Source organism: Simochromis diagramma, unplaced genomic scaffold, assembly GCF_900408965.1.
Source record: "Simochromis diagramma unplaced genomic scaffold, fSimDia1.1 OVJJ01000630.1, whole genome shotgun sequence".
Taxonomy (NCBI): Eukaryota; Metazoa; Chordata; class Actinopteri; order Cichliformes; family Cichlidae; genus Simochromis; species Simochromis diagramma.
Window position 1 is genome coordinate 812,137 of NW_024386927.1, and position 72,089 is coordinate 884,225.

The 72,089-nt window shown below is 42.9% G+C and overlaps 2 protein-coding genes across 6 annotated transcripts; one reads left to right on the top strand and one right to left on the bottom strand.

The window, feature by feature from the left end:
- Positions 1–15,317: 15,317 nt before the first annotated feature.
- On the top strand, positions 15,318–59,669 carry LOC120736692 (junctophilin-1-like). Of its 4 annotated transcripts, none has more exons than XM_040036968.1 (7): positions 15,319–15,965; positions 32,152–32,911; positions 40,407–40,525; positions 49,221–49,463; positions 49,864–50,300; positions 52,995–53,091; positions 58,425–59,669. In XM_040036968.1, the coding sequence occupies exons 1-6, from the start codon at positions 15,587–15,589 to the stop codon at positions 53,073–53,075; spliced, it is 2,019 nt and encodes a 672-aa protein (XP_039892902.1). In that variant the 5' UTR covers positions 15,319–15,586; the 3' UTR covers positions 53,076–53,091; positions 58,425–59,669. The 4 variants fall into 4 exon arrangements, 3 of the variants coding, with proteins under 3 accessions (XP_039892902.1, XP_039892904.1, XP_039892901.1); XM_040036970.1 differs by lacking the exon at positions 58,425–59,669 and adding an exon at positions 54,083–54,757; XM_040036967.1 differs by lacking the exon at positions 58,425–59,669 and adding an exon at positions 56,598–58,215 and having other exon boundaries at positions 15,320–15,965.
- Positions 18,732–39,228, bottom strand: LOC120736693. Of its 2 annotated transcripts, XM_040036971.1 has the most exons (3): positions 37,041–39,228; positions 28,414–28,421; positions 18,732–18,745 (listed from the first exon to the last, which is right to left on the bottom strand). In XM_040036971.1, exon 1 carries the CDS (start codon positions 38,469–38,471, stop codon positions 37,275–37,277), a length of 1,197 nt encoding a protein of 398 aa, XP_039892905.1. In that variant the 5' UTR covers positions 38,472–39,228; the 3' UTR covers positions 18,732–18,745; positions 28,414–28,421; positions 37,041–37,274. The 2 variants fall into 2 exon arrangements, 1 of the variants encoding a protein (XP_039892905.1); XR_005696581.1 differs by lacking the exons at positions 28,414–28,421; positions 37,041–39,228 and adding an exon at positions 19,144–19,511.
- Positions 59,670–72,089: the final 12,420 nt, after the last annotated feature.

A 72,089-nucleotide genomic window follows, 5' to 3' on the forward strand; every position in this document is an offset into this window, starting at 1 on the left:
TGTGGTTATCCTAGCTGGACATTTATCAAAGCTGGGAAGAGAATTGTCCTTTAATTGTTCCACAGGGGGAAATTTGGTTGCAACAGCAGCAAAAAAATACATATACAAACTGAACAGGACACAGGACATAGAACAGAAACACACAAATTTTTTACATATTTACATCATGGACAATTGTTACCAAAACAGTACTGTACAGTTATTAAAATTAAAGTATAGATAAGTGGCAAACCCAGGTTGTAGTGTGTGATTATGCCTGTGTGTAGAGTATGATACTGAAAGATGTTTAAATAGTTAAGAATATTTAGAATAATTAGAAAAGTACAGACTGTGTATTGTACCTGTGTATTAAAAAGTAGACAACTTCCAATAAGTCAGTGTATATACATTGAGAAAAGTAATGTGCAAGTTATGACAGTAGAAGTTTTTCAATTGAGTAGTGCAAGTTACAGCGCTGATGTAAACATCTATGTTTGTTGGGAGCAGTTCTGATTGTGCAGTCTGACAGCTGCAGGGAGGAAGGACCTGCGGAAATGCTCCTTCATGCATCGAGGATGCAGCAGTCTGTCACTGAAGGAGCTCTGCAGTTCAGTAACATTTACATGCATGGGGTGGGAGACTCTGTCAATCAGAGATGTTATTTTGGCCAGAGTCCTTCTGTCTCCCACCACCTGCACTGGGTCCAGGGTGCATCCCAGATAGGGCTGGGCAATATGGCCTAAAATCCATATCATGGGTATAATTTGAAGCATTTCCGGTAACGATATATATTGCAATATATTCTTTTCTTCTGTATCGCATATTTTACACACTATAAGGCACACTTAAAATCCTTTAATTTTCTCAAACATCGACACTGTGCCTTATGTATGAATTCTGGTTGTGCTTACTCTCCTCGAATCGATTTTATGTAGTATGCGGCACGCAGAAATCTGTCCAAAAATGTTTTAGTACAACTTTAGTAAGCTATGAAGCCGCACTGCTTGATGGATTGTCGGAGCATTACGGCTACCGTAGTCAGGAGCCTCGCGGAGTAATCTGGGTCCTAAACTCCGTGTCCTTCAGGTCCTAAACTCCGTGTCCTTCAGGTCCCAAAGTCAAACAAACACTGCGACATCACTGAGAGTTAAAAACTTTCTAAATTCTTTCATTTTTAATAAAATGATCAGTGTTGGTGGTTCACCAGGTGTAACAATTAAGTTTAACATCCAGGCATCCATGAAAACAGAATTTATTAAGTTCAACGGAGTTAGAAGTTAGCAGGAAGTTAGCTCGCTAGCTTCCACCTAAACAGGATATAGCATGTTCTGACAGAGAATTCTGAAAAAATTCAAACGTACAGCTCTGCTATCACTTCCAACATAAATGAAGACAGAAAACTAAACAGTAGTGACGTTTTTAGGGTTACTGAAGTCGGACTAACTGGTATATAATGATGTCCTACGTGATTGCTAGCAAAACAGCTACGTTAGCATAACATTAGCACAGTGATGCTGAAGGATGAACGCTAACTTTTTTCCACTTGATAAAAGTTAACGTGAGGGTTCCCGATGGTTAGGGACAAATGGAATCGCATGGCACGACGTGCTTGAGATGATCAGATAAGAAAAGAAGAGAGCGAGCCAGAGGAAACACGTGTTTCTTAAAAGGGTGTCAAAGGTTGTTAAAAGTGTCATTTACCCAAATGAATAACATTGAAGATTAGATATGTATAAATGATTTTTCATACATTGCAATTGTGCTCATAGGAGTTGTCACTCAGTCACGTGGAGGTCAAAAACTTGGTTCAGAGTGACTGACTGAACTGATATATTGTAGGGATGACTGTGAGTGCCGATGGGTAAATGCCAACACGCTTAAACACATAATTAGGCTAATCCTTTTGATTAGAGAGTCCCAAACATGATAGGTTGAACAAAGTTTGAATAATTAAGAGAACAATTGATGAACAAAATAGGTTATGGAGGCGTAGCAGGGAGGAGTGTTTTGTTTATCCTTTACAGGAGATTTCAGGACCACAGCGACCACAGGGGTTGGCGAGATTCCAGGAAGCCCCAGACCAAACGGAACCACAAGAAGGGGGACCCCAAAAAGAAGCACAGAGCACAGAGAACCACAGTTCCAGAAAATGTGTTGTTTAGGAGACTAAAAGCTTGTTAGATACAGGTTAAATGTGAGCATAAAAGTAATGAAGAGTAATGGGACTTTAGTAATAGTTTGCAGGACTTCTATTTTCTATTTAATATTTCCAGATTGCAGTGGGGCAGAGGAAGAATTATGGAGGGAGCAGTTAATTGGAAGAACTGTAGATTTTGACCAGTTAATTGAATAATCTGAAACTCTTGAAAACCAGTTTATTAGAGTAATTACCTCAGAAAGGTTGGTTTGTGAGTTTTGGAGAAAAAGCAACACATCATCCGCATAGAGACTGATTTTATGTTCTACGTTCTTACATTTTATGCCCTTAATTGTCTGAATTGCCTGTCTAAATGCTGCTGCTAGTGGTTCAATAAAAATTGCAAAAAGTGAAGGGGAGAGTGGGCATCCCTGTCTGGTGCCCCTCAGGAGACAGAAGCTGGAGGATGTCTGGTCATTTGTTCTGACGCAAGCTAGAAACGTAAAGCTAGAAACATACTCTGACGGGTAAAATTAAGTGGCAAAGCGTCATACCTACTTAATTTTGTGCTGGAATTACTCTGTGACAGCAGAAATCTGCATAAACTACTTACGGTAGGACATTTGGTCCTACTTTGGATGTCAAACCATCCAAAGTAGGATGGTTTGTCAGAACACCGGCCCGTGAGATCATTTTATATAGATTTATTATTATTGTTATGCATGGCCCAGCGATATGAGGTACCAATAACACACAAACAACAGATTCCATAATGCAGCGTTGCTGCCTCCTTGCTGAACGCTAGGCTAACTGGGAACCTTCCCGCTTCAATCAAGTCAAACTTCTGTTATTGTGAAGCTAGCCCCTCACAATGGTGAAAAGAAAAGTTGATTCTGAAAACAGAGCCTTTCAGCACCGGTGGGAGACTGAATATATGTTTACAAACATTGCCGGTAAACCCGTGTGTCTTATTAGTGGAGCTAATGAGGCTGTAATTAAGGAATTTAATTTAAGACGGCACTACGAGAAAAAACGTCAGGATAAGCTGAAAAACCTAAATGCAGAGCAGAAACTACAGAAAGTAGAATCTAACATTTCAGCAGACGTTTTTCACCAGAGCAAAATTTGACCTTAGAACTGAAGAAGCTTCTTGGATGAGAGGTGAAACGTCTTCAAGCAACTTACAGAAGTCCAGACGCTTTTCTTTGCAAGCTCCTTTGACTACGATGACCTGGATGACTGAGAACCTTCACAGACAAGTAATGTTGAACCAAGTCGGCGCACTTTGCTGATAAACTGAGCGCACTGCGCACTGTGTTCGTGGCGCTTTGGTGACTTTGAAGCACAAAAAGAGGATTTCGAGCTACTTCGCAACTCATTTACGTGGAAACTGCACCTGTGCAAATTCAGATGGAGCTGCAGTGTAACGGGACACTCAAGGGAAAGTACAACACTGAATGGCCCACACAGTTTATTAGTTCCATTCCTGAAGCAATGACCCAGCTCCGTCTACATGCGGCTCCAACCTTGTGTATGGTTTCAATTAGTTTTTTCTGGGGGTTTTCTCTTGTGTCTCGGTGCTTTTGTATTAACAAGCATTTCTTTGTGTACAGACTCCCTGGACTGTTTCCCGTGTGATGAGTGTCGGAGAGAGAGACTCGTTTCATGCGTGGATTGTTTGGAGAGGAACGAGTGCTTTTCCCCTGGATTTCCCTGGCCCCTGTCCCCTCACCTTTTGTATATACATCCGGTGGACTTTGTAAATAAATTCTCTTGTGTGCACTCTTGTCTGACCTCGGAGTCCTGCGTGTGAGTCCTCCACGTCAACCGTAACAGAGACAGAAAGAGTGGAGTTTGGGGGAGATGGGTGTATGCTGGAGTCCACAGAAGCCGGGGGTGGGTGTTATGTCTGGGAGCTGAGAGGTGTGAAGTCCTGAGATGAAAGACAGGCAGTCCCTGAAGATGAGGGAGATTGCAGCAGGAGGGACAATGCTGGGGGTTATTGATCAAACCTATTCAAATATTTATTTAGGTCATTCACCCACCCCAAGTCTCCCGCAGCCAGATGGGTAGACGGGTGTTTTCCTAGCAGTCTCTTGCTGGTTCCCATTTGTCTTTGATGGACATTTGACTCTAACAATATCGGCCTCTCCAACACCACCCTAAGGGAGTCCAGCTCCAGCCACACAACATTAGCAGCATGCAATAGCACAGAGGATAGCACTGACCACACCAGACTCATAGAAATCCTGAGCATTGTCCGACAGATTTTGAAAGACCTCAGAAAATAGAAACAACTCTGGCCCTTCCTTTAGAGTACAGTGATGTTTTTAACCCAGTCCGGTTTATTATCTATGTGTACTCCGAGGTATTTATAGTCCACATGGATTGAAACAGGTGTCACAGGTTTCCTGGTCCTCCTAAAGTCCACAATCAGTTCTTTGGTCTTTGCCACACTAAGCTGCAGATGATTCTGCTCACATCACAGCCCTCTGGCTACTCTGACTCATCATCCCTGCTGATGCATCCAACCACCGCAGAGTCATCAGGAAACTTCTGAAGATGGAGGTCTCTGTGCAGTGGCTGAAGTGTGTGGTGAACAGGGTGAAGAGGAAGGGGGAAGGACGGTCCCCTGTGGTGTTCCTGTGTTGCTGACAATGTTGGGCAAGTTACTTTGAAAAAGTAATTATTTATAGTTACTAGTTACTTCTTCAAAAAAGTAACTGAGTTACAAGATTCTAAAAGTAATTAATTATTTGAAAAGTAACTATTGTGTTACTTTAAAAAAAAACGTGTAACCCTCTGGGGTTCAAGGTATAATTGGCCATTTTTGACCACTTCTGATGTTTCCTCCACATTTCACCTTTAATAACTATTTCCTTTGCCTTGTTTGGTATCATTCTTTTCAGCACAACCTCACGTGTCTGAATTTACAGTTATGTTTTCATTTTGACAAACTGTATTAACACAATTGATCTAAAATCAGATAAAAAACATAAAATCAAAGTAGAAAAAGTTATATTTTTTACTGTAACAACCACAAACATGTTTATTGAATAATTTTTCATTACTTTAAATGCAAATATAAATTGTCAATTTTAAAATCCTATGCACAAGCTTTGCAAACAACAAAGTTATTAGCAGCCATTTACCTTTGACCCTTATTTTTATAACCATTTCAAACTATTTACATAACAATCAGCTGTTCTTCAATAAGATGCAACACAAATTATTTGTGCCACTCCAAATATTTCTGTCCACAATAAAGGAGAACATCACAGCCTGATACCTGCACGTCTGACAGCAGCAGGTGTGTCACTCCTCCTGTTTCTACCTGGAAACAGCAGTCGCCTCATTGTTCTGACACACAACACAAAACTATCCACAGCACTACACACTAACTACACAAGACAGCACATTAACTACACGCTCCAAACACGCTAAACATCACAAATCTCTCACATCTCAAAACTCGCTCTCTCTGTTTTTCTGCTGTCTCTCTCTCTCTCTCTCACTGTCACTCCTAAAACTTCCCCCTCTTCCTAAACAACCAAATGTCATGTTGCCATATCAGTTCTGATTGGTCGACATGGTGCATTTTTCCACCAACACGAAAGGGGTGGGGTGTTTTGTTTTGTTTTTTGCTCATAAGCAGAGAGTGCTTGCTGCGCTGTCCTTAGACAGCAAACGTGATGAAACTATTCAGGAAAAACGCGCGTATATATTGTTTATCATGACTCTGGTTTTACGTGGCCTAGTTTAAAAACTGGTATATATCACCTTGTTGCTTTGTCATTTTAAAGTGGTCATGTGATTGGGTTACCCTGACTAGTTTATTCTTCCTCAGTCAAACAGCAGCACTCATGCGATTGTTTTGCCCCCTGAGCTCCAGGTGTTGTGGCAAAAAGTGATTGTCTACCAGAAAGTGTTTACCGCTCGCGGGAGCGTGTGCAGGTGCTTAAAGCTGTAGCGCCCAGATTACTTACAGCTACTTCCGTGCAACTGATGTAAGGTGCGGTAAGCTGAACACAGCTTCAACCATTTGTTTGTTGAAAAATAGTAATGTGACCACACCTCATTTTCCTGTTAGTAACGGTAACGGCATTGTAACGATAGGAATAGTAATTAGTTAGATTACTTGTTACTGAAAAGAACAAGTTAGTAACGCCATTATTTGTAACGCCTTTATTCACATCACTGGTTGCTGATCACCTTTTCAGACGCACAATGTTGAAGACGCACATATTGTGGTCTTCTTGTCAGGTAATCAACAATCCAGGACACCAGAGAAGCATCCACCTGCATCGCTGTTAGCTTATCACCCAGGAGGGTCGGCCTGATGGTGCTGAATGCACTGGAAACTTCAAAAACATGACCCTCAGTAATCTGGTCCAGATGGGTGTAGGCATGATTGAGCAGATAGATGATGGCATCCTCAGCTCCAAGATGTGGTTGGTAAGCAAATTGAAGGGGATCCTGATGTGGTCTGACTATGGGTCCGAGCTGGTCCAGGATGTCTTTCCAGGGTCTTCATGATGTGGGATGTCAGTGCCACAGAACTGTAATCCTGGGGGCCACTGGGACATGGGGTCTTTGGTACAGGGACGAGGCATAATGTCTTCCACAGCACTGGGACCCTCTGCAGACTCAGCCTCAGCATGAACAGTTTATGAAAGACTCCACAAAGCTGGGGGGCACGGGCCTTGAGGACGCGGGGACCTCACTCCGTCTGGTCCAGCAGACTTACCTGAGTGGAGTCTCCTCATTTGTCTTTGAACTTGGTCATGAGTGAAAGTGACAGGTGGGGGTTGGGGTTAGGAGTGGTGTGGCTACGGACTGCAGGCTGACTACAGGTCAGTCTGCACGGGGGGTGAGCATTCACTGCAGTGTCGAAGCTGTTGAAAAACACATTCAACTTATTAACTCTGTCCTCAACACCCCCAGCTCCTCTGCTGATGGATGACCTGAATCCACTGATTGTCTTCATGCCACTCCACACCACTCTCGCTTTTGCTGGAGTTTCCACTCCAGGGGAAGAGAGAGGTTATTCTCCTGTAATTGTCCTTAGCCTCTCTGATCTTGCCCTTCAATGACACCTAAATCATTCTCACCTCCTCTTTATTGCCCACTCTGAAGGCCTTCTCCTTGTCATTCAGAGGAGCTTTGATGTCACTCACCCACAGCTTGTTTTTTAAGTAACAGTGGACAGTCTGAGTTGGGACAATGGAGTCGGTGCAGAAGGCTATGTAGTCACTGATACACTCAGTAAGCCCACTGATGGGAAGAGGAAGGCACAATACAGTAAGGCACACATTAGAGGACAGGTTGCAAAGTGCTTGAAAGTAGCGCAGTAGACTTAGTCTGAACACAGAGTCTCTGTATTCACATGAGTCATTCAGATGTGTTTGTTGTTACAGAATTACATTGAATGTTTTGTTTTGGGGGTTTTTTGCCAACTTTCCAACCCTGCAGATATTCTGGCTCAAAAATGTAACAGACAGGAACATTTGATGAAAGTCTGATATGCATGTTTGTGCCCACACACGTATTGAGTGATTAAGTACACAAATATTAAAATAAACAATACAATCAATAGACATTGTTAAGGAAAATGTTCTAAAACACTTCTTCAGTAAAGACTCAGAGAAAAGAAACACACAGAACTTCTTGCTAGCAAGGGCAGCCTCCAGACTGAGACTCGCGCTGAGCACTGCCCCTGGTCTTTATTTTATACTTCTGTGTGTGTGTGTGTGTGTGTGTGTGTGTGTGTGTGTGTGTGTGTGTGTGTGTGTGTGTGTGTGTGTGTGTGTGTGTCCTGCTGATCAAAGGGTCATGAAAGCACAAAAGGTACATCCTTGGTCAGGAAAGGGTAGTCTCCCCCTCACCCTAAATAACATGGTGAGGAAGTCCAGCAGTTCATCTATATGTAAAGAAGCACTTAAACTAAAACAGACATAGCTACGTTAATCCTACCGTAAAACAATAAAACAAGGTACGAACTCTCATGCTCCCAGGACGTGGGGGTGCATTCCTGGAGTGCACACCAAGCCTGCAGCCTGTTAGAGATCACACATCCTGTCACTACACAATTAATTATATGCCTCTAAGCATACATGGTTAAATATTTCCTAATACAAATAACTACATGCAGTATTCTACCATATGCAAACTTATATCACTAAAAGATTATACTGACTACTAAATACAATTTTCCATTGACAGACATTATACACAATGTAAAGGATCAAATGTAAAGAATGTAAAGAATGTAAAATACATAGATCAACAAAAGGCTTGTTTGAACAGAAAAGTTTTTAACGGCTTTTTAAAAGAATCCACAGAGTCAAGCAAACGTAATTGTAGTGGTAAACTATTCCACAGCCTTGGTGCAACAGACTGAAAGGCTCCGCCCCTTTTGTCTTCAGTCGTGTATGGGGAACAACCAACAGACTCTGAGTCTGTGAGCGGAGACGGCGAGCAGCAGAGTATTTTATAAGAAGCTGGGATAAATAATCTGGGGCCATTTGGTGCTCTGTATGTTAAAACATGAATTTTAAAGTGAATTCTAAACTCTATTGGGAGCCAATGTAAAGAATATAAGATGGGAGTGATGTGAACACGCTTGGTAGAACGAGTTAGTAGTCTGGCTGCTGCGTTTTGTATTGCCAGGAGGCTCTTAAATAATCAGGCCCCATCGTATCTTAATGACCTTGTAGTACCATATCACCCTATTAGAGCACTTCGCTCTCGCTCTGCAGGCCTACTTGTTGTTCCTAGAGTATTTAAAAGTAGAATGGGAGGCAGAGCCTTCAGCTTTCAGGCCCCTCTTCTGTGGAACCAGCTTCCAGTTTGGATTCAGGAGACAGACACTATCTCTACTTTTAAGATTAGGCTTAAAACTTTCCTTTTTGCTAAAGCATATAGTTAGGGCTGGACCAGGTGACCCTGAATCCTCCCTTAGTTATGCTGCAACAGGTGTAGCCCAGCAGTCCTCAATCCCCGGGCCACAGACTGGTACCGGTCTGTGAGTCGTTTGGTAGGAGGCCGCAAGAGTTGAGGCTCAGGGGTGAAATTTATGGTTTTCAGGGTTTTCAATCATTTTTTTATCATTATTGTTTTTGTCTTTTTTATCGTTAACTCTGTTTCCCTGAGTCTTTTCCCATGTGTTATGAATAAATACTTTTTTTGGGTACCGGTACTAGTTTTATTTTGCTGTATTTATCTGCGACACTGGTCCATGGCACAAAAAAGGTTTGGGACCGCTGGTGTAGCCTGCTGCGGGATACCCAAGACGTGTTGTGTTTAAACATCACACTGCACTGAATCATACTTATTAATCTCTGTCTCTCTTCCACAGCATGTCTTTATCCTGTCTTCCTTCTCTCACCCCAACCAATCACAGCAGATGGCCCCGCCCCTCCCTGAGCCTGGTTCTGCTGGAGGTTTCTTCCTGTTAAAAGGGAGTTTTTCCTTCCCACTGTCACCAAAGTGCTTGCTCACAGGGGTTCATATGATTGTTGGGTTTTTCTCTGTATGTATTATTGCAGGGTCATCTGTACAATATAAAGCACCTTGAGGCGACTGCTGTTGTGATTTAGAATAGAATAGAATAGAATAGAATAGAATTCAACTTTATTGTCATTGCACATGCACAGGTACAGGGCAACGAAATGCAGTTTGCATCCATCCAGAAGTGCTTTAGTGATATAGATATATTACAATATATATTAGCAATAATATAGATATGTGAGTATATTACAGAAATGGGTCTATTATGGTATGTTATAATGTACACGGTATGAAGTATGTTGTGAATATTCTATAACTATAAGTATGTACAGGCTGTAGTGAGTACAAGCTATGTACAGGCTATGAACAGGATATAAATATGAAAAACTATACAGAATATGAAATAAATAACTTTACAGAATCTGAGATATACAGCTATACAGAAATGGGAACTATGCAAGTTGTAAACAGTTGTAGGATTAAAGATTATCGAATGTACAGAATGATTATTTACACAGAGTTATACAGTAGTGCAGTTAAGATAAGTGAGGGTGTAGATAGTTTCTACAGAGGTGCTAGTGGTTGTGAGTGGTGGTTCAGTCCATGTTATTATTGTGTGTTTGAGGGTACAGTTGTCCATTGTGTGTGTGTGTAGGTGGTTGTGGGTGTGTGTATGTTCAGTCCATGAGTTTAACGTGGGTCAGATGTCAGGAGGCAGAGTTCAGGAGTCTGACAGCTGTGGGGAAGAAGCTGTTCCGGTACCTGGTGGTCTTAGTCCGGAGGCTCCTGTGGCGCCTCCCAGAGGGCAGGAGGGTGAAGAGTCCATGTGATGGGTGACTGGGGTCTTTGATGATTTTCCCAGCCCTTTTCAGACACCGCTTCCTGTAGATGTCTTTTATGGCAGGAAGTGGTGCTCCGGCGATGCGCTGGGCAGTTTTCACGACCCTCTGCAACGCCTTCCGGTCCGAGGCAGAGCAGTTCCCGTACCAGACTGTTATACAGTTGGTCAGGATGCTCTCGATGGTGCAGCGATAGAAGTTCACCAGGATGTCTGAGGACAGGTGGTTCTTCCTCAGAGTCCTCAAGAAGAAGAGGCGCTGGTGAGCCTTCTTGACCAGCTTGGAGCAGTTGGTCGTCCAGGTGAGATCCTCGGAGATGTGGACTCCCAGGAACTTGAAGCTGCTCACACGCTCCACAGCCGTCCCCTTAATGTGGATGGGTGGATGTGGGTCAGCATTCCTCCTGTAGTCCACGATGAGCTCCTTGGTCTTCTCGGTGTTAAGCAGCAGGTTGTTTGTGTCGCACCACTCAGCCAGACGATCCACCTCTTCCCTGTAGGCGGCCTCATCGTTGTCACTGATGAGGCCAATCACCGTGGTGTCATCTGCAAACTTAATGATGGTGTTGGAACCATCAGCAGGTCTGCAGTCGTGGGTGAAGAGGGAGTAGAGGAAAGGGCTCATCACACAGCCTTGTGGTACACCGGTGTTCATTGTGATTGTAGATGAACAGTGGTTATCCAGCCGGACATGTTGGGGGCGGTTGGTCAGGAAGTCCAGTAACCATTTGCAGATGAGGGAACTGATGCCCAGGTCTGTCAGTTTCCTGATGAGTTGTGAGGGGTGGATTGTATTGAATGCTGAACTGAAGTCTATAAACAGCATTCTGGCGTAGGTGTTGTTGTTGTCCAGGTGTGAGAGGACAGAGTGCATTGCGATGGAGACTGCATCCTCTGTGCTCCTGTTCTGGCGGTATGCGAATTGGTGGGGGTCCAGGGTGGGGGGGAGACAGGATTTGAAGTGTGCTAGGACCAGTCGCTCTAAGCACTTAGTGATGATGGGGGTGAGTGCTACTGGGCGGTAATCATTGAGGCAAGATGGGTTGGAGTTTTTGGGTATCGGGACGATGGAGGTGGATTTGAAGCAGGCCGGTACCACAGCGTGGGCCAAGGACAGATTGAATATGTCTGTGAGCACTCCTGCAAGCTCCCCAGAACACGCTCTGAGAACACGCCCGGGGATGCCATCAGGGCCTGCAGCCTTGTGGACATTGATCCTGCTCAGCACCGCTCCTACATCGGTGGGGGAGAGAGTCAGAGGTTGGTGGTCTGGCGTCATGTCTGCTTTGGTTGTGGTTGTGGGGTTCCCTCGCTCAAAACGAGCATAAAAGTTGTTGAGCTCGTTGAGGAAGGAGACATCAGAGGATGCGGGGGAGGGTTTGGTGGTCCTGTAGTCTGTGATGGTCTGGAGTCCTTGCCACATGCGTCGGGGGTTGGAGTTGGAGAAGTGTTCTTCTACCTTCTTTTTGTAATGGTGTTTGGCTTTTTTGATGCCCTTCTTTAGATTAGCCCTGGCTGTACTGTAGGCGTGTGCATCTCCTGACCTAAAGGCAGTGTTGCGGGCCTTCAGGAGGAGACGAACATCCCGGTTCATCCAAGGCTTCTGGTTGGGGTACATGGTGATCCGTTTCTGGGTGGTGACACTGTCTGTGGTTTTGGAGATGTAATCCAGTACAGATGAGGCGTACTGGTCCAGGTCTGTGTGGGTGAACATATTCCAGTCTGTGTTTTTAAATCTGTCCTGGAGCACTGCGTCTGTCCCCTCTGGCCACACTTTAATTGTCCTCACAGCAGGTTTCACACGTTGGATGAGTGGTGAATACCGAGGTGTGAGGAACAGGGAGAGATGGTCCGATTGTCCAATGTGGGGGAGGGGTGTGGCTTTGTAGGCTCCAGCCAGGTTGGAATACACATGGTCTAAAGTCTTGTCTCCTCTGGTGTGGCAGGAGACATGTTGGTGGAATCTGGGGAGGACTGTCTTTAAGTTGGTGTGGTTGAAGTCGCCAGCAACAATAAAAGCAGCCTCGGGGTGTTTATTCTGGTGTTTGTTAATGGCTGCAGAAAGTTCTTTCATGGCCAACCTAGCATTAGCGTCGGGGGGTATATACACGGCAGTGAGTATGATAGAAGTGAGTTCTCTGGGGAGATAATAAGGTCTGCATTTGACCATTAAAAACTCCGCATTAGGTGAGCAGTGACTCTCAGTAGTAGTGGAGTTCATGCACCAAGCATTGTTAATATAAATGCACAAACCTCCACCTCTGGTCTTGCCGGAGTCATCTGCTAGCCTGTCGGCTCGGTGTGTGTGGCGTCCTGCTAACTCGATAGCATTGTCCGGGCAGCTGTTGTTCAGCCATGTTTCGGTGAAAAACATGACATTTGAGTCCATAATCCGTCTGTTGTTAGTGATGGAGAGCCGTATCTCATCCATTTTGTTTGCCAGAGAACGGACATTGGCGAGAAAAATACTGGGTAAAGGCAGCCGGTGTGGTGTTAGCTTTAGCTTAGCCCGTAGCCCTCCGCGCCTACCTCGCCTTTGTTTACGATCTCGGCGCCGTCTGCGTGCACTTCCGCCCGGCCGGGGAGAGTGGGCAGCCTCCGGTGTTCTGGAGATCTCTGGGATGAGTCGGAGATCGGCGATAAAACTGTTGGAGTTGTGAGTCCAGATGTCCAGAAGCTCTTGTCTGCTGTAGGTCAGCAACGCACAGCAATTCTGGACGAATAATCCGGTTAAAAGTAGATAAAAAACCGCTAAATAGCAGATTCTGGAGAGATTCTGGTGCTGTATAAATAAAATAAAATTGAGTTGAATCACATTTGCTTAATTTTTGTATGTATATATGAAAGAGAGAAAGTCTGAAAGAGCTGCTTTGCTTCTGTGTGTGTGTTTTCTGCTCGTGGTAGCTGAACTGTAACAACTATGTTTTCCAGAAGATGGCGCTGTTTGACAGAGCGTGAATATGGGAGTTCATTGAGATGACTTTGGATACACAACAGGTAAAATGAAGCATAGTGTTGCTGCTTTATCGCACATGTTTGAGTTTATAAATGCAAATTGTTTACCGACTTTTATTCTGAAATAACCTGGGACAACACTCTATTTTTGCAACAGTTTTGTTTTAAACGAGATAGCAAAGAGTTAATTGGCCTTGAACAATCAAGACATCACAGTCACATTGATGTGTGTGACTGTACTAGCAATACAGTCACACACATCAATCATTTTCAATGAAGAAGGAGAACATGAAGTTAGCATTCAAGTAGTTCAGGACCAAAGTTCTGTGAAAAATGTATTCCAAAGTCAGTGCTTTAGGAATTAAAAGGGAAAGTAGCAGCCAGGTGCCGAATGATAATTAAATAGACTTGATTCATGTATCCTCTGCAAGTGTGACCACCTTTATAAAAGCAGACTTTCTTGCTGGTCTGGTGCATTCAGGTATGTGTTGTGAATGCAATGCCAGATTTTCTCCAGGAGTGGACATCCTAGAAAGTTTACCCCAAGTTCAGATCAAGCAATGCTTAGAAAAAATACATAAAAAAGAAGGGGGGGCAGCTAAATCTCAGACTCTATGGGTTTTAGTTACCATGATAAATGTGCAGAGTTATGACAGTGCAATCAGAAAAACACTGAATAAGTATGGCTTGCTTGGAAGTGTTGTGAGAAGAAAGCCTCATCTTTTGAAAAAGAACATGACAGCACAGCTTACATTTCTCTAAAGTTGCATGTGGAGAAACAGCAACCACTTCTGGTCATAGTTTGGTCATAATGCACAGCACCACACTTGGAGCACATTAACTTAAACACGTCATAGCACCTCTCAAGCATGGTGGTGGAGGGGTGATCATTTGGTTTGATTTACTGTCACAGGGCTTGGGCACCTTCTTATTTAGTTGAGTATGAATTCTATTTGGACAAAAGTATCCATGAATGTGAGGCCTGTCTGACAGCTGAAGACTGGGCCAACGGGACGATGATCCCAAGAAAACCAGCTTATCTCAACCAGATTAGCTGAAAAATAATCATGGTGTCACAATGGCCCAGTCAAAGTCCATACCTCAACCTAACTGAAGTGTTGTTGCAGGACCTTGAAAAGCTGTGCATAAACGAATGCCCCCCAGACTACAATGTACTGAAAAATACTTAAAATCCTCAACAACAGTGTGAAAGATGAAGTCAGACAGCAAACAATTACTTCAAGTTATTGCTGGTTCTACAAGTTACTGAGTCATGGAATGTAATTAGTTTGTCACAGTACTCTATTTAGTCACGTGAGAAACTCCAGGTCCACAAACACATGCATCTATCCATCCATTTGAGTAGCTTCTCAGCTCCCTCTGAGCAGAAGAATGCAGAGCACTACATCAGCTCAAGATTACCATCTATATTAACTGTATGCTTAAGGTTCTGTATGATCAGTGTTCATTTGTAATTTTACTGCAGCCTTTGTTACCAGGATTTCATCCTTTCGTGTTAGCCCTTTACTAGATCACAAGCTATCTGAACTAAGTGACACAAAAATAAAACTGAGGAATGAAAACAAATCCTGTTTTTGACTTGGGAAGAAACAAAATACGATATTTAGGGAATATGCTGCCTTTTGTTTCACATTGTTTATAGCGTAAGTTATGTTACTAAAAATATATATAACTAGACATGAATAATGTAACGATGTACAACTTGAAAACTATGAAGGCATTCCTGAATGTTTATGAATATTGAAGCGTCCCAATTAATTTTACCTCATGTAATCAGATTCGACCCACGCAACAGGTTGTGGTATTATTTTGAAAAGTTAAACAGGAAGCAAAGTACTATTTGATCACTGACAGCTTAGAGCTAAATGACTTGTGAGAGACGAGTGGGGGAGTTTCCAGTACGCGGTATGGAAGCGGCTGTGGCAGCAGTGGCGACTGCTTCCCATCCTTCCACGTCCCTCTTTCAAATCCCGGCACACCGCTGCCAATGAGTCCCGCTGCCGGTACACGCCGCTCCTTCATATCTCCGCCTAGAACTCCTGTTCTGACCTGGACTACACTGTAGGTCTTACATCACTTTTAACAGCAATTCGCAAAATCGGAACGTCACTGCAAGCTACAGAGTAACACTTACCCTCAAGTTCTGAATGACGGGCGGTCGATTCGACTTTGATGATGGGGGGACCTACTGCGGAGGGTGGGAGGATGGCAAAGCCCACGGCCACGGTGTGTGCACCGGACCCAAGGGCCAGGGCGAGTACTCTGGCTCCTGGTCGAACGGTTTCGAGGTAGTTGGCGTCTACACCTGGCCCAGTGGGAACACGTATCAGGGTTACTGGGCGCAGGGGAAGAGACACGGGCTCGGGATTGAAACCAAAGGGAGGTGGATTTACCGAGGAGAGTGGACTCATGGGTTAAAGGGCCGTTACGGAGTCAGGCAAAGCGTAAACACGCCGGCCAGGTACGAGGGTACCTGGAGTAACGGCCTGCAGGACGGGTATGGCGTGGAGACGTATGGGGATGGAGGTAAGATAAAACAGTGCACAGGTGTTGACTGTTCTTCAACCAAACTCCCAGAATAACCAAAGCACCCTTTTCTTCTGTACAGTAGTTTATCTTACACACTATGATAACGAATTAGTGTGTGTGTGTGTGTGTGTGTGTGTGTGTGTGTGTGTGTGTGTGCGTGCGTGCGTGCGTGCGTGCGTGTGATGTGACAGCACACTCTGGAAATCCCCACCTGGCCTGATCAAAGATACACCAACCAGCCCTCACGTTGAACATAAAAAAACAACTAAAATGCTAATATTTAATTGTTTATGTGGCCATAATGTGTCCTCTGTGATAGAACTACTCACATGCATGTAAAACAGAAGTGGCCCATGTGTCCCTGAGCCCCTCATGGATGTTTTGCGGCTGCTCTGAAAATGGGGATTTTAAATGGTGGCAGTTGTTTCATTCTAACCCAAATCAAAGGGTGATTAAAGGATTGCAAGGGGACATCAGGTCACACATAATGTTTTTGTCACCATCAACTAAAATGCTTGTGCTTACTAGTGATGTTCCTAGCCACTAATTTCTTTGTTGACTAACCTACCAGTGTAAAACTAAGGAACACTGTGAATGTAAATGTGAAAGCTGTTTAATAGAATATGTCAAAAACTAATAACAAAGCCGTTTTAAATCACTGATCACGTTCTTCAATAATGAATCATGCCGTGCCTTATCAGTGTTACATGTTATATTTCTGTGAAGGTTCTCAGTCATCCAGGTCATCGTAGTCTAAGGAGCTTGGAGAGAAAAGCATCTGGACTTCTTTAAGTTGCTTGAAGACGTTAGGGGGTCCATTGTCCCTCCCACAGGGCTTAAATCTGGGACTCTCCACCATTTGACCTTAGATCTGAAGAAGCTTCTCGGATGAGAGGAACTTAAAGAAGTCCAGACGCTTTTCTTTCCAAGCTCCTTAGGTTACATGTTATACTCCAGACGATGAAGAAGAAAAACACTTAAAACAAACAGATGTTAAATATGAAAACATGTTACTACAAAAGATGTTCACGTATTACTAAAATATGACAAATTAACCACTGAAAAACTCATAAATTGTGACGGAAAAGTGTGCCATGCATTATGAATGATGGACAATGTTTGAAAATCCATGACAACCGTTTTGCTAAAAATCAAAAATAACAACGCAATAAATCATCCAGCCATTTTCTTCTGCTTATCTGAAGAAAATTATCCCTATACCACACCTTCTCATTTAATGTTTTTTTTCTTTTTACTTTCATGTCTATTTACATTGTAGATTCTCACTGAAGGCTTCAAAACTGTGAATGAACACATATAGTAGGGGTGGGTTTTGATTATTGATTTATACATGGTTTTTTAGTGTGCTCTGTAATGTCTGTTCTCTTACCATTGCTGGTATGGATTCAAAAAAAAAAAAAAAAAAGACTGTGCGTATGTATGTACATATATGTACATGTGTGTGTAGATATATATGTATGTATATGTATGTGTGTGTTTGTTACTTGTAGTTATTACTGCCTGTTACCTGTGGTAATGCAATTTATAATTTATATATTCTGTATTCAGTTACGAAGGCTCTAATGGTTGTTTGCGAGCTGCAGTTTAGATGCTTGTATGCGCCCGGGGCTGTTGATGGGACTGTATGCAATAATGGGCGTAGCTGCGGGAAGTTTATTGTTTTGTTTTGTTTTTTGTTGATGAGTGAGTATAGGGGTGGGATTTAAGAAGTTTTCTTCGTCCCACTCCTTTTTCAGCCAATTTTTGTTTTTTGTTTTGTGCATTTTATGTTCAATATAGGTATTTGTTGTGCCTGGAAATGAACAAATAAATGAATGAAATGAATGAATGAAATTAAAATCACTTCTAGCTTGGATAACGATTCATTAAAATCCTGAATCGATTTTTTTAATATAAATTTATTTTACTTCATGCACAGCTCTCTAAAAATCTGTTTTCTGCATTATTCGCTTGCTTATTACGCACCAGTCTACCGTAGTTTACAGGCTGTCGGCCGCTGTTTTTTTTCCTTTTACTTACTTCTGACAAGAAAGCCTCATTTCTGCTGTTCAACACTGAACAAATTTAAACTTTTTAAAATTGAAAAACTCTCAGCTGTGTCTCCAATAAAACCTCTATAACTTTGCTCTGCTTCACTTCAGCAGCATCAGGTAATGTTCATATGTTGATTAATGGTTTTCTTTCGTTTTTGATCTACTGCTGAATATTTTTAGAAAATCCCAGAACAGGAAAATCACCTTCATGTTTTTCTATGTTTTATTCTCAGTTACTTTGACACAAAGGCCTCTGCTGTGATGCTCACACCTTTGGTAAAGTCTCGCAAGTGTCAGTTTTCTTTTTATAGATATAAAAATATGGAAATGTACTGATGCATGATCTGAATTATACTATTTCTGACTGTCTGAGGCAAAATTTCCCCGAATTGAATCGAATCATGGATCGAATCGATTCAAGAAATCAGTGACGATACCCAGCCCTAGTTTCTAGTTTCTAGTCACCCTTGCATTATTTAGTCTACCAGCCTAAATACATGGCTTGGCTTCTGTTTCATGACTATTTACATTGTAGATTCTCACTTAAATTATGTAGTAAACAAAAGTGTGAAACAACTCAAAACATGTTTTACATTGTAGATCCTTCCTAACAGCCGCCTTTGCTTTGATTCCTGCTTTGCTCACTCTTGGCGTTCTCTCCATGAGCTTCATGAGGTCGTCACTTCAAATGGTTTCCAACAGTCTTGAAGGAGTTCAGAGGTGCTGAGCACTTGTTGGTCCTTTGCCTTCACTCTGCGCTCCATCTCATCCCAAACCATCTCCACTGGGTTTATGTCAGGTGACGGTGGAGGCCAGACCATCTGGTGCAGCACTCCATCACTCTCCTTCTTGGTCAAACAGCCCTCACACAGCCTGCAGGTGTGTTTGGGGTCATTGTCCTGTTGAACAATACATGATGGGATGGCATGTTGCTGCAGGATGCTGTGGTAGCCATGCTGGGTCAGTGTGCCTTCAGTTTAAATAAATCCCCAACAGTGTCACCAGTAAAGCCCCCCACACCAGCAAACCATCAACTCCATGCTTCATGGTGGGAACCATGCATGTAGAGACCATCGTTCACAAAGACACAGCGGGTGGAATCAAAGTTCTCCAATTTGGACTCATCTTGTGTTTCTTGGCCCAAACAAATCTCTGCTTGTTGCTTTTCCTTAGTCGTGGTTTCTCAGCAGCTATTTAGCCATAAAGGCCTGATTCCCACAGTCTGCTCTGAACATGTAGAGATGTGTCTGCTACTGGAGCTCTGTGTGGCATCTATCTGGGCTCTAATCTGAGCTGCTGTTAACTTGTGATTTCTGAGGCTGGTGACTCGGATGATTGTATCCTCAGCAGCAGAGGGACTCCTGGTCTTCCTTTCCTGGGGCGTCCTCATGTCAGACAGTTTCATCGTAGTCTTGATGGTTTTTCTGACTGCACTTGGGGACACATTCAAAGTTTTAGCAGTTTTCTGGACTGACTGACCTTCAGTTCTTACAGTAATGATGGGCTGTTGTTTCTCTTTAATAATAATAATAATGGATTGGATTTATATAGCACTTTTTTCAAGGCACCCAAAGCGCTTTACAATGCCACTATTCATTCACTCTCACATTCACACACTGGTGGAGGCAGCTACAGTTGTAGCCACAGCTGCCCTGGGGCAGACTGACAGAAGCGAGGCTGCCATATCGCACCATCGGCCAGAGGGGCCGATGGTGCGATATGGCCTTTACTTAGCTGATTGGTTCTTGCCATAATATGAACTCTAACAGCTGTCAAATAGGGCTGTCAGCTGTGCACCAACCTGACTTCTGCACAACACAGATGATGGTCCCAACACCACCAATGAACCCTCACAGGCTCACCTGTGAGGTGAAACCATTTCAGGTGACGACATCATGAAGCTGAGAGAAGGCCGAGGGTTTGCAGCAGGTTGGCTTCTTTCTTGAATCTAAATTCTAAAACATATTTCGAGTTATTTATCTTTTCTTTTTTTGCTACATAATTCCATACATGTTGCTTGATATATTTGATGTAATTAGTATATATCTACATATGTACATATATTGTGCATATATAATGCATATGTGTGTGTAATCATCACAGCTGCACAGAAAGATTAAATTGATTAAGTGCTTGCTGCAGTCTTGGTGTTGCTGTTTAATGCTAAAGCTCTGTGTTAAAACTGATAAAATTAAAAAGCTTGATTTTTGTGTCCACTTCTGACACCATCATGCCACAAAACGAGAGTTGGAAATCCATTAATGTTGTTGCTTAATTTTATTGCTTGAATGGGCATTGGTGATAAATCGCCTACATATGCAACTGAAATCAAATCAGTATAATTTGTCAGCTCAATTTGTAATTCTTATATAAGGCACTTTGATATTTCAGAAGGCCTTCTGCTTCTAGATTATGGTAGTTTTTTTCTGTAAAGCGGATGTAGGTGGTATTATGAAAGGAATATAATGAAAGACTGGCTCAATAGACCTAAATGACAGAAATCATAACAGTTTTACAGTTATGTATACAGTTATTCATAGATCTTACAGAAACCAGTCTAGTCTGGTGTTTTCAGTTGGACTCTGGAGGCTTATGCCTCATTGCAAAGTAGCTGCTTGGAGTTATGTTTGGCCATCCAACAGACTTCTCAGTGTCTCAAGTTACTTCAGTCTTTTAAAATAGAACATCCTGACATTCTACAGCTGAAAGTAGCAGTGCCACAGCTCTCCTAATCAGGCTACAAAGCTAACAGTTTTTTCACTTAATGTCAGACACTGGTCGTAGTTTTAGAATCGCAAAAACTCCCAGCTGTCAAAATCTTTTCTTAGACTCAAACATGTTAAGAAACACATACAGTTATTTGTCTCCCGTTGTGCTTATTGTTCATTTTTTGACTTCAAGACAAGCTCCAAAGATTGCACAGGGTGTAGGATTTGGAAACGGAGCAGAGGATTGAAAATCAGCATGTATTGGAACTCATAGACAGTTAATACATGCAGCACAATAGCACACTATACTCGGTCAGCACAGTGGTTAACTTTTTTCTTTATTATGATTGTAAAGAAATCTAAAGTGGAATTAGGTTGCACTTAACAATGAATATAAAAATATGTTAAAATATAAATATATTTCTTTCATTCATGCACATTAAACATGGAAAACAACACAAGACCACCAAAATGCATATTTTGATTTATTCCTGTAATTACTGCATGTTCAGTATATGAGGTGTGCTTTCAGTTCACTGTTCATGATGGTAGTGACTTTAAGGTAAAGACTGTTGGTGAATCGTCTGGTGCATGTTCTAATCGATGTTGTCCTGAAGTTGACAACAAATCTTTTTTCTAACAGCGGGAGATGAAGATGTCTTCCAGGACAGGCAGCTGGTTTGTTTGTCTTTTTGTGTGCTGCAGAGCTGCTCCCTTACTATAACAGAATGGCATAAGTGCAGACACCTCAGTGGAGTTCTGGTAGAAAGACGCCAAGAGATGCTGCAAGAGATTTACTTCTTGAGCAGTCTAATGGGGGCATTATGCTCACTGTGTCATGGGTGTGTCGTGATGATTTTGACCTCACGTGTCGCCCACAATCTTTGTGGTGCATCGGCGGATCATGCTCCGCTCGCTTTCTGTAACCCGGGTCTTTGTGCTGCATCCACCGCAGTAAGCCGAAGACACGACTGTACAATCGTGTCAGTTTTTACCACCATTTTCTTTCCAAGCTCCTCGGACCACCACGACCTGGGTGACTGTGAACCTACACAAACAGTCAGTTTAGTTATTGTTTGCAAACTGTGTAGTTTTGTTTTATTAGATTTTTAATTGACTTGAACATTTTCTTTGTGCTTCACCTTTTTTTTTCTGGAGAAGACTTTTTCAAGAATACAGATTGGTGTGTGTTTTTTCTTTTTTGGTTCAGTGTTTTTCTGTTTTGCCACCGTCATTCAAAGCAAAGGTGCAATTAACAAATAAAGTGGAAGCGACTGGCAACAGCAGCAACTCAGCCATAAAGTGTTAGGTCACATGAAAGCTGTTCTACCTGCAAAGGGTGGGCCGACATCCTATTAAATAATCTGGATTAAGAATGAGTTGTCGCTCAGGTTCATATGTGTGTGAAGGCCAACAAGGAAATTCTTCTGCAGAATATAGTGTAGATTAGAGTTGGATGTCTTGAGACCACTTATACGTGGTCTTGGTCTCGGTCTTGGTCTCGCTGTTTCGGTCCTGCGTTCTCAAATCGACATAGTGTTCGGGAGATTTGGAGTCAACCATCAGCGGAGCGGGGGGGTGGCTTACTGGGCTTAAGCCCGGGTCATTTTTTCGGAAGCATGGGGTCTTTTGGAGTGTAATTTGTTAGTTAGATGCCTGACTGACAACTGTATAAAACAAAAACAACACACGAAGCACAGAGCGCACCGTCGTAAATTCCCCCTAATTTTGGTATGATCCGAGCTCAGGCACTAGGCGACTGAGCGCAGCACCCATGTGAGCGAGGGGGGAGGAGCTGCTGCCTGCGAGTTTGCTGCAGACAGAGGAGAGCTTAAGTTTGACCAGGTACCAAAGCAAATCATTCGTACTGTACTAATAATGTAAATATGACGGTGTATCACAAAAGATTGATATCAAACTGATCACTTGGTTGCGTTACTTGCTCTTCGAGTGAATCAGCAAATGGATAAATAAAAAGCCGAACAGCAATGCTGATTTTTTAGAGAGTCTTAGCTTACATTTCATATTTTCAGTTGTTACCCTCCACGGCTAAACAAACTCTAAATCTGTTTCAGTTGTGTACTGATGTACACAACAATGGACATAAGAAGCTTCTTTCAAAGAAAAAACTCAGGTAGATGTTATTTTATATATTGTGCTTTGGATGTTGTTCAGTATATTTCTATGCAAAACAAGAGGAATTTCAATACACAGCAGTATATTCACAGTTGAAACCAGATATTTACACTTTATGGAGAAAACATAAAAACTTTTTTTACTGTACAACATCAATTTAGAGTAAACTTTTGTTTTAGATAAATAAATATTGAAATATCTTTTGAATTAGTTAAATGTCAGAATAAAAAGAGGGAGCTGTCTATTTTAATCACTTTCATCAAATGTAGGAGTACATACACACTAAGTTTATTGTTAATTAATAAGAAACTCCAGACGATTCCATTCTGAGCTGAAGAAGCTTCTGATAGGTTCGTAGAGTCCATGTGAGTAAACTGGTGGCACAGCTGTGGATGCATATAAGGCAAAACACAGAGCCTGTTTCTGTGACATGGGAACATCAAGAGATGTCAACCAAAACACCAGGAAAAGAACTGTGGAGCTCCATAAGTGTGGCTCAGTTTGAATACAATTTGGTGCCATTTGCAATTAAGAAATACAGATAGTTTCTCTCTTTACTCTTAAAGTTAACAAATATGTTTTTTATATTTATCTAAAAAATAAACATTTAGTCTGATTTGATGTTACAATTAAAAAAGTGTTTTTATCTGAAGAGTAAATATCTGGTTTCAACTGTAGATTTGATGATGTTGGTGTTTGGCTTGATTGTCAGCACAAAGAGGGAGAGAGAGGAGCAGAGAGGGAGAGAGAGAATGACGACAGAACAGAGATGAACAAGAGCAGGTGAGACACACGTGTTAGTCAAATGGTTGTTTGCCAAAACTCATCAGAACATGTATCTCGTACCTCGTGTTTCTTTTTAGATACCATTTGTTACTTTTCAAATTCTATATTCATTAAGTTCTGCAGCTTGTTTGCACAACAAGGCTAAATAATTATATAAACTTTTCTGAATCTAAATAGTGTACTTTGGTAGAATTAAAAAATAAGTGTAGTGCAGGTCTATGATGATTTTTAGTGCTACTATCATCTAGTTCTGATTCTGGTTCTGTCTTGGTTAAGTCCTCAGTAGTCCTGATTTTGAACTGTTGTAGTCCTGTTTTAATTCTGGATCAGTTCTGGGTCTGGTTGAATTGGGGTTTAGTCCCTGTGTCTTGATACAGGCCTGACTTTGTTCTGCCTTGCTGCTTAATTAAAAAACTAATTTAAGGTGTCCTGCATATGTATATAGAATAGCATCTGGCTGCAGTTTAAAGACTTTTTTTGTCTCGGTCTTGGTCTCGTCTCAACTTGGTCTTGGTCTTGTCTTGGTCTCGATACCCTCTGGTCTTGGTCTTGTCTTGGTCTCGGATTAGGCGGTCTTGACTACAAGTCTAGTGTAGATTAGGGAATTTAAATTGATGTCCAATACTGATAAATTGTTGCATCCTAAATGTTATGGGGCCATTTGCCTTCAGATGGAGCACTGTTGTTTACAAACATAAATCTGCTAATTTAGACATGAACACTATTAGAATGAAAGAGCAATTTAGCTTTCTCCGAAGGGTGGGTGGGCTGTCCCTCAGCGACACAGTGAGGAGTTCAGTCATTCGGGAGAGGTTCAGAGTGGAGCCCGTACTCCTCCACACCCAAACGAGCCAGCTAAGGCTGTTGCCTCGTGGGCACAGTGTTTCAGCCGGGCATGCCACTTGGACCCAGAACACACTGAAGAGATTGCATCAATCAACTGACCTGGGAAAGGCTCAGGATTTCCTCGGATAAGCTGAAGGAGGTGGATGAGAGGGAGGCCTGAACTTTCCTCCTTCGGCTGCTTCCCAGCAGCCTGACATCAGATAACTGGAGGAAAACCCTGAATGATTTATTGATCTGTTATTTCAGATTTTAACTTTCACTGAAGTGGTTTTAATGAAGTTTCGTACATCATTCATAAAGCATGGCTCAATGTGCTACACTTTTTACTTGCTGTTCAGTTTTTTGGATGTTGATTTGTCATATTTTAGTAATATGTGAACGTCTTTTGTAGCAACATGTTTTCATTTACATGTTTATCACATCATATTCAGTTTAAGTGTTTTTCTTCTTCTTTGTCTGGAGTATAACCTGTAATATTGATGATGCGTGATGCTGCACAGTTAAGCGACTGAAAAATGTGATTAATGGTTTCAAATGCCTTACAGTCTTTGACATTGTCCACTAAACAGTTGTCAAATTTAACTTAATGTCTGAGTGTTTCTTAGTTTTAGACTACTCAGCTAGTCTCATTTTTCCCCTCATTCAGTCAACTAAGAAATTCGTTTCCAGGAACATCCCCAGTTTATATACTGTTAATACTCACACCCACACCCCAGAAATCTCTATCAGCATTTGCCCCAGTGATTCTGAACATGAAATAAAGCTTAACATAGAGATACACAAATTTCTAATTGACTGTTGCATTAATAAAACCATCCATTTCAAATATTTTTGTTATTTCCCAAAAATTGGGATATTTTTATTGTCTTGTGAGTGAAAAAATATTTTCATTTCAGAGTAAAAAGAGACCTACAATACAACCATGTGTTTGAATAAAAACTCAACAACATTAAGCCCAGCACCCAGTTTTAAACATCGCTAACACAACAGCTGCACTGATGATGACGCTGGCACAGTTTAATGTGGAGCCATTAGTGACATGGCGAGCTCAAGTTCAGTAAAAAAACACAACATGTTTCTAGCGTCCAAGACAGCAGCACTGTTTCTGTAATCACCATTAAAACCTTTACTGTGAAAAAGCTGTTGGGCGTCTTTCATCATAGCAACCATCAACAAACTCGGACATGAAGACTTTGTAGCTGCTCAATCCACCACCGTTTCTTTTACACAGCGAAAAATCTTCCAAGAAAAAGAGTAAAGGTACATTTTTTTTTCATGCCTTAGTTATTTCACTTTGACTAAAATTATTTATATATTTTTTGTATTTAAGAAAACATAAAATTTTAGCACGGCACATGAATACAATCACAGGGTTTTGTTTTGTTAACAGATGTTTTTTGCAGTTAAACTTTAAAACGTTGTAATTTCTAAAATGGAAACTAGTGAGCAGTTCATTTTGAAAAACCTGTGTTTTTTCTCTTTTGAATATTCATTACTATTCATTAATAAGACAAAAGTATTTATTATCCGTGGTATTTTACTTGATTAAGTCATGGAATAATCAATAGATTACTTGATTACTAAAGATGACAATATTTGTGGTTATAAATAGGCAGTCTTGTTGTTAAGTGATGACTTATCAACTCAGATAAGTCTGAGCTCAGTCTGCTCGTGCGGCTGACCGGCCAGCTACCTAGCCTGACCGGTCTCTCCAATATGATGTTTCTGTATTGTATGTACGGTTGGCAAGGTCAGTCTCGTAATTGCCCCTTGGGAATAAATAAAGCCTTCTGAATCTGAATCTGAATTTTCAGGTCCAAGCCTCTGCTGTGCTAACTGAGGCATTGTTATTAACTTTTTGTTACGGTTTGTCATGAGGACTCACACGCAGGACTCCGAGATAGGAAGCTTCACAAGCAACTTATTTACACAGTTCACCAAATGTATATACAAATGTGCAGAAATACTGCTATATATAAAAGTGGGGGGACAGAGCTCCAGGGAAATCCAGGGAAACAGACTCTCGCTCCTCTTCCAATAATCCACAAACACGATCAGGCTAGAGAGACCAGGTTACACTTGTGACACATGGAAGACATTGTGAATCCGCGTATTCTGGGGCAGTCTTAGATGGACAGAAACAGGGTTAATCAGGGTGTCAATTTCAAAAGGGCAGATGAAGGTGGGAGATAGTTTTTTGGATTCAGACCTGAGTAGGATGAACCTGGCAGACAGCCAAACCTTCTGTCCGGGCGTGTAAGGTGGTGCCGGGGTCCAGTGACAGTACGCCAAGCGCTCGGCCGTGCAGAGAAGGGCGGCTTGAGTGGCTCTCCTGGCGCGCCGACTCCTCTGGCGATGCTGCTGGAAAGAGGGCACAAAGTGCTCACCTTCAACGGCAGGAAACAGAGGTGGTTGGTAGCCTAGGGGCGCCTCGAAGGGGGACACTCCGGTGGCAGGGGAGGTGAGGCTGTTGTGAGCGTACTCGATCCATGGGAGTTATTCGTCTGGTTGGTGGATGTCAAGCATTGGAGTGCCGCTTCGAGCTCCTGATTGGCCCACTCCGTTTGGCCATTTGTCTGCGGATGGAAACTGGAGGAGAGACTGACCTGAGCTCTGACGACGTTACAGAATTCCTTCCAGACGCGCAACGTAAACTGTGGACCCCTGTCTGAAACTATGTCCGTGGGGATTCCATGGAGGTGTAAAACGTGGTCAGTCAGGAGCTGGGTGGTCTCTAGAGCAGAGGGGAGCTTGGGGAGGGCGACAAAATGAGCAGCTTTAGAAAAGCGATCGATGATTGTGAGAATGACTGAGTTACCTGATGAAGGTGGCTGAACGGTGATGAAGTGGATAGCAATGTGCAACCAGGGGCGGCTTGGTGTAGGCAGTGGTTGGAGTAGGCCGGAAGATGGCTGACGGACGTTGTTGTTTTGGGCACAAATTGGACAAGTGGCAATGCATTCACAGACATCTTTGGCAAGAGAGGGCCACCAGGCGAAGCGCTGAAGGAAGGTAATGGTGCGGTGGACCCCAGGGTGACAGGTGAGCCCAATGTAGCACTCGTGACCTAACAGAGGTCACGAGTTCTACAAAGAGTAAACCTGGAGGGCCCGTTCAGGGGCCCGGTTCTGTTCAATGACCCTCCCTAATGGCAAATTTGATCTCCCAGGTCAGGGTCCCAATAACACACGTGGGAGGGAGAATGGGGGAGTCCTGAGCTGTATCTTCCGAGGCAGTGAATTGGCGTGAGAGAGTGCCGGGTTTGACGTTATGAGAGCCAGGTCTGTAGGTGATCGTGAGCTGGAATCTGGTGAAAAACAGGGCCCACCTGGCTGGCCTGGCATTTGGCCGTTTAGCTGACCGAATATACTCCAAATTCTTGTGGTCCGTCCACACCACGAATGGCTGGGCAGCGTTCTCCAGCCAGTGACGCCACTCCTCCAGGGCGAGCTTGATGGCTAGCAGTTCTCGGTCTCCCACGTCATAATTTCCTTCTGCGGGGGAGAGACGGCGAGAGAAGTAAGCACAAGAGTGAAGCTTACCACTTTGTTGCTGGGAGAGCACGGCCCCCACTCAGGCGTCCGAAGCGTCCACCTCCACGACAAACTGTAGACTGAGATCTGGTTGGAAAAGGATGGGCGCCGAGGCGAAACGTAGCTTCAGATGAGAGAAGGCTCATCCCAGCAGACAGGAACCTTGGGTGAGTTGAGACGAGTTGGTGGCAAAGAAAGCTTACTGTAGTCACGAATGAAACGAAGGTAAAAGTTAGCAAAACCCAGAAAGCTTTGGAGTTGCTTGCAGTTACAAGGGGTTGGCCAGTTAATGGCGGCTTTAACCTTAGCTGGGTCGGCTCTGAGGTTACCTTGCTCAATGATGTAGCCCAGAAAGGAAACTGTAGTTACGTGGAACTCACACTTCTCTTCCTTAACAAAGAGATGGTTCACAAGGAGATGTTGTAAGACCTGTCTGACATGGCGTTCGTGTTCGGTGACGGAGCGTGAGAAGATGAGGATATCATCCAGGTAAAAAAGACAAAGTGGTTGATGAAGTCCCGGAGCATGTCGTTTACCAGAGCCTGAAAAACAGCTGGAGCATTGGTGAGACCAAACGGCATGACAAGATATTAAAATGGCCAAGATGGGTGTTAAAGGCCGTTTTCCACTCATCCCCCTCCCTTTTCCTGACCAGGATATTTGCATTTTGCAGGTCTAACTTAGTGAAGATTGTGGCCCCCTGGAGAAGCTCGAAAGCGGAATTCAACAGCGGGAGAGGATATTTGTTTTTAACCGTAATGTTGTTGAGGCCTCGATAATCAATGCAGGGCCATAAACTCTTGTCTTTCTTGGTCACAAAAAAGAAGCCAGTGGCTACTGGGGAAGATGAGGGGCGAATTAAACCTGCAGCAAGTGATTCGTTAATGTACTTTTCCATGCTTTCACATTCAGGCTGTGAAAGGCTGTATAAACAGCTGGTAGGGAGCGGTGCGCCCGGGAGAAGGTCAATCCCGCAATCGTACGGCTGGTAAGGAGGCAGCGAGCATGCTCTATCTTTGCAAAAAAACCCAGTTTGAGGTCACCCCTCCCCCCACCCCAGGTTACTCTCCTTTCTCCAATCAATGACTGGGTTATGTTGACGCAGCCAGGGGTAGCCTAAGACTAGCGGTGTGAGGGGGGCTTTGAAAACTGCAAGGTTTCAGAATGATTTCCAGAAAGGGTTAAAGAAATGGGCTCTGTAATGTGGGTGATGTCTGGGAGACGCTGACCACTAAGGGCTGTAACTTGAAGAGAGTGTGGTAGTGTTTCAGTGCTTAGTTTTAGCTTATGCGCCAGCGAAGCGTCAATAAAGTTCTGTTTGCCCCAGAGTCAATCGGAGCCCTAAGAGAATGAGTCTTGAGTTGCACAGTTCATTTTGCTGCAATCATGAGACGTGGAGGAGACCGTGAACAGGAGACCTCATCCACCCGTACTCTCCTCTCTACTGGCGGGCGGTCTTTTGGCCAAGCCGGACAAGCGTTGGCGATATGGCCTTTGCAACCGCAGTAAAAACACTCACCGGCCCTCCACCGCCAATGTCGCTCCTCAGGCATTAGTCTGGAGCGCCCCAATTGCATGGGTTGTTCACCCTCTTCCATACTGTCCGACACCTGATTGACTCCGCCACTGGTCGCGCCTCCGCCCAGCGCCATTTCCGTGTGTCCCAGATGCCTCTGGGTAATGTAGTTTCCGGTTCCCCGGCTCGCTCTTAAATGCTCGTCTACCTTCATACACAGTGTAATCACATCAGAGAGAGTCAAAGGTAAGTCCCTCATTACCAGTTCATTTTTCAATTCATCACAAACATTATTCAGTGAGGTACTTATCAATGCCGACTGCCCCCACCCGGTCTCTTCAGCCAAAGTCCAAAATTCGACTGAGTATTCCGCTATACTCAGTCTCCCCTGCTTTAAGTTCAACAATCAAAGAGCAGCCACCTCAGCCCCGGTGCCTCTTTCAAAACCACTTTTAAATTTAACGAGAAAGTCCTGCTAAGTGACCTCAGGGTCAGTTCTTAGCATGGCTTGTGCCCAGTTCAATACCTGCCTGTAACAGCTGAACAATATAGGCAATTTTGGCCCCATCAGTCTCATAGGTCTGTGATCTGGGTCAAAAATCCTGCACACTTATGAAACTCACCCGAGTAAGATTCCATAGCAGGTAAAGATTGCTCCGGGGGTTCTGGGTGAGCCGGTGCGGAAGAGGTAGATGGTACGGGCGCCAGAGTTTCGGAAGCCGGTAACTGTGGAGAGACATGTAGAGGAGGTGTGGATGGGCGTTGAGCGAGGGCTTGGGTGAGCATGGCCAGTTGCTGGTTAGTGTGCTGTAGCATTTGTTTGTGGCGTTCCAGAATTGCTTCCGGGGTGAGGACAGGCTGCAGGGTGGGGGTTGAGTCTGCTGAGTCCATGGTTGGCTGGATCGTTACTGTTACGGTTTGTCGTGAGAACTCACATGCAAAACTCAGCGATAGGAAGCTTCACAAGCAATTTATTTACACAGTTCACTGAATGTATATACAAATGTGCAGAAATAGTGCTACGTACAAAAGTGGGGAGACGGGGCTCCAGGGAAATCCAGGGAAACAGACTCTCGCTCCTCTTCCATTCATCCACACACATGATCAGGCTCTCTTTCTCCAACTATCACCACACAGGAAACAGGGAAAAGATCAAGGGAGTCTGTACACAGGGAAATGTTTGTTAGTTCAATGCTCAGAAACACAAAGGGGAAACTTAGCTGGCAACTTGACGACACTAACGCGAGTCAAACACAACGATCCAGCGAAGAACAGCAGTCATCGCCTGGCTTAAATACTGGTTGCATTAATGAATCTCAGGTGCTTCCTCCTCTGAGGGGCGTGGGCCGAGGACAAGATGAGTCGAGAATGAGTTCCACCCCGGAGAGCGAGAGAGAAACAGTTGATCAGCGCCCTGCTGATCCCCCAGGCCGTGACCTTTTATTGAGATCAAACCAACCCTCTTCTTACATCTTCCCTGTGCTACTGTGATTATATTAGCAAAACCACGGCTCTGTAGCTAGCCACCAGCCACCATCATTACAGTCCATCAGCTAGCTTAACTTCATTAACTGTCTAATCAGTGTGTTATTTTGTTTCCTGTATATTCGTTTACTTTCCAAGTTACAGTAGAGCCGTATGATGCCTATTCACTGAGAAACTGTCAGTCACGTGTAGTTAGCCAGTGAGAGTGCATTTCAATCATATTTGACCCTCCTCATCACGTCTTATTGTATTTTTTTTTTTTAAACCAAGGCTTTTTCTTGTGACATTACCAATAAGTTTGATGTGTCACATGGCCCTCTTCCTATTGAAAAAAACAAAAGTTGTATCCAAGATGGCCGACTTGTAAATGGCCACCATGGTCACCACCCATCTTGAGGATTTTGCCCCCTCACATATACTAATGTGCCACAAACAGGACTTTAATATCACCAACCATTCCCATGTTATTACGGTGTATCCATATAAATGGCCCACCCTTTACTTAAACATGGAGTCTGCCTCACAGTGTTTTACACTTCACACGTGTCCTGGATATGTCATGCTTAAGCACATCTGTTGAACACTTTTGGATATAGTTATAATCACTGATACATTTACACAATTATATGATAACAACTTTGTAGATGGGCAGCCTGTTTATGGCAGTTGAAGTTTGTACAGGTTCCTGACACATTGCTAACATTTCTGTTGGCTAGGAATGTCACCTAAGTTGTTAATAAAATAAAATTATATTTTTACTCTACCTCTGCAGTGACTTTGTTTTTGTTTGTTTTGTTTTTTTAGCTTAGTATCCTACGTTGTCATAAAGTAATGTGGTGTGGTACGATATTTGTCTTGCTATAATGATGCATGGCCAAAAGGTTGATTAAAATGACTTTCATTCGACTATATAAAGTAGTTGGTTCATTGATTCATTGTTGGAGCTCTAGTTGCATTCTTCTTTGCATTCTTGATCTTTTTTATTTACTTTGGTAGCCTCTGTCACTCACTTTGTATTCTACATTATTCTGTATATGCTTTTTATTCTGTCTCTGCTTATTTTTTATGCCTTACTCACAGTCTGTCTTCTCTCTGTGTGTCTCTCTGCTACTGCTGTAGGCACGTATCAAGGTCAGTGGAGTGGTGGCATGCGTCACGGCTATGGAGTACGTCAAAGTGTTCCTTATGGCATGGCTTCTGTCATCCGCTCACCTCTACGAACTTCGCTGTCTTCACTCCGCAGTGAGCAGAGTAATGGTACAGTACTGCGTGACAGCCTATCCGATAGCCCTGCTGGCACACGTGGTGGTTTTGTGCTCAACTTCCAATCAGATGGAGAGGGTTCAGAGAAGAGAAAGGGTCTTTTTCGCCGTGGCTCCTTTTTTGGTAGCCTTCAGCGACTACGCAAATCTGATTCACGCTCATCAATTTCTAGTAAGCGCAGTTCAGCACACAGTGACACTACTATGAGCCGCATCAGTTCAAGTGACGCCAACTCTACCATTAGCTTTGGAGATGGAGACCCTGGCGATGACTACCTGCCTCTTGAGGACAGTGTGGATGCTACCACCACCGAGTCGTATGTGGGCGAGTGGAAAAATGACAAACGCAGTGGCTTTGGTATCTCTGAGCGGTCTAATGGCATGAAATATGAAGGCGAGTGGTTGAATAATAAACGCCATGGCTATGGCTGCACCATCTTTCCTAATGGGACGAAGGAAGAAGGGAAGTACAAGAACAATATGCTGATCCGGGGTATCAGGAAGCAGCTGTTCCCACTAAAGAATACCAAGACCAAACAAAAAGTGGATCGTGCCATTGAAGGAGCAGTGAGAGCAGCAGCCATCGCCAGAACCAAAGTTGAGATTGCCATCTCCAGGTAAAATATCCTGAGAACCATAAGGAAGTTACAACTACTTTTACCACCTTTTTCTTTACTATATTGGAAGTATATACTGTACAAAATTTTATGCATATTTTATCTATACTATTGTCAGAGCATATACTGCTCATTATTAAATACTATTAGTAATACTCTTAATACTACTCTGCATATTTTGGCTTGACACAAAGACATTTTATTGCTCATTTTGACACACTGGCTTACAAATGTAATTGAAACTTCATAGTAAGCATATGGTACTTAGTATTCTGTGGAATGAAAAAATATTTGCTGCTTGTTAGTTTGGGATTGTCTTTCATATGTGTCACGTGTTTCAGATGATCAAATATATTTTAAAACTGGACAAAGATAACCCAAGTAAATACAAAATACAGTATGTAAATGCTCATTTAGTTTATTAAAAGAAAAAAAAGCTATCCAACCCTACCTGCCCTATGTGAAAAAGTAACCGTTAAATCCCCAAAACCTTTGGAAAATTATTCTGTCTAAACTTTTTTAAAGGGTTGAGTCTGGTTACATCTGGTGTAAAACTAACACACCATTTCAAGCCTGTTTTTCAACAGTTTTAACTGCACATCCCCCATCTCAAATATCATCAGCACCCCTAAATGCCCTCCTCCCACTGCCTCACTGATCTGACCTCCTGTGACACCTGCATATTCACCTGCACTCCTAACCAACCCCTGAAGTCCCCACCAGTCAAGCCAACACCAGCATCACTTCCACCTCAATCTCCTCTGCCGGCATGCATCTCAGCCCCAGAAACCCATTTTAGATGCCATACCTAGAATCTACTGGAGCCACTCACTCAATTTTGGGCACAGTGACCCGAGTATTCTGATTACTACAGGGACAACAGTTGCCTTCAGCTTCCACGTATTTTCTATCTCCTCTCTCAGCCCTTGTTATTTCTCAGGTATCTTGTTCCTATTTCCTGATGTTGCTATTGCTACATCTTATCACTACAGCCTTCCTCCTCTGCTTGGACCCAACTACTATGTCTGGCTGGTTAGCCTTAGCACTTCCAGGCCATACTCGGCAACGGTGTTCCTGCATACTATGCCATCCACTTCATTATAGCTTTCCATGTATGATCTGCCAACTAGTATTTATGATCTTTGCTGTTCTTGCTCCTTTTCTCTCTTGGGTTTCTGCTGCCTGAGGTATCACCAAGCACATGATCATTCGTGGCCATCTTTCTGATGTACTGATGGATTGTTGTTGTTGTTCTTACATCCTGGATAGTAATTCTACACTCACTATTCGTTGGCCTGGATTTGGTATGAAACCTTCGATACGTGGTAAAGGCTTTTCTTTTTTTAATGTCAGTGGTTTCTATCTCCTCCCTTGGCTAGCTTATTATTCCAGCAGGGTATCTGGCAGGGCATAGGTGTTGATTACCTAGAGCTTGTTCTTCCCATTCAGCAGACTCCTCAGGATTTGCCTTGCTCTTTGGCGAAGGCAGCTTCTCTAGTGGCCTCTTCATTGTTCAGTTCACCTCTTGTATTCCCATGTAATTCTAGCTATCCTCAATATCTGGAATATTGCATTCTGATAGTGCAGTCTGCTCAGTTCTGACTACTTTCCATCTTTTTGTTGTTCAGGCTTACGTAGAACAGCAGTGGGGACAGGGTAGGGCTGGGCGATATGGCCTAAAATCCATATCACGGTATAATTTGAAGCAAGTGCGGTAACGATATATATTGCGATATATTCTTTTCTTCTGTATCACGTATTTTACACACTATAAGGCGCACTTAAAATCCTTTAATTTTATCAAAAATCGTCAATGCGCCTTATGTGTGAATTCTGGTTGTACTTACTGACCTCGAACCAATTTTATGTGGTACATGGTGCGCAGAAATCTGTCAAAAATGTTTCAGTACAACTTTGGTAAGCTATGAAGCTGCACCGCTTGATGGATTGCCGGAGCATAACGGCTGCCGTATTCAGGAGCCCCGCGGAGTGATCTGGGTCCAAAACTCCGTCTTCTTCAGGTCCCAAAGTCAAACGAACACTGCGGCATCACTAAGAGTTACAAACTGTCTAAATTATTTCCAGTGTTGCCAACTTAGCGACTTTGTCACTATATTTAGCGAGTTTTCAGACCCCCTTAGAGACTTTTTTTCTAAAAAGCGACTAGCGACAAATCTGGCGACTTTTTCTGGTATTATTGGAGACTTATTTATGACGACTTTTTGACGTGAAAATGCATATTGCTCTTACTCTCAACAAGCAGCGGTGCTGCCGTGGGCACCTCACCCGTGCCAAAGCGCTCACAGGCAGATGATAGTCCTCCCCCATCTGCTATCAGGGCACAGAGATGTTCACCCCATGCGTCCAAACTGCAAATGAATCGCGCATGAGCGAAGCCGCTGCTCTCGCACTGACTGTAACGCAGTCAGTTCTTCTTTTACTGTTATGCTGTTTTGTGGATCACAAGGTTTAAAACTACTTATAAACACACACACACACACACACACACACACACACACACACACACACACACACACACACACACACACACAGCAACTCCACCAGAGTGCCAATTTCGGGTCACTTTTGCAGGTGTTCTGGGAATCCATCCTACCTCAAAAAACATCCTACCCAATGTTTCTGCGCAGACGCGGCGCATGTGCACAACACCAAAGCCGAATTAACTTCTTTTTCTCTCACCCATCTGGAATACTTCTTAAGGTTATGGTTATGGCGCGCTTTTAAGCGCTTTGGGTGCCTTGAAAAACGCTATATAAATCCAATCCATTATGGTTAGGGTTATGGTTTGGGGTAGGGTTAGGTTTAGTCACAAGTTACCGTCAAATTATAATACGGGTAGGACGATTTGTCAGAGTAGGATGGTTTCTCAGAACACCGGTCCAAGCCCGGATAAAGGAGCAGGGTTGGAATTGTGACATTAAAAAACAATAATTGCTAAAAGAAATTTAATTTATAGTTCTAAATAAATTCTAACTGCATTTAGGACGTTTTTTACTCACTTTTTGTCTCTTCCACGATGTTATTTCTCTGTAGGTTACAGAGAGGTTACAATTACATTGGCAGAGGCTTCCATGTGGTGTTAGGCAGTTTATTGGACGTTAGTTAGATGGGACCAGTCCCTTCTGAATGGGACCAGTCCCTTCGATCGGTCCTTGGTAATCAAGACTGTCCAGCCTTCAGTTAGCTGTTCCAGTTGCATCCATTAGCAGCTGGTTCATTTGTTCTGCCAGGTGCTCACTGAATACAGTTAGGCTCTTAGGCAGTAGGTGTGAATGATGTGCGGGCCTGGTGCTGGCGAACTCATGCTTGAGACTCTTTCTTGGATGTGATGGTCACATCACATGACATGCAGTTTAGAGTGGTTGCTATGGGGTGCTCTTAGATCCACTAAACACTGAGTATTGTTGTTGTGTTGCATCCATCTCCCATATGCTATTCCAGTGTTGCTTCATCTCCAGCCTTGGTGGGACTGCTCTCATATTGTTTTCCTGCCTTATATTAATGCATCTTTGATGGTTTAGTAGAGAACATCTGGTTTATTCTCATGGTTTCTACTTCTGGTATACCTCTTAAGGTGGTTAGCCAAGACTGTGTATCTTTGTTTGGTTGTTTCAAAGGCCTCAGATATTAGCAGCTTGTTGTACTTCTTCTACACTCCATTCTTCCTCATACCTTTCTGCAGTTTAAATATTTTGCTAACTTCCTGCAGTTTTCCCTTGATCTCAGCCTGTTACACCCCGGCCTAGGCAACCGGGGTGCAACGTACGAGCCCGGACGAGCCCCCACTTGTTACGTTCCCCTAAAAGGGTCCAGGCGGTGAGGGGGAAGTAACAATAAGTGTCCGGGTCAAAAAAAGGAGTCAGGGAGGCAAAACAGTTAAATAAAACAGGTTTATTGAAGTTATTCAACTAAAAGAGACGGACAAGCCGTTATCACCATAAAAGAAACAAACAAAACTCAGGCGTTGGTCAAATAAAGCAAAAAGTCAAAAGGAAAGCACAGCTCACTAGCTGGAAACCACAAAACACAGCTCACTAGCTGGAAACACCGCAACCACTCAGCTCACTAGCTGTACCCACACAAAATGGCACTCTGGCCCAGAGCTCACCCTTCTCTGGGCTTAAATACCTTTAATTGCTGATGGGAGTCAGCTGCGCCGGAGGGAAAGGTGGCATCTCAGGCAGGAGGTAGTGGGACACGCCCACACAGGCACCCTCAGGAGAGAGAGGCCCTGCTAGGGCCGTAACACCCGCTCCCATAAATGCAAACCCATGGTTTGTCATATCACCATAACCAAAAGCGAGTCCACAGCCGTGTCATGACGAAATTGCAGGCTTTCCACCTACCAAACCGCGTAGCAACGGTTAGGCATTTCCTGCGGGAGCTGCCAATCCCATCTCAGCGGGTTCACCACATTACCAGAGAGTGGCCCCAGACCCTCGAAACAGTGTCCCATGGGATAGCCAGGGCTTCGAACCATCACGTGTGGAGAACCCAGCAGGCAGCTAGTGGGCCTTACTGAAACACTTTGCAGACGATTCCTCAAGTCACCGGTACAGGCATGTTTGTTAGCCAGGGTTGCGGGTCTTACTGGTGGTTTTATACACAGTCTGTTCCCCTGCAGGTCATTTTGGGGACCTGGGAAATTGTCAACCAGCGGCCGCTCAGGGTTAATTGACCCCTTACACTGACCACAGGAGCCCCTTACACAACTATGCCCCAAGTGTGGTCCTTTGCTGGGCCTGACAACCTTGTTAGTTTGAGAACCATGAGTTACTGTTTTCAAATCAGGCCTTCTTCCCTTTCGATACGCTTTCCGCTTAAGTGCCAGTTTCACACAATCAGCAACCACATGGCCAGGCTTGTGGCAGAAGAAACACAGTTTTGCTTTGGAACTTGAAACCACCACTTTTTCAGCCTCGTTAGCTGGCTCCCTCCTAGCTCTCCAAGATGTATTGTAGTGAGAAGGGATGTCACATTCTACAGCATTTGTTTTACGAGTTAGGGTAAACTCATCTGCCAGTATGGCAGCCTGCTGTAAAGTGGAAACCCTCTGTTCACTTAAATAAAGAGCAATACACTCAGGAACAGAGTTTTTAAAATCCTCCACAAGCATGAGCTCACGTAACGACCCCAAACTGTTAACCTGGCTTGCAGAGCACCACCTACCAAAAAGCTTTGCCTTCTCCCGAGCAAAGTCAAGGTAGGACTGACCCTGTGCCAACTCCAAACCTCGAAAGTTCTGCCTATAGGCCTCAGACACAAGTTCATAGGCTTGGAGGACGGCACTTTTAATCTTTTCATAAACTAGGCTGTCCTGCCTAGACAGACCAGAGCAAGCTTCCTGAGCCTTACCTGTGAATTTACACAGCAACATCACCCCCCACACGTCTTCAGGCCACTGTAATGCAGTTGCTATGCTTTCAAACACACTGAAGAAGCTCTCAACACTGGATTCACAGAAAACGGGAACCAGGTGGATGTTATTGCCCACAAACGAGCTTCTAGACACCTGTGCACTGATAGCTGTATCATCCATTTCGGGGGCGGAGAAGGCTTAGCAAACACACCCTAATTAAGACACTACCACACCCCTCTGCCAACTCACTCAGCAACTACTGAACAATTAACAGACAACTACACAACTTACTTTAGCTGACCAACTTACCTCTCGCCACACACCTTAACAAAACAACTTACCCAGTTCCAAAACCTTGCCCTGTCTATCTTCCGGAGCGTGCTGGGCTCGAGGCAACTTTAAAGGCAGAACTTCAGCGACCGGAGCCCTGAATTGCCTACCCCCGACAGAGAATTAATCCCCACCCAGGATTACTCCAAAAACAACAAAGGCAAAATAACAAAAGAGTGCCCGAAGGAAGAACTTGGAAAGCTCAGCTGGACACTCACCTACCTTAACTGGGAAGTTATGAATCTCTAAAAGGTGCCAAAGCGAGATAATTAAAAAAACCAAATCCAACACACAACTCCCTTTTCAATTATCCCGGACGAGCCCCCATATGTTACACCCCGGCCTAGGCAACCGGGGTGCAACGTAGAAAAACAGAAATAAGGAAAATGAAACCACAAAGGCTCTCCACCAAAATCCCAAAACGAAAATATCCCATAACGAAAGTATTGACAAACCCATTCACAACTATTTACAACAAACTATTTATTTACAACACGGGGGAGATCGCGACCATGACATACTGAAACACAAGGCTTAAATACATAGAAGGAGCAATCAGGGAAAGGACCACAGGAGGGAAACACAGCTGGGGCAAATTAGACCTGACGAGACAAGGAAACGTAAACTGAACACACTAAGAAAACACAGACTTTCAAAGTAAAGCAGGAAATACATGACAGTCACGCAAAAACAAAACACTGACAACACCGAAACGTAACACAGCCTCTTTCTGCATGGCGGGTATTGCTACTTGTGGCTGGTCAACTTATAGCCAAGCATCTCAAGGATCACTGTTGCTGTGGTATAGATCAGCTGGTTGGTTTTAGTAATGATCACAGCAGGGATTTTATGTAATGTTGGATTCAAATGTTGCATCACTTTGACCTTCAGATACTAACCCCAAGTTGCTCTCCGATACATCCATCAGAGTATGCATGTGTGTGAATGCTTAGATAGAATGCACTTAAAGTGTAGAAGAAAGCGCTTGTGTGCATGGCTGTGAATGGATGAATGTGATCTAAAGTGCTGTGAGTGCTCCAGGAGAGTAGAAGTGCGCTATATAAGAATCAGTCCATTCACCATTTTAAGTCTGGATGAGCTGAATAGTGTTCATTAAAATTGATGCATATTTCTAATCAAATGTGATACCCATGTAACCCTCTACATAATTTTAATGTTTCTTTTTCTATACTGTTCCATTTTAATCACCCTTTGGTTTTTACCTCTTTAGCCAGTTTGGCAGAAATACTTTGTTAGATTGACAGAGAAACCACATTCCTCAGTACAGCACCAAGAAAGCTCTTAGGGGTTTATACCCCATCCCTAAGACATCTGGGAAGCTCTTGGGGGGGGGGGTAAACAAACACATGTGTTAGTTTCCTCATTATTTCATCATTAAGGAGATAAAAGAAGTGAAGTTTATTCCTTTAGAAAAATATCAAATCAAATAAATTCAGCAACACTAAAAGCCCTGAAAGACCCCTCAAGGCAACGAAAGTAGATATTTACAAAATCCTTTCCTTGATTAAGAGAAAAACTCTTCAGTTACTAGCCAAGTCAAAAACACACAAAGACGAAGGCTTATCGTTGTCAAAGTCTACAATTAAGAGAAATAACCTAAAAGCTGTGTGTGTCACATTTCTTCACAACTGCCTTGCATATCAATGCTTTTTAGAAGCCCCAGATGGCAGCCCCATGGAAACTATTGAAACACTTCCAAATAAACCAGACAGAGCACATTATGCTGAGTATGTTAGTTACTAATGAGTATATGGATTCTTGCAGGACGTCCCATGCCCGGGTCAAAGCAGAGTGTGCAGATCAGGCTTCACAATCAGCCTGCCAGGATTCTGATATTGCCCGAGCTGTGGCCAGGGAGCTCTCCCCATCTTTCCATCAGCCAGGTACTGTAACACCTGCACATGTTGTAGAGCTGCTGCTTGTAAACATGCGATGTTGAACTTCTGTTGTTTGGTTTAATTTGTGACCTTCTGTATGATTGAAATGCCTAAAAGGTTATGAAAGGTTTTAGAACAACTGTTTGAAGGTTGGGTTTGAAGCCCTTTGAGGTTGTCTTGGTCCTCCCCTATTTTCTTCAAATTTTGCTACCAAGGAGCCAGATCATATTGCAATGTTTTTTTTAAAATGGTCTTTAGTAATAGTTCTCCATGCCTTCTGAAGGTTCTTCCAAAGGTTTGGATATCGGCTGCTTTTTCCACAAATTTTCAGTCCGGTCTTTATACCTGATCATTTTCAGTGGAATGTTTTTTGTTAACATTAACCTGTGAACTTCAGACAAAAAAAGGCGTGAAACAGTGTTGTATCTGCACACATTTTAAATTGTATCTTCAGGCACAAAAAAACTATTTTGATTGTATGATAAATGCCAAATATAACACAGTTTGACAGGCATAAGAGTATTTTTACATCGAAAAGTGATTTCCAAAGAGCTTTTAGTTGAAACCTTGGCATATCTTGGCATGGTGTGTTCTTTAAAAAATTAAGAACCGGGGTGGCAGGAAGTAGAGCAGATCATCTACTGACTGAAAGGTTGGTGGTTCAATCCCTGGCTCCCCCTAGTCTGCATGCCAAATATCCTTGGGCAAGATATTAACCCCAAGTTGCTCTCTGGTACATAGTAGTTAGTAGGTAGTTAGTAAGCACTTCAAAGTATAGAAGATAGTGCTTGGCTGAATGTGGCATGTTGTGTAGAGCGCTTTGAGTACTCTGGGAGAGTAGGAACTGCTATATAAGAATCAGTCCATTTACCATTTTTAAATAAGACTTAGGACAGTTAGGGCTGGACCTGGTGACCCTGAACACAGCCTTAGTTATGCTACAATAGGTCTAGGCTGCTGGGGGTTTGCATGATGCACTTCTTCTTCACTCACCTCTTTTTTTTTATACAGTGTGTTTATACAACAACGATTCAATCATTGGTTTTAATTAATCGTTAGTTATTGTTAATCTCTTTCCGTCTTCCTCCACTCACCCAACCCCTCGTGCCAGATTACCACCCCTCCCTGACCTTAGTGCTGCAGGAGGTTTCTTCCTCTTAAAAGGTTTTTTTTTTTTCTTCCTACTGTCGCCAAGTGCTTACTTATATAGGGAGTGCAGAATTATTAGGCAAGTTGTATTTTTGAGGAATAATTTTATTATTGAACAACAACCATGTTCTCAATGAACCCAAAAAACTCATTAATATCAAAGCTGAATGTTTTTGGAAGTAGTTTTTAGTTTGTTTTTAGTTTTAGCTATTTTAGGGGGATATCTGTGTGTGCAGGTGACTATTACTGTGCATAATTATTAGGCAACTTAACAAAAAACAAATATATACCCATTTCAATTATTTATTTTTACCAGTGACACCAATATAACATCTCCACATTCACAAATATACATTTCTGACATTCAAAAACAAAACAAAAACAAATCAGCGACCAATATAGCCACCTTTCTTTGCAAGGACACTCAAAAGCCTGCCATCCATGGATTCTGTCAGTGTTTTGATCTGTTCACCATCAACATTGCGTGCAGCAGCAACCACAGCCTCCCAGACACTGTTCAGAGAGGTGTACTGTTTTCCCTCCTTGTAAATCTCACATTTGATGATGGACCACAGGTTCTCAATGGGGTTCAGATCAGGTGAACAAGGAGGCCATGTCATTAGTTTTTCTTCTTTTATAGCCTTTCTTGCCAGCCACGCTGTGGAGTACTTGGACGCGTGTGATGGAGCATTGTCCTGCATGAAAATCATGTTTTTCTTGAAGGATGCAGACTTCTTCCTGTACCACTGCTTGAAGAAGGTGTCTTCCAGAAACTGGCAGTAGGACTGGGAGTTGAGCTTGACTCCATCCTCAACCCGAAAAGGCCCCACAAGCTCATCTTTGATGATACCAGCCCAAACCAGTACTCCACCTCCACCTTGCTGGCATCTGAGTGGGACTGGAGCTCTCTGCCCTTTACCAATCCAGCCACGGGCCCATCCATCTGGCCCATCAAGACTCACTCTCATTTCATCAGTCCATAAAACCTTAGAAAATCAGTCTTGAGATATTTCTTGGCCCAGTCTTGACGTTTCAGCTTGTGTGTCTTGTTCAGTGGTGGTCGTCTTTCAGCCTTTCTTACCTTGGCCATGTCTCTGAGTATTGCACACCTTGTGCTTTTGGGCACTCCAGTGATGTTGCAGCTCTGAAATATGGCCAAACTGGTGGCAAGTGGCATCTTGGCAGCTGCACGCTTGACTTTTCTCAGTTCATGGGCAGTTATTTTGTGCCTTGGTTTTTCCACACGCTTCTTGCGACCCTGTTGACTATTTTTGAATGAAACGCTTGATTGTTCGATGATCACGCTTCAGAAGCTTTGCAATTTTGAGACTGCTGCATCCCTCTGCAAGATATCTCACTATTTTTGACTTTTCTGAGCCTGTCAAGTCCTTCTTATGACCCATTTTGCCAAAGGAAAGGACGTTGCCTAATAATTATGCACACCTGATATAGGGTGTTGATGTCATTAGACCACACCCCTTCTCATTACAGAGATGCACATCACCTAATATGCTTAATTGGTAGTAGGCTTTCGAGCCTATACAGCTTGGAGTAAGACAACATGCATGAAGAGGATGATGTGGACAAAATACTCATTTGCCTAATAATTCTGCACTCCCTGTAAGGGTTCATCTGATTGTTGATCTTTTCTCTGTATTATTATAGGGTACCTTACAAAATAAAGTGCCTTGAAGAGACTTAAATGGAAGTGTACAGAGTGCTTTCGGTTCAGCACCCACGTCACTCAGCTCTCTAGCTGACTGCACTAAAAAAGGAAAAACGCTCATTGGAGAAACTATCATCACCTGCTGGTTAATGTTTTAATTACACAGGTGGGTTGCACCTGAGACATTTGTTGGTTTTGAAGTCTCTTCATGTTCAGTGCATTGTCAAGAATTGCTGAGACTTTGATAGAGGGACAGACATCAGTCTTTTGGGCAACGGGTGACATGGACTGCTGTGGTACAGGAGAGTAGTGGATAGGCCAGGCACTACCTGTGGGTGACCCCACAGGAACTAGATAGATCCAGTGTGGTGACTGTGGGTGCTGTTGTTGACCAGGACACCAAGTGGTGGTGATAGTACCAATTATCTCCATGAACACTTGATGTTTTGCTTGTTGCTGGCCTTGCATAGACTGGAATCTCCTTTTCTCTGCCTCTGCTGCACTTTCAAAATCTATCAAATGCTTCATTTTCCTGTTTTAGACATTTCTGCTCAGCTTCATATAGTTCCTCCAGCTTCCTTCTCTGTTATGTATGACTGTGACAGATTCAAAGTTGTATTAGCTTTGGCCTCGTGTTTGCTCACATGAGCCTCAGGAATGGCCAGCCTTTCACAGCTTCGTCCACTCTCACCATCGTAGTCTGGATTGTTTTGACTTTACCGGGGATGTGTGCTGAAATGCAACAACAGGGCCACTTTTTTTCTCCATAACTCGGTGTCCTGATGGAAGTTTCTCATCTGAATATTCAAACAGTTATATGCTACGTACTGTATACATGGCATGCACTAAGTTGTCCACTGTCAGAGGCCATAAGAAGATCATTTGTAACCTTCACTAAAGCTGTTTCTGTGCTGTGATGAGCTCTGAAACCTGACTGAAACTCTTCAAATAACCCATTCCTCTGCAGATGATCTGTTAGCTGTTTGACAACTACTCTTCCAAGGATGTTTGATATGAAAGGAAGGTTGGAGATTGGCCTATAATTAGCTAAGACTGCTGGGTCTAGAGATGGCTTTTTGAGTAAAGGTTAACTACAGCCAGCTTGAAGGCCTGTGGTACATAGCTGATTATTAGAGATAGGTTGATCATATTTAACCTCCTAAGACCCGAACTCTTCCACGGCATGCATTTTTAATTTCTATTTGGTATTTGGGCTGATTGGGTCCTGATGAATGTAAAAACAAAGATTTACCAGATTTTTTTTTACCTAATTTTTGTTTCTGAGAAAAATGAGAGCCACATATGAGGATATTCATTTAAAATTTCGATAGAACAGTAGCAGTATAATGTCCTCGGTGGAGTGGATATCAGGCCCTTGTAGAGCAAAATTGAGTATTTTGGTCTAAATAACCCAAAATGTGATGTCCACATATGTGGACGCCAGGTCCTAGGAGGTTAAGATCGAAGAATTAATTAATGGCAGGACTTCTTTGAGCAGTTTTGTAGGAATGGGGTCTAAAAGACACATTGATGGTTTGGAGGAAGTAATTATTGAAGTTAACTCAGAAAGATCAATTGGAGAAAAAGAGTCTAACTTAACATCAATGGTACTAAAAGTAGCTGTAGATAATATTACATCTGTGGGATGATTATTGGTCATTTTTTCTCTAATGATAAAAATGTTATTTGTGAAGAAGTTCATGAAGTCATTACTAGTTAACGTTAAAAGGATGGTTGGCTCAACAGAGCTCTGACTGTTTGTCAGCCTGGCTACAGAGCTGAAGAGAAACCTGGGGTTGTTCTTATTTACTTCAATCAGTGACGAATAGTAAGATGTTCTGGCTTTGCGGAGGGCTTTCTTATAAAGCAACAAACTATTTCTCCAGGCTAAATGATGATCCTCTAAATCTGTGACACGCCATTTCCTCTCCAGCTTACGAGTCATCTGCTTTAGGCTACGTGTTTGAGAATTATACCACATAGTCAGGTACTTCTGATTTGAGACCTTAGTTTTCACAGGAGCTACAGTATCCAGAGTCGTACAATATAATTATTTTTATCTGAGCTCAGAACTAAATCAGATAAAAAGTCTGAGAAATCAGACAGAAACTCTGTGTAAGGCCCAGGTGGACGATAGATGATAACAAGTAAGACTGGTTTCTGAGTTTTAAAGCTGGGGTGGACGAGGCGAAGCATCAGGCTTTCAAATGAATTAAAAGTCTGTCTGGGTCTTTGGTTGATTAATAGGCTGGTGTGAAAGCGTTGTGCAGCGTTCGATACTGTCGACCATAATATAATATCCTATTAGAGCGATTAGAACATGCTGTAGGTATTGTAGGTACTGCACTGCAGTGGTTTGTATCATATCTATCTAATAGACTCCAGTTTGTGCATGTAAATGGAGAGTCCTCTTCACACATTGAGGTTAATTATGGAGTTCCACAGGGTTCAGTGCTAGGACCAGTTCTGTTTACATTATACATGCTTCCCTTAGGCAGTATCATTAGAAGACATAGCATACATTTTCACTGCTATGCAGATGACACCCAGCTCTATCTGTCCATGAAGCCAGATAACACACACCAATGAGTTAAACTGCAGGAATGTCTTAAAGACATAAAGACCTGGATGGCCGCTAACTTTCTGCTTCTTAATTCAGATCAAACTGAGGTTATTGTACTCGGCCCTGAAAAGCTTAGAAATATGGTATCTAAGCAGATTCTTACTCTGGATGGCATTACCTTGGCCTCCAGTAACGCTGTGAGGAACCTTGGAGTCATTTTTGACCAGGACATGTCCTTCAACGCACATATTAAACAACTATGTAAGACTGCGTTCTTCCATTTGCGCAACATCTCTAAAGTTAGAAATATCCTGTCTCAGAGTGACGCTGAAAAACTAGTTCATGCATTTATTACTTCCAGGCTGGACGACTGTAATTCATTATTATCAGGAAGTCCTAAAAACTCCCTGAAAAGCCTTCAGCTAATCCAAAATGCTGCAGCAAGAGTCCTGACAGGGACTAGAAAGAGAGAGCATATTTCTCCTGTTTTGGCTTCCCTTCATTGGCTTCCTGTTAAATCCAGAATTGAATTCAAAATCCTGCTCCTCACATACAAGGTCTTAAATAATCAGGCTCCATCTTATCTTAATGACCTTGTAGTACCATATCACCCTATTAGAGCACTTCGCTCTCGCTCTGCAGGCCTACTTGTTGTTCCTAGAGTATTTAAAAGTAGAATGGGAGGCAGAGCCTTCAGTTTTCAGGCCCCTCTTCTGTGGAACCAGCTTCCAGTTTGGATTCAGGAGACAGACACTATCTCTACTTTCAAGATTAGGCTTCAAACTTTCCTTTTTGCTAAAGCATATAGTTAGGGCTGGACCAGGTGACCCTGAATCCTCCCTTAGTTATGCTGCAATAGACATAGGCTGCCGGGGATTCCCATGATGCATTGAGTTTTTCCTTTCCAGTCACCTTTCTCACTCACTATGTGTTAACAGACCTCTCTGCATTGAATCATATCTGTTATTAACCTCTGTCTCTCTTCCACAGCATGTCTTTATCCTGTCTTCCTTCTCTCACCCCAACCGGTCGCAGCAGATGGCTCCGCCCCTCCCTGAGCCTGGTTCTGCTGGAGGTTTCTTCCTGTTAAAAGGGAGTTTTTCCTTCCCACTGTCGCCAAAGTGCTGCTCATAGGGGGTCATATGATTGTTGGGTTTTTCTCTGTATCTATGAAGCGCCTTGAGGCGACTTTTGTTGTGATTTGGCGCTATATAAATAAAATTGAATTGAATTGAAAAATTGCTGCCACACCTCCCCCTCGGCCTGTGCTTCGAGGTTTCTGGTAGTTAGAATGACTCGGGGGTGTTGATTCATTTAAACTAACATAATCATCCTGCTGCAACCAGGTTTCTGTAAGGCAGAGTAAATCAATTTGTTGATCAATTAGTCATGTACTAACAGAGACTTGGAGGAGAGAGACCTAATATTTAATAATCCACATTTCACTGTTTTACTCTTTGGTTCACATGTGGATACTGTATTGTTCTTTCTTTGTGATTGTTTATGTTTAAGTTGTTTGTTGCTGGTTTTTAGTTTGTTTTTTGTCTGTTTGGAAGCTGACACAGTCTCTATGGAGATGGGTTTTTGGGGAAGTAGCAGGAGGAGAGAAGCTGCAGAGAGGCGTGTAAGACTGCAACTCTGCTTCCTGGTCCCAACTCTGGATACTCATAATTTGGGGGGTTTAATAAATTTGTCCATGTTTCTAGAAATGAGAGCTGCTCCATCCAAAGTGGGATGGATGCCGTCTCTCCTAACAAGACCAGGTTTCCTCCAGAAGGTTTGCCAGTTATCTATGAAGCCCACATGCTCCACCAACCTGGCTGTCTGAAAGTGGTAGATGCTGGTCCAGATAAATTGAATCTCTAATAATTTGCACATTTCTTTCAGTGTGAAAGACATGAGCGATGTGCACTAGTCAGTCAGTCAGTATCACTTTCAAGAGATACTCACCCACTCTGACTCCAACCCTGGGTTAGATCAGAGTTTGGGGGACCAGGTTCTGGATGCAAACCATATAGCCTTGTGTATACCCCCTTGGTAACTTACCGGTGTGCTGTACGTCCCTCTCAGATGGATAGAGGGTGTTGGAGGGCCTGCAACATGGAACACCTGTCTGACCTCCATCCATAGACATTCCCAGCAGATGTGTCCTTATCACGTGCACCTCCAACACTCCTGCCCCAAGCTCATGTGGGTCCTGGTGCAGTGCCTGGGAAGGCAGAACAGAGAGATGTGATTGCAGCACAGAAGGGAAACCAGCATCTCGGAGCTGAGACTGGCCTCATCCCACTCGTTAGGCAGCCGCGTCTCTCAGTCTCCTCTAGCCATGCTGCTTGTGGATCTCTGCCAGCATGACTACCACCTCCAGGCTCGCTGGTCGAGGGCAGTGGACCCATTGCGCTGTCTTCCCAGGGAACCCCTCCACGAATTGTTCAAGGTCCACCAGCTCAAACTGCCATGCTTCCCCCTCTGATCCCCCGGGCTGCAGCCACCACATCAGAGAACCGCTGGGCCCATGAACTGCTGAGTGAAGGGCCAATACTCTGCCGACATTGCACTTTTCCAGAATTGCCAGCGGTCCAGCATGGCCCGGCAGATGTTGGGAAAGCACCGCGATGCCGGCAGCAAGCTCAGGGCCACCATCTAAGCCTCCCTCGATAGCAGCAGCAACCACTCGTCCATAGGCCACTGACACCCCTCTGCTGTGGCCAGGAGTGTCTTCAGTTTCCCCTTACGCACCACCATGTACTGTTTGTGCACGGCTGTGAGCTCTGCCGCCATCTGACCCAGCAGCTGGGCCAGCTGTACAGGCTATGGATCTGACATGCGTCCTGCGTTTTCGGGACAACTGTGATAGACAGACCCAGTAAACAGCGTTTTCAGGTAAGTGACCATTTATTTAAAGACTTCTTTGAGTTTTGTTGTGGCAGCTTTGCAGCTGACATGTCTCAGCTTGGCAACAACAACCCTCTGCCAGGTCCCTGCGTCAGTAAAAAGGACTGCTAAACTGATTAGCAGACTGGCCCCAGCTGCACTGCCAGCCTCTCTGGCACTGTGCTCTGAGCCCACTGTGCCACCCCTCTTCTACAGCGGAGCTACAGACCACACCTCCACCACAGTGGTGTTGATACATGGTGTCCAAATTTTTAACTGTTCCAACTGTAATTATTTTTGGGTTTTTTTAGGGGTTTTTTTTAAGGCAGCTGTGTCCGATCTGACTTTGATCTGTCTTTCAAACTAAGTGTAGAGAACAAAAAGTCTTTGTGTGTGTGTGTGTGTGTGTGTGTGTGTGTGTGTGTGTGTGTGTGTGTGTGTGTTTCTAGGACCCGACTACACACTGCAGAAGTACAGTGACTCGCAAGATGTAACTGAGAAGCCCAGAGAGGAGACAAAAGAGAAATCTCTTTCGGGGAGCCCACATTTCTACAGGAAAGGCACAACACCAACCCAGTCTCCATCTGCAAGCCCAGGTCCCAGCCCTAGTCCTTCACCTACTGCTGCTAAAAAGGCTTTTTACAGCAGTAAAACTCTTGCCTCTGATGCAGCAGCGGAGGCTTTGACAGCAGGTAAGCAACTTTATTGCATGTTTGTCTATCAGATATTAGCTGTAATAGTAATACAGCTAATTTCTACATATTTACTACAACAGGAGGTTTCCCAACAGTCTGGAGGAAGTTCTCCTGAAAGCTGTTATTTTTTCTTTGACTCTGTAGTTCATCTCATCCTGAACCATCTGTGTTTGGTGGGTTTAGGTTGGATTAGGTTATAGAGACTCATGGTTTGCCAATTAGGAAGCTGGAGGGTCTTTTTGCTTATTGTCTTGCTGAAAATTAACAGCATCCCGCAGATACTGTGAAGCTGAACTGAAAACTTGAAATTCTACCTCCTGAACCAGTATATTGTATACGCATTAGTCATTTGGTTAACTGTGGTCTCCATTACTCCTGTCTTTTTTTTATTGTACAGGCATAACAAAAGCAGCGTCAAAACTTTCTCTGAGACAGCAAGTAAGGCAACAAGAGGCTTCTCCAGCAGTCAAACAGTCTGCTACCACAACAGTCAGCAGTTACTCAAGCAATGGACAGATTCACTCCCAGTTCCATGGTTACCATGTTAAAGCAACTCTTAAGATTCAACCCCCTGAAGAACCAATTGGTGTAGTGGATGATCTTCACCCATCTGACCTTTTACACTTGCTGCCATCACCTGTCAAACAAATTCAACCACCAGCACCAAAACCCCTGCCAGCCCCTATCCCTTCACAAGTTCCAGCAAAAGATGGCACCAAAGCACAAGAGCCTCCCAAGGAACCGCAAAAAAAGGAATCAAGCAAATCAAGGAGCCTTGCAGAAACCAAGAAAGCCAGTATGGAAATGGATCCTGAAATTGCAGAGGACAAATCGGTGAGTTGAGTTGCCACACATATTTTTATAATATAGTATTCTAACAATCAGGGAGAATCGAACGCACAGTGAGTGTGCGTGTTCAGATTGTACTGACATGACTTATACTTTCTAGAATTTCCCACCAATGTTACAATAACTATAATCTGAATATGGATATATGTCCAGAATTAGGGCTGTTGCCATATCATGGTGCCCACGGTAATACCACAATACATTTTTACCTCATATAAAAGTGCCATATTTTGATATTAATGATATAACAATGCTATACATTTACATTCCCTAGCACACACACACAGACAGACATGTTTAGCAGTGAGGCCCACATGTCAGCCTTCAGTGGGATCTGATTATTCCAGATGTTGTGTGCGATGAGATGGATTTAAATTAGAGTCTGGATTTAACAGGAAGCCAAAACAGGAGAAATCTGCTCTCTCTTTCTAGTCCCTGTCAGGACTCTTGCTGCAGCATTTTGGATTAACTGAAGGCTTTTCAGGGAGTTTTTAGGACTTCCTGATAATAATGAATCTTTGAGCTCAGAGAAGAAATTCAGCTGTTTTTACAGGAGGAAGACATGCATGAAGTTGCAAGGAAATGCTGTAAAACTTGTGAAAATCCAGTTAAAAGTCCAAAGTTACTGGTTGTACTTGTTTGCGGTGAGCAGCAGATCAAACAAGTTAACAATTATAAATGGTTTCAAACACACATCCAGGCCTGTGAGACTCATTTAGACACTCGGACACTGAGCCGTGGTTCTCTGGTACATTTCTGCATACTTTTTGTATATTTTGTGTAATATTCAGTAATGAACTGTAAATTTGGCCTTTTTCAAGGAAGCATTTTTTTATTCAGTGTTTTCATTTTTTAATGAATTTACTCCTACTGGGGAGAACACACATGAGGTTTAAGGCCTGGACGATGATGAAACCTGGAAAATGGCTGCAAATAAATATGGGTATCACTTTAGGCAGCTCCTAATTTTATGGATTCGGCACCCAGCTTTGCTTGTTTTTTCACTTTTTCGCTACACGATTGCATTTAATTCCCGCTCGTCTCTTTCTGTAGCTAGCCTGTATCACTACACTAGCTGTCTTGAAAGCGTCTAACCCCCTCCCTTCTTTCACATAACAGTATGATTACAGTCAGCCTTGTGATTTGCTGCATGGTGTGCCCATCAAAATAAAGTCCTTCCTACATGGATTCTCAGCAGGGTTGAAGATTCAGCTGCCACATACCGACAGGCCATTAATATTGACATATGAAATTATATCGCGGGCCGGATGTGGCCTTCAGACCGTTTAGAAGCAGTGCTCTCTCACACAGGGTTTAGTGGGGGTGGGGTGCTGCTGACTTCAACTGTGGATATAGTCGGACAGCAGGAAGAATACTTTGAGGACCTGCTTCTGTAGAGGACGCAGAGTGTGTGGATGAGGGGCACGATTTGCCTGTCACCAGGGGCAAGATCAACAAAGTAGTTAAACAACTACTTGGTAGCAGCAGGGCCTCTGGGGTGGATGAGTTGCTCTGACTTCCTTAAGGCTCTTGTTGTTCTAAGTCTGTCTTGAAGATCTGGCAAGGTGCTTCTGGATTGGTAGACTGGGGTGGTGGTTCCCATCTTTAAGAAGAGTTACTGGAAGGTACATCTACTCAGCTTCGCTGGGAAGATAGACTGTACCAGGGTACTGGAAAAGAAACTTTATCCGTTAATCAAATCTCAGATTGAGGACTGTTGCAAGAGCTACAGTTGTACACTGCCAGCAGTCAGTGTTGGACTTATTCACAGTAGGTGTTGGACTCAGTCACCAATCCTGCTCATTATTTTTATGAACAGAAATTTTAGGCATAGCCTCGTGCCTGAAGGCTTCCAGTTTGGTGGCTTCAGAATCTCACCTCTGCTTTTTGCAGATGATGTGGTTCTGTAGGCTTCAGTAGGTGGTGGCCTGTTTGACAAGTATTTGTCTTGCAAAATTTAAATTTGCAGTTCAGATTTATTAACAAAATTCATAAATGGTATAATAAAGGTTGTATGCAAACGAGCAAAAAAGAAAAGAACAACACACACACACACACACACACACACACACAGGGTGATATGAGTCTCTACAAGAGCAAAAGGTGAAGCAACAAAAGGATTATAAGAAGATGACAAACAAATGTTACCAAAGACCTTCTGCAGAAGAAGAAAGTGGGAACTCTGAACTAGACAGCTGTCTTGGACAACTACTATTTTCTGTTGCCATCTCCCTGTACAACTCCTCCATCTAATACGCTGTAAACACTGCAATAGTTCCACACTGTTGCACACGCTCTACAGTAAAAAGTTCACAGGTTAGAATTAAATGTCAATCATATATATTTCACCTCTGTGATACTCTTCATATTTATAGTTGAGCGATTTGTGCCAGCTCTTAAATTGGTAAACTCTGTAACATATTGTATTATTTAAATAGTTTAGTCTGTTACTGTTACTGTCTTTGGGCAACTGTAATCCACACAATTTCCTGAGGGATTAATAAAGTATTCTGATCTGACTGAACTGAATTCAAGAGGATATCTTTACTAGTTTCCACTACATAGTGCATGCTGTCAGTGGGGCCCACTGCTTGTCTTGTTGATTTTGATAGCGTCAGTAATCATAATGTTGCAAAATAAATGAAATAACTTAAAGAGCTTTCTTGTGTGTCTCCACAGGGCCCTAACTCTATCTTGGTGGTTCTTGTGATGCTGTTGAATGTAGGTCTAGCAATCATTTTTGTCCATTTCCTCACCTGACCAAATCTGGGCTCGGGTAAGAATTTGCAGCTGTATGAGTATTTCACAACTGAAACTGGTTTGCTGTTGTGTTTATCGTGCACTCAGGAAAGATCGGTCATTTAGAATACAACCTCAATACAAACTGTATATAAAAACAGAAGTGCAGTGATCTGCAAAGCTATAATTTATTCACAACAGAAAACAGAAAGAGTAGCAAATGTTTACAATAAGACAATGTACCCCTTTTAAGAAAATATTACTTTATAAAGAAGTTAAGATGGTGGCAATAAAAGACTGGAAACTGTAAGTGGTACTAAAAAGAGGAACATTTTACTAATACATACTAATTATTATCATTTTACAAGTAATCAAAAAGGAGTTATCTTTAAAATCCTTCTATTGCTTTATACAGGTCCCAATGCTTTTCCCTGCTTTGTCCCCTCTCCACTACAGTGTCAGACCTCTCAGGTCATCAGGTGCACATCTTTAAACTGTTCCCAGAATTAGATCCGAGTGTGGTGGGGGGGCTTTGAGTTACTGTGGTCCTTGTTTTTGGAACACGAGTCCCTCTTTAGTCCAGACATGTTTTCCACGAACGATCTAAAGAAGGACCATCTTGCTTTGTTACCTGTGCTCAGTTCAAAAGTCTGCATATCTGATGCTATGGGATGCATTAGTGCTTATGGAATTGGCAACGCCATCATCAATGCTAAAAGTGTTTAATATGTGGTTCCAGCTATATGACGTCTGACGTTCTTGCACATTTTTAATTTGTTGGTGTAAACATGATATTTTCTGTTGTGAATAAAATATGGCTTTATAATATTTGCAAATTATTGCATTGCATTTTACACATTTTTGGATTAAAGGCTCGTCAGTCCGAGTCAAACATGGCTGCTGATTACATTCAAAACTGTATTCACTCCACTGACATGACTGTTAACAGATTTTTGTTCTATCCCTGCATTGCACCTTCACAATGGTACGGTTCTACAGTTCTGCTGTGGTAATTCTTCTGTTTTCAGTTAGCCTGGAACGTTTGTGCTCCAATTAGCAAAACTGACCCCTGGACCTGGTTTGAATATATGTTTGACACTGACGGATGCACAGGACACGATGGAGTATCCATGGAGACTCCATCCTTGCCTCATCCTCTGGTGAAAGGACTACGAGGAAGAGAGAAATTAATAATTCAGTAATTTTTTCTAATCATTGTATTTTTTCAGGTTTCAGTGTATTGCACATCAAGTGTTACTGTGATGCTGTGGAAAGCCAAGTGAATAACTGGAACTGAGTGCCTAAGTAGACTGAGGGAAAGTGAAGCTTAGTTGGTTGTTTAAAGGGCAACACTGGTCTGTTTTTTAAAAATTGTTACTACTACTATTGTCCTACAAAAGGATGATAAACAGCTACTAACAGTGATGTAGCCCTTTTCTCCCGTTTTTACAGAACATAAAACAGAACACTGTCCCACTGGGTGGCGTTCCTTTAAAACAATGAGTTCTAGAGTTGGTCTAACAGTTACAGGTGACCAAAGCTGTTGTCATGTTCAGACACAGTCCTGTTTACGCTGCTTTGCTTGCTTCTTGGCCCACAATCATGACCTATAAACTTTAGGCCAAGAAGGTCTCGATCAGTCATCCAGGTAAGTAAATCCATCTGGATGTAGCGTAATTATGTGATTCCGCTACATCCAGATGAACAGATAAGATAAGATAAGATAACCTTTATTAGTCCCACACGTGGGAAATTTGTTTTGTCACAGCAGGAAGTGGACAGTGCAAAAGTTATGAGGCAAAAATTTGAATACAATAAGAATAAATACAGTACACAACTGTACAGAATAGAATAAAATACTATATACAGAATCAACCTTTTGGGGTTTAGGCTAAGGAGAAATTTAAGATGTGAGGTAAAAAGTCCTGACAGTCCTGTATTTCTGACACACAGGAGCAAACTATATTAGTATCAGCTAGAATATTCAGAATTGTGAGGGCAGCTTTGGATATTATTAATTTCATGAACTGTTTGTAAACAAACTGTAGTTTTCAAATGGTTCATAAAGAAAGGAGACTTTACCAGGTGTTGCTTTGTTATGTGCTTTTAATAAACTAATAGGTGTTGGTAGAAATAATTGTTCACATGAAAGTTGTGAGAATGATTCTGTAAAGCAGACATGGGATCCCTCTGATTTATACACAGGTTTCTTTTCTTTTGTGGCTTAAATTGGAAACCTTAATTCAAGTACGCATTATAGCATTCAGTTGAAGGAAGTCTTCTGTCTCACCAGCCGGACAGACATAAAAACTACAAACATCACAAAGCTTTGCTGGTAGCAGGTCGATGCTCCAGGAAGCAAAATAAGTACATTTGAGTCTATTGTATGATGGATTTACCTTAACCATCAAGTTCTGCTGCTATTTTAAGAGCACTCCACTTTCTGTCTGCTTATGAAACTGTGATGTGAACAGTATATTATTCAGTGTGTCACAATGATGACAACACTTTAACTTGAACTTTGTTTGGGGACGGGGATGAACATGAATGGAGTACGATGGGGCAGCAAAGGCTGTGTTGGTCCCATGGATGTGCACACAACAGCATGCAAGAGCTTGTTTGCAGTGAATGAATCTCCTGTGATAATGCTCAGTTTATTAGAAGATTTGCTTCTTCCACAAATTTGAGATCACATAAAAGTGGTCTCAGTGGAACTCTGAGCCATCTAAAATAGCAGTTGTACTGGAAGTGGTCCAGAGATACCCAGGAAGGCACATATGTATAAACCAGTGCTGTGTCTACACATAAGACAGTTTAGCAAAGAACCAGTTTTAAAATGTATCTTTGCTACCAGCAGCATGTTGGAGGGAAAAAAAACATGATTTGCTTCTAATGTTTTAGTTGAATTTATGAAAAAATTTGGTAAAATGCCAAATATAAAACAGTTTCACATTTATAAAACTAAAAATTTGATTCAGAATGAAACATTTTAAATTGTTGGTTCAAAGTATCATCAATCTGTAGGAGGGGGTAAGATAAAGGCCCCGGGGTGGGTGTTGACAGCCATCTGTAAAACACCGTGGATGCTCTGCCACAGTTTGGGGCTGAAGTCACTGATGTCATTGATCTCGTCAGTATTAATGGAATTATGAGCAAAGAGAAGTACTGTGACATCATCCAGCCTCCCCACAGTCTGGACCTCAACATTATAAAACTGTGAATCCCACTGACAGAGACTGGAACAAAAGGTGCTTCAGAGAGTTCAGTCTGTATTGAGTAAAAGTCACTTTAAGCTTGTTAGAATTTTTTTCTGTTTTTAACCTAATATACTGTATTTACATATATGTGTGTGTGTGTGTGTTTTTAAGGTAAATGTAATTTTTAAAAAGGAGTGACTTTACACTCTTTATGGTCCTTGGAGAGTGAGTGTGTTTGTTGATCTGTTCACATCCATTGCATATAAAACTTGATAACTTGTTCTCTGCAGCAGTGACCGGACTCCTGAATGACTTTACTCTAACAGCTACTTTTGTGACCTTGCAGTGGATCCATCCAGACTAGTCAGAGGGGCCTTTTTAAAAAACGACAGCAGACAGAACAGCAGACACAGACAAAACGGAGGCCTGAAAATAGCCGGGTGGAGGAGAGGATAAAAACACATGGAGGAATGAGGGGGGTGGCAAGGGAGAAAGATGAAACCATCACCACCCCTGGACTGTGTGAAAGTCTTTGGTGCCCAAGTCCAGCCTGATTGGACTGTTGATGACGTGTGACTTCAGAGTGCAGTGAAAGCTGAAGCTGGGAGTAGCTAGTTGGAAACCAGGCCTTTACCCTCAGCGAGATGAGCCAATGGGAGCAGAGTGGATTTGAGTGTCGGGCTTAGCATCTAGACTGCCCATAAAAACCTGGAGTATGTGCCTGTTTAGCAGTCAGTCCGACTGCTGAGTAAATTTTCACGTTTTGAAATGCTGCAATAAAAAGTTTGTGCCTTATCCAGCTGAGATGTAAAGAATTTGTTTTGTATATGATCAGTGAACAATAGCACGGACATTCAGTCGTTATGTTGCTCTTCTGTTCAGTTAGTTAGCCGTCATTTACTTTGCACCAAGCATACATTGTCTAGAAGATAACTTTGCACTGATGCCCACTCTGCATCGCATGGAGTGATTTTTACTTCAGTTCAGCAAGAACAACTCACCTTTTCTCTCACATGTAAGTTCTCATAAGACTGTTGTGATCTAGCTTGTGCACAGATTTGATCACATATGTGTGTGCTTCAGCAGTTTGTGTATGAGAGTGTGAGAGGATGGGCAGGTGTTGGGCTGGATAAGTTCAGAGATGCACTTTGAGTTGATGGAAGCCAACAGCTGCCTTACCGTTTTACAGAGTGACATGGTAGTGGGTAAGAATGGCTGGGCAGGAATGTGAAGCACCGAGCTGCTTCCCTGTGCCAGCTCCTAGGAGAGCGGCTCTATTTCTATTGGTCTGTTTAGTGATCTGTTCACATCCATTTTTATCTGATTCTGTCTCAGTGCCTGCTTTTTTACTTTATTAAAACTTAACCATAGACGATATTTTCATTCACAGTCCACATTATTTCATTTAAAACTGGTTTATTGCACTTATAGATTTGATCATTATGATGGCTGAATACCAGTCTGTATATGTTGAATGTTAATATTTTAGTTGACAAATGAATCCGTCTTCCAGTGGGCTGAAAATGCACTCGAACCTCCACCGAAGCAGCTCACTCTTTGGACGATATTTACTTTTAAAGGAATATTATTGTATTTTGTATGTATCCATTTGTTTTCTTTGTTCTTTTTAAACCTTAGTTTATAGTGCAGTAAAAAGAAGTGCAAAGTGCAGGCTTTTGTTTGCCTTGTTAAAATCTATGTTAATATAAATGACAGAACTTTGAGTATAATTATTTTGTATTTATGTGGATATGAAACATGCACCATTCATTTTATTGTATAATGAGTTTAAATGTGTGGTTCACTTGATGGCTGTTACTCTGTTGACCTTGAAGGAGAGGTCACAGGTCAAATATGACATAATATTTGAAATATGGTAGTTTTTGACAATGCACTCTTTCACATTGTGCTTTCTAAGTTCTGAGGTTTTTTGTCAATTTTCAACCAATAAATCATTAAGTTGACCTTGAAGACCTGGATGGATGTAGCCCAAACTTTAACATGACCCCACTCTAGACCCTACAAAGTTTTATCAAAATGTGCTCAACACTTTTTTAACTATTATATTTTCAGACAGAACGGTACACACATACATACACATGCAAACATGACAAACAAACATAACCATCTTGGAAAATTTAAAGTCTTATTAAAATTCTGGATTTTCCCCCAGAATCCTGGACTGGCTGGTGGAGCGACGGAATAAGACTTTGAAGCCCATGATTCATAGGTTTATTCACGGGGATGAAAGCAATCAGGATCACGGGTTAGAACCTTTGTTGCTTGCAGTGCGGGAGGTGCCCCAGGCCTCCATGGGATTTTCTTTCTTTGAGCTGCTGTTCGGCAAGAAGCTTGATTAAGGAAAACTGGGAGGAAGGTCCAAGCCCAGCTAAGAAGGACATTCAGTATGTTCTGGACCTGAGAGCAAAGACACGCACTGGGAAGGTTATCACGAGAAAATTGTCTCCAGGCTCAGGAACTTCAGGAGTGCCTGTATGGCAGAGCGGCTAGAGGGAGACAAAGTGCTTGCATTACTCCCTTCTTTCATCTCAAAGTTGCTCAGCAGGTTGCAAGGAGCCTTCATGGTCACACAGTAAATGGGTAATAGGTGTTGACTATGCAGTGGTGCGGTCAGACAGGAGAGGAGCCACACAGGTATATCACCTTAACACTCTCAGGCTCAAATTAAACTTTTTGTTGCTAATGCACAACCAAGTCCTGCAGTGGTACTTCTGGGTAAAAAAAACTCATAAAATACGTATGTGAGGTAATCAGGTTGTTAGTTTTTAACTGTTGCAAATCGGCAACGCCTGCCTCGAGAGGGTTAACCTTCTCAAAACATGGAGAGAGGCCAAACCCACTTCTCTGATGAGGGAGAGAGATGAGTTTGGCCAGAGGTGCCCAGTTCCTCCTTCCCTCCATTATGATCACACTCAGGCTGAGCGAGTGAATGTTGCTGCGTTGCAACAGCATTTTGCAGATGTTCTCCCCATGCCCAGCCGTACCTCTCTGATAGAGCTCCATTTTGAAATGTGTCCTGGTGTGACAGTGCACTCACAGCCCTACAGGTTACCTGAAGGACAAATTGTTCAGAAAGAATTGGCTGAGGTGCTAACGATGTGGGAGTATTTCACTAGCAGGGTCCACTCCCTTGGTAACGATGAGCAATGAGGGATGAGGGAGTGTGATTAGTGCTGCGGTTTGGGGATGGCCTTGAAGGGGACTGGCGATGGCTCTCAGGCCGTGCAGAACCCCCTGTACTAACGAGAAATAAAGGGAGGAAAGGAAGAGAGGAGAGGACAGGAGAAGAGAGGAAAGAAAAGGGGGGGGGGCATGAAAATGAGAACAGCGGGTATTGGAGAAGGGGGGCTTTTATGGCCTGAGGCCACAGGGGGCGTGAAGGAGGAGTAGTCCCGCTCCTGAAATTCGGATGATACAGTGGGGCAAAAAAGTATTTAGTCAGCCACCGATTGTGCAAGTTCCCCCACTTAAAATGAATGATGACAGAGGTCAGTAATTTGCACCAGAGGTACACTTCAACTGTGAGAGACAGAATGTGAAAAATAAATCCATGAATTCACATGGTAGGATTTGTAAAGAATTTATTCGTAAATTAGGGTGGAAAATAAGTATTTGGTCACCTCAAACAAGGAAAATCTCTGGCTCTCACAGACCTGTAACGTCTTCTGTAAGAAACTTTTCTGTCCCCCACTCGTTACCTGTATGAATGGCACCTGTTTGAACTCATCATCTGTATAAAAGACACCTGTCCACAGCCTCAAACAGTCAGACTCCAAACTCCGCCATGGCCAAGACCAAAGAGCTTTCCAAGGACACCAGGAAAAGTATTGTAGACCTGCACCAGACTGGGAAGAGTGAATCTACAATAGGCAAGCAGCTTGGTATGAAAAAATCAACTGTGGGAGCAATCATCAGAAAATGGAAGACATACAAGACCACTGATAATCTCCCTCGATCTGGGGCTCCACGCAAGATCTCATCCCGTGGGGTCAAAATGATCATGAGAACGGTGAGCAAAGATCCCAGAACCACACGGGGGGACCTGGTGAATGACCTGCAGAGAGCTGGGACCAAAGTAACAAAGGTCACCATCAGTAACACACTACAACGGCAGGGAATCAAATCCCGCAGTGCCAGACGTGTTCCGCTGCTGAAGCCAGTGCATGTCCAGGCCCGTCTGAAGTTTGCCAGAGAGCACATGGATGATACAGCAGAGGATTGGGAGAATGTCATGTGGTCAGATGAAACCAAAGTAGAACTTTTTGGTATAAACTCAACTCGTCGTGTTTGGAGGAAGAAGAATACTGAGTTGCATCCCAAGAACACCATACCTACTGTGAAGCATGGGGGTGGAAACATCATGCTATGGGGCTGTTTTTCTGCCAAGGGGACAGGACGACTGATCCGTGTTAAGGACAGAATGAATGGGGCCATGTATCGTGAGATTTTGAGCCAAAACCTCCTTCCATCAGTGAGAACTTTGAAGATGAAACGAGGCTGGGTCTTCCAACATGACAATGATCCAAAACACACCGCCCGGGCAACAAAGGAGTGGCTCCGTAAGAAGCATTTGAAAGTCCTGGAGTGGCCTAGCCAGTCTCCAGACCTCAACCCCATAGAAAATCTGTGGCGGGAGTTGAAAGTCCGTGTTGCTCGGTGACAGCCCCAAAACATCACTGCTCTCGAGAAGATCTGCATGGAGGAATGGGCCAAAATACCAGCTACTGTGTGTGCAAACCTGGTAAAGACCTATAGTAAACGTTTGACCTCTGTTATTGCCAACAAAGGTTATGTTACAAAGTATTGAGTTGTATTTTTGTTATTGACCAAATACTTATTTTCCACCCTGATTTACGAATAAATTCTTTACAAATCCTACCATGTGGATTCATGGATTTTTTTTTCACATTCTGTCTCTCACAGTTGAAGTGTACCTCTGGTGCAAATTACTGACCTCTGTCATCATTTTAGGTGGGGGAACTTGCACAATCGGTGGCTGACTAAATACTTTTTTGCCCCACTGTATCTCCACTTCACTAGCAGGGACCACTCCCTTGGTAACGATGAGCAATGAGGGATGAGGGAGTGTGATTAGTGCTGCGGTTTGAGGAAGGCCTTGAAGGGGACTGGCGACGGCTCTCGGGCCGGGCAGAACCCCCAAAGACAGCATCCCCTGCAGGAGCAAGACTGGGCATAACGAAGGCTTTGGAGAATGTTGTGAATGTATACCAGGTAGGCTTGTGATGACCATCGACCCAGGAGCTTGATTAAGTGGTCAGGGATTCCTTGGCAGGAGGCAGTAGTCACGACGCCGGTGAGGAAGGGATGGCCAGGGATGTGATTTGGAGGAATCCCGGAAGACGAGGGCGCTTGGCGAAAGTGTGAGAGGAGCCATGTCCTGATTGAGGCGTGGCCAGATTTGGTGATGAACAGAGGATCCGAAGGTAAGGTGTGCTGAGATTTTCTGAGGTCAAGGTAAAGGGTTAGTGAAGGGTCTTAAACAAGAGTTTATTTTAAGTAGTATGTAGGCGTGGTGCTGCCCGATTGATTGGTTTGCTTCGTTTGAGGATGAAAATGAAGCAGATGAGGAGTTTGAGGATTTGAGCGGATTCAAGGATGAGGAGGTGAATTCAGAACAGCATAAGCCGAAGAAGGCGAGTAGGAACGTGGCCTCGAGTGTGCACGCCAGGAAGTAATCGCTATGCTTCAGCTGGATGGTAGAGATGCAGCAATGTTGTAGATCTGAAGTTAGGGGTAAGCAGTGTAGGGTCGTGGCAGGTGACTGATGCTGGAGACTGTTGATGAGTAGTGATATCTGGGCTGACGTAATGGTTGGGCATGGTGGACCTGGGAGCAGTTCGACGAAGAAATTGATGCCGCTGAAGTACGTCTTTATGGAGGGAATTTTGATGCTCAGAAACCGGAAGGCATGAGATATGAAGCTGGAAACTGTTGTGATGTCAAGTGACGGAAAGGGCAGGTTGAAGTTGTGATGCGATGAATGGAACGTGTTCCGAGCGGTCCAATAGGAGGACAATGTGCTTGCTGCAAGGCTATTTTATAATCGCTTCTTGGGAGATGCTGATGAGTTCTGTGATGCTGGGGTTTAGATCTCGAAAGACGTGGCTGAAAATGGAGGACGCGTGATGGGCCTGCCCCGCCTGTCTGAACCGTGAGGCAAAGGCATGCTGGGGTGGAGATTGCGGGTTTAGAGGTTCTGGTACGGGAGCTGGGGTCAAGCGGGAGAGAACAGAAGGACGGCACGAGGGCTGAATCATTTTGGGCTGAGGCTATACAGGTGGAAGCGGGAAGTGATGGAGCGCCACACAACTTGCGGGAGAGAGAAGATGGGCGGTGAAGACGGCAGTAGTTTTCCTGATCGGGACTGCCACGGAAGGTGTCTTGGTTAAATTGCTGAAGGTGAGCAGCTGCCTGAGAAGCGAACTGAATGAGGTACTGACAGAATCCGGTGCCGCCAAATCGTAACGCGAGGTTGAGAATAATGGTCAGATGGAGTCGAAGTCTGGTCTTCGGGAGGGAAAAGCGGTGCGGAGGACATCTCTATATAACCAGAAGGCTAGAGCAAACTCAGCCGGGAGAGCTCTTTCAACTGAGAAGGGGCCGCACCACGTATAATAATGGAACCATCGTGGCCACTGATCACCTAGGAAGAGCAGGTTGCGTGAGAGGAGGAGGAATGAGCTCGGCCAAATCCACATGTTTACCGGCGGTTATTAGTTAGCGAAGGTTAGCAGATACAGGAGAAGGCTTTTGGGCCGGTGGGTTGAAAGGAAGAATTGCTGTGGCCAGCAAAAACTGGGTGGTGTTAGCATGGAGAAATGGGGCCTGGGCGAAAAGTCTACGCCAGGTGCAGCTCTGAACTGGAGGTAGGAGCAGTCAGACGGCTGGTTTGAGGAATGTTAGCTGAAACACGGTGGGAAGTAGCAGAGGTGAGAGGACCCGGCAACGCTGTGCAGATGTTAGCTGTGGCGTTTGACGGGGGAGGAATGAGTAGCTGAGAACCTAGCATCCCGGTGCTGAGGTTATCTATGGTGTTTAGCAGAGGAGGAGAAAGCAGCTGAAAACCTGGCATCCCGGTGCCAAAGTTGGTGGCAGAGTTTACCAATGGAGGAATGTGTGGCTGAGGGCTTGGCAACTCTGTGCTGAAAGGGTTTGTGGGGCGAGCTGCGAAGGGGCTTATAGGGCACGCAGAACTGGCAACCCTGGAGTGTCACACTGAGTGGCAGGAGCAGCTGAGGAGGGAGCGTGCGGAGAGGTGGCAAGCTGCCGCTATAGCTGGTCGGGTGAGGCTGAAAGGAGCAAGGAGGCGTTGTTCATGGAAGCGCTAGCTGCATTTGTGCCCGGAAGAGAATTAACTGAGTTCGGTGAATGAGAGCAGGGGTGCTGAGATGTTAAAAGAAACGGAATAAGTAGCATGTTGGACCCGGCAACGCTGTGCAGGTGTTAGCTGTGGCGTTTAACGGAGGAGGAATGAATGGCTGAGAACCTAGCATCCCGGTGCTGAGGTTACCTGTGGTGTTTAGCAGAGGAGGAAATGGTGGCTGAAAACCTGGCATCCCGGTGCCGAGGTTGGAGGCAAAGTTTAGCAAAGGAGGAATACGTGGCTGAGGGTTTGGCAACTCGGTGCCAAGAGGGTTTGTGGGGCGAGCTGCGAAGGGGGAATAGAGGCACGCAGAACTGGCAACCCTAGGCGAGTGTCACGCTGGGTGGGAGGAGCAGCTGGGGAGGGAGCATGCGGAGTGGTGGCGAGCTGCGGCTGTAGCTGGCTGGGTGAGGCTTGTCACTACCTGATCCATACCGGAAACCTGATCGGTACCCCGCATGCGCAAATCTTACGTCACTTCCTCTCTTTGCCAACATTGCGACATTCAATATATTTGAATGACACGGTTAGCGCCCAGTTAGCTCCTAGCATTTCTCAACAGCTCTGCCTCCTTTTCGACTACCGGGACATTTAAACAAGGGATAATCCGTATACAAACAAATTCATGCTTTTCTCCTCAACAAAGAGCGTTCCCCGATTGAACAACAGCGCCGTAAAATAAGAAGAATGGCGCCTAATTACGGAGTTAATAATACAGACTTTGTAATATGTCACGTGTAGATTCATCAGCCAGATTAAGTGTTTACTGACAATTGACAGTGATAGCGGACATCATCATCACTATTCCAATCAATCCTCTCCACACAGACAAGCATAAACACACTCGATTATCACTAAATCAAATTTAATACATGTTTGTAATGACGCTAATTCAGTTTACAATAGGGTTCATTTGCTCGATCAGCAGGTGGCAGTATCCTCGTACACTGGGGAGTACACTGCCATTAAACGAACACAGGAAGAAGAAAACCCCTGCACATGCGCGGTACAGATCGGGTAGACCCGATTTGTACTTTGTACATGCGCAGTAAGGATCGGGAGTCCTGATCCGTAACTATCTTTTTATTTTTCCTTTTTGTCTACGTTATATTGAAATGTTTCATTATTGGAAACATTTTAAGAGATACTTGTTATTCTTAACATCTTAACAGATACTCTGACCCGTAACTATCGTAAAACGGTCCAATGGGCTCAGCAACGGGGAATTCGTGGTGATGAGCTGAAGGGTGAGTAGGAATCGAGCTCTTAGGATTTGCGAGGCATCTGATGACGACGAGTGTTCGCATGAAAATGAGAACAGTGGGTATTGGAGAAGGGGGGCTTTTATAGCCTGAGGCCAGAGGGGGTGTGAGGGAGGAGTGGTCCCGCTCCTGAAATTCAGATGATATCTCCACTAGAAGAGTCTTACAGCGCTTTGTGTAGCCCCATAGTTCATGTGGAAAACAAAGATGGGTCTATGTGGTTCTGTGCTGACTATCGTAAGGTGAATGAGGTGTCACTTATCCCAGGGCCTGGGTCGACAAGCTCCTGGACCGGTTAGGCACTGCTCATTGAACCAAGGGATAGTGCCAGATTCTTTTTGTCCAGAGTTTAAGAAAAAATACGTCGTTCTCCACTCAGTACGGTTTGTACCAATTTGTCACACTTCTGTTCGGCTTGTTTGGAGCCCCAGTCAATTTCTAGCTTCTCATGGACCAAGCGCTGCGTCCGCATGCTGCATGTGCTGCCACCTATCTGTTTGGCTCGGTAGGCTCGGCCAGATGGCTCCCCGGCCTCAGGGCGGCGGAGGTATGTGGTAGGAGTGGTCTGCGGCTGTGCTGCAGAAGAATGGAGAGGCAGTGGGCTGGGACTGCTTTGGGGAGAGCTGTGCCAGGAACAAGTCAGCTGCAAAGCTGCTCAGAGTGATCTTTGGAGGGGGGGATGCAAATAAAACATTACTAGTACTGCAACAGCGTGTAGTACATTTTATTCCTGTTTCTGTACATTTTTCACTTTGAATATACAGTACTGTGTGAAACTTTTCTAGTCTAAAATAGGTGCGGTGTTATTGAGCTGTGCAATATACATGAAAATACAGTCCATAAGGCAAAAGTAGAGTTTTCACAATTATAACAAGGTTTAAAGTCAATATTTGGTAGGACCAACACAGCTTGAACTATCTTCAAGAAGCTGTTTGGTAATATTTTTAAAAGTAGCCATCAGAAATAGTTCTTCGGGTTTGTCGAAGGATATTTAAAACTCTTTGGATGTTGGCTGACTTTTTTCTGTTCTCTGTCCAGGTGACCACACACTGCTTCAATAAATAACGCTGTGGAGAGACCCAGCCATACGCTCTGAATCATTGCTGAGCTAAAATTGAGCCACTGAGTAATTCCACCTGAAATGAACATAGGCCTTCTGCTCTAACAGTCTCCGATTTGCACAAAATATATAAAGATTGACATGAAATTTAATCTTCATATATCAAATACCTGATCTTTTTTGTCAAAGGTCAAACAAAGGTCCATCCTGCAATTTTCAGTCCTTTTAGTTTCTGCACATTGAAATTTGAGGCAATATTTGAACATATCTCAAAAACTCTTTACTGCTGTTTCTTACCATCAGAATTAATCAGGAGCTGTAATTTGTGTCGAAGTATTGGTTATTTAAAATATGGAGAAAAAAAAATCTTGCTGACCTGTAAACAACTTAACTTTGCAAAAGATTAATGATAATGTCTGAATGGTATATAGTTATATTTCACATAAATCCAGAATAAAATATGTCCAATATTTTTTTTTAACACGAAATTCTTATTTAACAAAATGAAGAAAATATTTTCAATGAACTTTGAATTGTTGAGCACATATGACAAAAATAGTAACATCATCAGAAAGGCTTATGTGAATGACACAAAGTTTGGTTCTGTGTGTCAGATACTGTTTGTCTGATGTAGATTTTAGATAAAATTATAATTTGATTCTAGTCAATACTCTGTCGCCTTTGGAAACGTTTGGTAGATTCAGACCTTGGAAATTCCAGCGTCTTGCTCCTTGGAAGAAAAATGTGTAAAAAACAGGGATGACTCAAGACTTTTGCACGATGCTGTAATTCTGAAACTATTTGCTCTTCCAGTTTTTTACAGAGTGCTGAATCCTTCCACATCTTTACTTTTGGAAGTTGCATTGAATCCTTTTTGGAAATCAGGTTGTAGACGACCGGATTCTGATTCAAAACTTAACCCGTTGAAATCGTCTGTTCTACTATTTCCTTCATGCTTCTCGCTACAGACTATAAAATGATCCCGTTAACTTTCTTAGATGTCAGCTCCCGTCTCAGGAGTACCATGCAGTGTTGGAGCATCTGACAGGCTGATTAATGTATAGTATGTCATCTTCTCAATATAGCAACAGGCCCACACATAACAGGCCCTCCTGCTTTTTTAGTGCTGTGCTATTTTAAGCCTGAACACTTGCTTATTAGGAATAAAGTCTGTGTCTTTCCATGGTCGAGGTTTATGGCAGGCAGTGCGTTATGAAACATAATATTTTACTCAGGTCTGATTTTTTCTTTTCTTTTTTAGAGTCCAAGCAAAACTGTTGATATAGAAAGAAGTTGTATGAGTAGCAAAGAGATGGAGACAGCCCAGGACTGACAGTTTGATAATATGCTGTTTGTGACGACAGACTGGGAGAGTTTCTTTATGGAAAATAAATGTCTGTAATGTGTAAATGATATTTTGTCTGAGCTAGATTTCAGCCTTTGTGACAAATAAAAGTATGTGATTGGATTAAGCATTAATATCTCTCCTGTGAAGTCTATTTTAGTATTGATTTTACACCAACATGACAGTCTGCTCTTTTCTAGGGTTTGTACTTGACTCTATGCTGTGTGTGTGTTTTTGAGGCATTTTAAGAGTCTTTATTTTAAGAGTTTTTTAGATGTAAAATGTCCACGTAGTCAGGCCACTGGCTGCCCAGTGGGTGGCAAGTATGGAGTGACACATCAGTGTAATGATTTATGTGCAAGTATACCATCAACACTGACACAAATACAAGACAGCAGCCTTTGAATAGCTGTCCACTGTAGTGACCACTATGGCTTGACTTCTAAAGGTAATTATCGTCTTGACTGTTACAAGTGATACGTTTGTCATGTTGTCACGTGTTATTGTGCAATAAATGTTTATTTTCTGTTGTTTTTTTTCCCTCAGTTGTTTCTAAGGAGATGCATTTAAAACTGGATTTCATGTTACATGATGTGTTTGTGTAATCTGGTCCAGTGTCTTTGTTTTCAGTCTGTGCCAAGGAAATTATTGTTACTGTAATCACTTTGGTAAAATGGAATATAGATAATTAGATCACATGCATACCAAACTTTGATGCCGTGGCATTCAACAGTCAGGGCCGTTAGGGAATGGCAGGGAGCATAACGCTGTATTTTCCTTCTACTCTGTCCTATGAGAAATCCTCCAACTCATAAGTGGGCGTGGCTTTTCTATTACCAAAATGGTCATGGCTGCTGGAAAGTGCAACACAACATCAAAGATTATTTTTATTTCAACTGTGAAAGAAAATAGTGTCATTGTCACTGCTAAAAATAAACTTGTAAACTAATCTTTAGGTTCTTGTTCTGTTTTTATTTTATTTTTAGTGCTGCACAAAGTTGAGTGATAGATATTACACAGACGTGTTCTTAGGTATGTCATTCATTTGATTCCATTCATCATTCCGCATGTAGACAGTCCCATTTTGTTACATTTGTGTAAGATCATTTTAATTAGTTGTAGAGTCTAAGTGGTGCTTTTTGTCCGCTCTAATAGAAAGCTTTTTTTATTTTTATGTCTTTTGCCGATGCCAGTGATGCCGCCCCCCACCACGATGCCGCCCCGGGCAACCGCCCGTGTCGCAATTTAAGATTACTTTTACTAAAGGACAAGCTTAATCTACTTTAAGTATTTCTATGTTACGTGTTATGTTGCTTCTATTCTGGCATATTTTGGATGAAAATATTGTACTTTGTATATCATTCTAGTTATGTTAAAAACCTCTGTTTCGTCTATGGAAACATTATTATATATAAAGCTATCCAGCACCATAGACATAATGATCTGCAATGATTCAATAATATAATGTAGATTCTGAAAAATGCCATTCTACGTAATGAGTACATTTACTTTAGGCAGTTTAAGTAACTTGTGCACAACGTAGCTTTTCATGATTCTTGGTGTGTGACCCGGTGTTTTGGACTCTCTGTTTCTCTCGTTTAATGTTTTTGTGTCATGCTTCTAAGAAGAACTAAAATTAGTTCTTTTTGTCGTTTTTGCAGTCTTGAGTTGTGACACATTTCCGGTTTGGTTTCTTTATGTTTTCTCATGTGTTTGGTGACATCTGGTGGCCAAAAATGTGAAGAGCAGCTTGAATCATTATGATTGCCCAGTCTGCAGAGCCAGCTGATAGCTTCTGTTTAGTATGGCGTTATTTTTGAGAGTTGAGTTAAACGCGCACGAGCAGAAATGTTGAGAGCGCGAGCAACACATTGTGAGCGAGCGCAAATGCAAAAACTGAGCGAGAGGGGCTGCTTGTGTGTGTGTGTGTGTGTGTGTGTGTGTGCGTGTGTGTGTGTGCGTGTGTGTGTGTGTGTGCGTGTGTGTGTGTGTGTGGATAATAGCAAACACTGGAATACAGTTTTTGCACGCAGGAATAAATTTTGTTCACTCAAATTTAGCTTTTCGTTGCTCAAAATAAATTTCTCCTCAAAATGCAACACTTGCACCTGCAAATTTTTTACGTGCGCTCAGAATAGTGGCACAACTGTTCTGTGTGATACTGAGCTCCCATTTTGGTGCTTTGAACTTGCATTTTGGGGGGGGGGGGGGGTGAAAAAATGATGTTATGTCCTGTTGATTAATAAATGTATGCTTGTGCTGTAAGGTCCGTGCCTCCACATGGCTTTGTAATTGACCAGTGACAGGTACATTTACATGTATAGTCTATTTCTTATTTATGTTTTGGACCTGTGGGTAAAATTGCTTATGAACTGGTGAAATAAAAACATAACACATTATGTTATTCTGTTTGAACTTCCTCTCTTCCTCACTGGTTCAATCTCTGTCATTGTGTCGCACACCGGTCTGCTATTTATCACAACACAAATCCCACCAGTGATCCACTTTCTTATAAACCACAGAATCAGGTCCCTGAGTGACGTAGATCACTGCTTTGATACCGAGCTCAGTTGTTTAGTAAATGGCCTGTATTTGTGTAGCCAGTAGGCAACGGGTGAAGTGTCTTGCCCAAGGACACAATGTCCGAGCCGGGGCTCGAACTGGCAACCTTACGATTACAAGACGAACACCCAACTCTTGAGCCATGATAGTATCAACTGACAGTTCTGTGTGATTGGGCTACCCTGTTGTTGTGCTTTGTTTTTCATTTTTTGTGTTGTTTGTTTGTTTGTTTGGGTCAGTGTATCTATTTGAATAAATAATTGTTTTGTTTAAGCATGTGCCACGGTCTCCTTTTGCCTGTGACATCTTAATGTTTGTAAACATATTCAATAAAAATGACAATATAAATAATAATATACAACACAATCGTATAATAAGTTGGGGGTGTGCTGTGAGGTTGGACTGGTACATTTATATATAATATATAAAAACTTATACATATAGTGTATATTTTATTTATGTTTTGGGGGTAGAATTGCTTGTGAACTACTAAAATAGAAACAGCACATTTATTGTTATTATGGTTATTCTATTTGGTTTTTATTTAGGAATGACAGCGCGTCCTCTCTTGCATCTCGTGCTGGTTTGGGGGGGTGTTTTGCACAAAATCACTGTGAAAAAATGTTGGTAATTATTCACTTCCTTATAAATAATTGAATCAGGTGCTGAAGCTGTGATACACTGAATAAAGCTTCGGACGTCACTGATCACGTGACCCTGGCCAGACGGACCAAACCTCGACACAATGCTTCTGTTTTGGTGTTTCTTTGACACCTGTCAGAGCTTCAGCTTCAAACGGTCCATCTTTAGCCATCTGTACCTGCTGCCTCATTAGATAAAGGTTTGTTTCTGTTTATTAGAATCCGTCTTGAAGCATCTTGGGTCCAAATTCCACACATATTATGACAAGCTTAGAGTCCAAGTACATTTCCAGAGATATGAGCGGATGAAGCCTTGTGGCGCTTTTGTGAGGTTTCTTCCCGATTCAAAGACAATCCTATCAGTGACATCTAGTGATCAGCTGCAATAAACAGTCAGAGAGGCGGATGTTGTCCGAGATAATGACTAAGTCTAAGGAGCATGTTAAGTGACAGACTGAGATGACCCAAAATGCACCACTGAACAACACAGGAAATTATTCCTGCCTGTCGCTCTGTCCGTGTACGACTCCTCTAATCCACAGTAAACAGTGCAATAACTGAACCATTTTGCACGAGCTCTACAGTGAAAATAACGTTTTACAGTTTAGAGCATTTTTTTTTATCTCTGTGATATTCTGGATATTTATGATTGAACTATTTGTATATGTTAGATCTATTTCTTTTATTTTGTAACTTTGTTATATGTTGTATTATTTAATTTGGTTATTATGATTCTGTAGAATTATTTCTGCAGATTCTATAGAATTATGATTCTGATATAGCAGAAATGATTCACACAACTCATTGATTGCAGCTCCACTACAAAAGCAGTAAATAGTGTTTTAAACAGCTGTGTCTTCATTCTAAGATTCAGAGCCCACTAATGAAAATGTTACAACATTTTGAAATGTAAATTTACTAATAAAATGTTTAACACTAAAACCACCAAGTGGTCATCAGGAATCAAAACAACTACTGTGGCATGCTGGGTTGACTAGCAACACTTATTGTTTACAGACACATAAAGGCTCTGTAACATAAGCTAAATGTGAAAAACAAATGCATAATAAACTGCAGTTAAAAAAAGATTAGACTACTGTAGACCTGAATGGGTGATGCAAAAAAGTATTTAAACCATTGTAAATGGCTTGTTGTCCTATAGTCTGCCAAACATGTCTGTCATGAATGGTATCGAGTCATTTTGAGATGGAAGAACATTTCTGTCACAAGGTAGAAGCTGCAATCAGTTTTGGCAAAGTGCCTTTTTTTCTATCCTTCATTTAACCAGGTATAAATGTTTACTGAGATTAAAAATGTTTTTCTCATGAAAGATCTGGCCAAAAGGAAAGCATACATTGCAGAAACAAAGATAACATTTTATTAGGGAGTTTTGAGGGTCCAGCGCAGCATCTTAGCTGTTCCTAGGACTGCGCTCTTCTGGACAGAGATCTTGGGTATTGTTCCTGGGATCTGCTGGAGTCACTGCCCTGAGCGCTCCGATTACCACTGGGACCACTGTTACCTTCACCCTCCACATCTTCTCAAGTTTTTCTTTTAACTCTT

Bases quoted from the DNA above. Each gene is read 5' to 3' on its own strand.
- LOC120736693 (XM_040036971.1), bottom strand. From the start codon at position 38,471: ATGGATGATACAGCTATCAGTGCACAGGTGTCTAGAAGCTCGTTTGTG.
- LOC120736692 (XM_040036968.1), top strand. From the start codon at position 15,587: ATGACGGGCGGTCGATTCGACTTTGATGATGGGGGGACCTACTGCGGA. The intron at 15,966-32,151 runs GTAAGATAAAAC...CTACTGCTGTAG, and splicing joins GGAGACGTATGGGGATGGAG to GCACGTATCAAGGTCAGTGG. The intron at 32,912-40,406 runs GTAAAATATCCT...GGATTCTTGCAG, and splicing joins GTTGAGATTGCCATCTCCAG to GACGTCCCATGCCCGGGTCA.